General features: G+C 36.7%; 4 protein-coding genes, 2 long non-coding RNA genes and 1 other non-coding gene across 8 annotated transcripts; 3 read left to right on the forward strand and 4 right to left on the reverse strand.

Annotated features, from left to right (window-relative positions):
• The first annotated feature begins 8,232 nt into the window (after positions 1 to 8,232).
• On the forward strand, positions 8,233 to 10,935 carry LOC148847935 (ubiquitin-related modifier 1 homolog 2). 2 transcript variants are annotated; one of them, XM_088950562.1, is made up of 4 exons: positions 8,233 to 8,476; positions 10,163 to 10,238; positions 10,368 to 10,450; positions 10,640 to 10,935. In XM_088950562.1, the coding sequence occupies exons 1-4, from the start codon at positions 8,454 to 8,456 to the stop codon at positions 10,755 to 10,757; spliced, it is 300 nt and encodes a 99-aa protein (XP_088806688.1). In that variant the 5' UTR covers positions 8,233 to 8,453; the 3' UTR covers positions 10,758 to 10,935. The 2 variants fall into 2 exon arrangements, with proteins under 2 accessions (XP_088806688.1, XP_088806689.1); XM_088950563.1 differs by having other exon boundaries at positions 8,469 to 8,611.
• Positions 10,936 to 11,939: 1,004 nt separating this feature from the next.
• Positions 11,940 to 12,584, forward strand: LOC148847936 (G-type lectin S-receptor-like serine/threonine-protein kinase CES101). The gene has a single exon (XM_088951292.1). The coding sequence runs from the start codon at positions 11,940 to 11,942 to the stop codon at positions 12,582 to 12,584; it is 645 nt and encodes a 214-aa protein (XP_088807418.1).
• A 679-nt stretch (positions 12,585 to 13,263) lies between these two features.
• Positions 13,264 to 16,099, reverse strand: LOC148847937 (uncharacterized). Its single transcript, XM_088950561.1, has one exon. The coding sequence runs from the start codon at positions 15,451 to 15,453 to the stop codon at positions 13,447 to 13,449; it is 2,007 nt and encodes a 668-aa protein (XP_088806687.1). The 5' UTR covers positions 15,454 to 16,099; the 3' UTR covers positions 13,264 to 13,446.
• Positions 16,100 to 25,223: 9,124 nt separating this feature from the next.
• On the reverse strand, positions 25,224 to 25,304 carry TRNAL-AAG (transfer RNA leucine (anticodon AAG)). The gene has a single exon. It is a non-coding gene; the product is annotated as a tRNA-Leu (tRNA).
• Positions 25,305 to 26,110: 806 nt separating this feature from the next.
• On the reverse strand, positions 26,111 to 27,815 carry LOC148847939 (uncharacterized). The gene is made up of 2 exons (XR_016101100.1): positions 27,259 to 27,815; positions 26,111 to 26,424 (listed from the first exon to the last, which is right to left on the reverse strand). It is a non-coding gene; the product is annotated as an uncharacterized LOC148847939 (long non-coding RNA).
• A 4,494-nt stretch (positions 27,816 to 32,309) lies between these two features.
• Positions 32,310 to 33,506, forward strand: LOC148847940 (uncharacterized). The gene is made up of 2 exons (XR_016100452.1): positions 32,310 to 32,705; positions 33,194 to 33,506. It is a non-coding gene; the product is annotated as an uncharacterized LOC148847940 (long non-coding RNA).
• A 3,139-nt stretch (positions 33,507 to 36,645) lies between these two features.
• LOC148847941 (P-loop containing nucleoside triphosphate hydrolases superfamily protein) lies at positions 36,646 to 59,548 on the reverse strand. The gene is made up of 7 exons (XM_088950564.1): positions 58,909 to 59,548; positions 58,281 to 58,405; positions 48,525 to 48,675; positions 38,403 to 38,513; positions 37,436 to 37,574; positions 37,195 to 37,310; positions 36,646 to 37,120 (listed from the first exon to the last, which is right to left on the reverse strand). The coding sequence occupies exons 1-7, from the start codon at positions 59,167 to 59,169 to the stop codon at positions 36,953 to 36,955; spliced, it is 1,071 nt and encodes a 356-aa protein (XP_088806690.1). The 5' UTR covers positions 59,170 to 59,548; the 3' UTR covers positions 36,646 to 36,952.
• Between the last annotated feature and the right edge of the window lie 1,400 nt (positions 59,549 to 60,948).

A 60,948-nucleotide genomic window follows, 5' to 3' on the forward strand; every position in this document is an offset into this window, starting at 1 on the left:
GTGACGGGAGTCCCAATTGATATTCCTCTGCCCTGTCGTGGAAGTAGTTCTAATAGATATGGGATTGATTCCCACTCCATCTTCAAATTTGTCCATTATATATACCGAAAAATATGGTACCGCAAGAACTTTGATCAATCAAAGCATCCCGGAATTTTGATGAATATCTCCTGATTTGTCATTTTTTATATGATACAGGTTAATGGGTTGTAAGTTTTTTCGGTATTTTTTTAAATGGGGCACAATCCTATTCACTATTCAAATAGTATGTGTTTTGATTTATTTGATAATCAATATTTTTTTATTGTTACTAGGGATTTTTTTTTTCGTGGTTGTACTCGGTGTTTTGTTTGGTTTACGATCACAACCAGCATTCCAAAGCACATTTTCATTTTTTTGCTGGTTCTAAAACTAATAAATCATGGTTTTCTCCATTTTTTAACACTATAGAAGATATATAATTTTTTGAATGAAAGCACATAGTTCAAAAGGAATGGTGATGTGGTCAAGAGATTTTATGTGTCTCGGGGCATATTCATATATTATATAAACTGCAACATATATATTTTATACACCTGACTAATATACAATTAAATATACTTTTTAACATATTTTATTATATTTTTAATGTATTAGTAATGTTATTAACATATGATAAATAAATGGTTGTACGACCAAAGTTGACAGAAAAATTGTTTGTATACATGTGAATGAACACCTCTGATGGATGAATCAACAACGAGTAGTTGGGCATTTGAGTTCAGATGATCCATTTACATAAATAGGTTAGATTTCTTTCTTTTTTTTTTTTTGAGGAAATAAATAAATAGGTCAGATTCGGATTTAATAGTTGTATCCATTTTGAAAACTAATAAACATGTAGTGTGTTGCATGTGTCAATTTTAATAATTGTAATATCCTTATGAGAACCCATTAAAAAGATAAGTAATCAAAGATCGGTGTGTTGGTAGATTTAAATGTTGTATTTCAATTTCATTCTTAATAAAAACATTTTTATTTATTAACATATTTATTTTTGTCTAATATGAAAAATATATAATGCTAGAAATGTGTACAAAATTTATAGACGCATTTTTGTGTTTTCTATATTTTTTTATTTATATCTATTTTTTTAGTTTTTATTATTGATTATGTCATCATGTGTTGACCTATTTGACTTGAAAGAAAAAGTGATCTCATTTTTGGGTAGTCTTAAATTTTATATTCCATTTTCACAATTAATTCTAAAAAAATCTTGATTATCACATTTATCTTTATTTAAAATGATAAATTTATAGTATCTTAAATATGTCAATTATTCTATAGATTTATGTATTTTATATTTTTTTTTGTATTTTTATATATTTTTTGTCCTTTTATTATTTAATTATGACATCGTTGGTTGATCAATTTTGCCTAAACAATTGGACCATTATGGTGCAAGTCAAGTAGGTTGGGCTGAGTTTAACCTGAACCCATACCCAACCCTATGCATTGGGCCTATGGCTCAAGACCAAAGTCAAGCCTAATTTGTCCGGTCTAGGTTTAACTTGTACTAAAATTTGATGCATTTGAGTTGAGCTCTTACTTGGGTTTGTCAATCAGCCCCAAAATAAAAGTTGAATTAAATATATTTGTAGAATTGTATATGTATGTATGTATGTATGTATGTTATTAAGCCTTGTTTGGGCTAATTAAGGGCTTGGCAGCCCAAACCAAAAAATAGAAAAGCCCAAGCTTTTGAGCCTATGTCTAGGCCCATTTTGAGGACTAAAATTCCAATCCAGCTTGTCTAAAATTGTGAGCTGGGTTGGTCCAAGCTTGAGTTAAGCCCACCCAATTTGCATCCCTATGGATCATTAACTACCCAATTAGATGCAAACCAATTTTCTTTTCAAGCTATCTTACATTTTTGGTTATATTTCTATTATTAATAAAAATAAGTCTTATTTATCAGAGTTATATTTTGTTTGGTATGAACGTATGACGAATACATAGTAATATTATAGATGCCATCAAATATTTTTTATCAGTTTTTTTTTAATAAATTTTGAATCTCTATGTTTTTAAATTTTTGTATTATTTAATTATGACATCATAGGTTGATCCATTTGACTTAAAACATTAAACCATTGACCCACCACTTGAGCAAGAAAATGGTTTCATTTATATGCCAATTTAAAATTTTGTATTTAATTTCAATAATTAATAAAAACACTTCTTATTTATCATGCTTATTATTGTTTAATATGATAAATATACAATATTAGAGACGTGACTAAAATTTTCACAAAATTTTGTAATATTTATATTTTATTTACTTTTAAGTTTTATTATTTAACCATGAGACCATTGGTTGATCTATTTAGCATAGATGGTTGTATTACTTACATACCACCTAGATGAAATGATAGTTTATTTTTCATATTTATTTTGAACACAAATTTTATATTATTACAAATATTGGATATATAGTTAATTAGAAGAATTTATTGGTGAGGAACAATAACTATGGGTGTTTCAGTCAAGTCAAGAAAAGCCTACAAAGGATATATACTTAATTAGTATAAATTATTGTGTTCTAAATTAAATTTCCTGCCCACACAATTAAAGACTAATCAAATTCATAAGTGGGGTGTTGTAGTCAAGAGAAGTCTACAAAGTTTATTTATTTTTGTGTGCTTTAAACATATGATTTAATGAGAGAGAATGGAAGTTAATACCTTAAATATAGGACTTAATGAATAGGAATATAATGAATTTAATAAAGATAATAGTTCAAGTAACATTTTTTCCTCATAATAAAAAGGGGTCAAATTCAAATATAAAGGTTTTTTACTAAAAAAAATTTAGAATCTAGACCTCATTCACACTTTTAATGGTAGTATAGATAGATTGGATGAAAAGTGGGTTTAATCCTATTCAATCTAATAAAATTTTATATAATAATATGTGGATTATATTTTATATATTTATGTACACATACATAATAATAATATATATAATTATATAAATGTTATGGTTAATAAATTAATTATTTTACATTTATTTAACTTTATTATATTTGTATAATTCAAAGATTTATTAATTTATTTGTAAATTTGTTAGTTTTCTTCTTTATAGGATTCAATCTTATCCAAGACACCTAAATTGAATAAGATTTTGGATTGAAAATGGTTTTTAGGCTTTGCTAATTGATTAAAACTAGTAGCTTTCCATACATATATAGTCAATATTTTCAAAACCGGACCGGATCAGATGGTCAGACAAAAAAAAAAAACATGAATATGTCACTTGACCAGTTCCGTTTACCCCAAAATCGCTATTTAGCCAAACAAGCCAGTTCCGTTTACCCCAAAATCGCTATTTGGCCAAACAAGCCATTGCCCTAGGAACGAGTTTTAGCCATTTGTTGGGTTTTAAAATTTTAATTTTTTTTTTGTTAGAGCGGGCTGTCCATTTGAATAGGATGATTGGACCATTCGGCCTAGAAACTGGACCATAGAATGGTTCCCTATCGGGTCCGATTTTAAAAACCTTGTATATAATAACCGGGAATAGGGACTTTAGCCAGACTATTTGAGTTCATACTTCATACTTCGTTTGAGCTATAGGGCTGGGTTCCAGCCATGCCTAGGATAGTATATATTTTTGAAAAAAAGTATAATATAGACCTGAAATCAATGGAGGAAAAAATAATACAAATGGGCCTTACAAAAATTCTACATAATATCTATATTTATACCATATGATATTTGTCTTGATTTTGATGCAAGTCATAAAAATTAAATTTAATTATATAATATTAATTAACATATTTCACTAATATGTTAAAAAAAAAATATCATACAGTTACACTGAACACATTAGAAACATTTTACAATGAATTCTACATACACATATATGAGATGGCATGGGATATTGATTTGCTTGCCGTCTTTCAAATAATCAAATTCATATTTTAGACGCACATGGATATTTCAATCCTAAGTGCAAACAAGCTTTAGTCAATTAAATCAGCAAGTCATTGAGGGTGTTTGGTAGGGTGTAAATAAATTGGATCATTTAGATATCTCCTGTTCGGATCTTTGGATCGATAATATGATCCAATCAAAAAATGGATTCGATTCCGATCACCCTTATCCAATCCGATGTATATTATATATTTAAAAATATATATAATATATATTATTTATTTATTTATAAATATATTTTTTATATTATATTTTTATAAATTTGTAATATTATTTATTTATTTTTATAAAAAAACATGTATATATGATGAAAATATTAAAACTATTTGTATTTTTTGTTTTTATTTTATTTAAATTAGTATATTTTATTTTTTTTAATAATTTATTATTTTTTAAAGAAAACAAGTCAGATCAGATCAGATCCGAAAATCCAATTTACCAATAAAATTCAAATTCAAATCCGGTCAGATCTTTGAATCGAATTAGATCCGACATGAATAATGTTATACTGGATTTGAATACGATCCGTTTGCATCCTAGTGTTTGGAATATTTGATGCGTATTTTCTGTCATTGCGCTTACATAAATCGCCATACAAGTGTTTTAGGCTTTTAGCATAAACAATTAAGCATCCATTCATCATCTTTTACGCATAAATCCCATTGCAATTGCAGTTCCTTAGATTTGTGTGTAGGGTGTGATTTTCACAAAAATAGATTTTAGAGATTTTTTATTGTTCAGTCCACTCATAAACTTTAATACAGTTTGTACAATTAGAACACTGATAAGTGGAGGTTTAGGTAAATAAATTTTTTTGAGGTAGACTGAACTCTAAATTTCTCTAGATTTTTTAAGGTGACTAATTGAAATCCGAATTTTACATGCAACGTAGTTAAACTCTTTCTATGACCAAAGAGGAAAAGCCATATAACAACACTCATATGAGACAATTAGTTAAGGCGAGAAGGAATAGTAAAATGCATTTCTGACTTGTTACATATCATACATTTTTGAGAAAAAGTAGGACACTTAAAATCAAGGTTCAACGTACCGTTACTTATTGGCCTATATCGGTTGATGCATATTGTTTTGGGACCTTTTCGATATGCCCCTACAGTGGGTGTATCGGGAGTCTGACCGGTTCAGGGGATGGAGGAGTCCATACCGGCTCCCCTGAACCAGTTTTGAAAAAAAAATTAAAAAAAAGTATTAAAACGCCCGATACGCCTCTACCGGCATATCGGGCGTATTGATATTTTGAACCTTGCTTAAAATATATAATCAGCACATCGACTATTACCTTTTTAACAAAATCTTTGCATAATCTACCGTTGCATTGCTAAATGTTGATTACATTAAAACATAATCCAATTAGAAAGCCCAATTAAGGTGTATATTTATATAAATAATACATTTAATTCAAATATCAAATTAAAATGTTAATAAGTATTACTTTGGGTTCATTTGGTTCACAGTTGGATTTAGAATTGGAAATGGAATCACAATCCTTCATAATCAGAACCAGAATGGTCTATTCCTATAATCTGTTTAGTTCAGACAGGAATGGAAATGAAAATTGAAATTAACAGAAATAACCTTTCATTCTCAAGGGATGGACAGGAAATAGCCATTCCCTCAAATGGGAGAATATATGCCCTTCCAGCAGAAATGAAAATGAAATTCCAATAACCAAACAGTTGAAATTGAACTGAAATAGTCCATTCTGATTCCTATTCCCAACTCTTATTCCTGCAAAATCAAACTGAGCCTTAATACTATTATATAAATTATATTCAAACTTTCTCAGACATAAACAGCTCCATGGACGTCAAATTACATGTTAAAAGTTGAAATAAACAACGGTAATATATGAAATGTTAAAAGAATATATATTATATACATTAATGAATATATTATCAATAATTCGGTTTAATACTCTAGTTTCTAATATTTAGAAAATCAAACCAAACTGTTAAAGTCAAAACCAGACCAAACTGCCAATTATTGTTTAATTTAGTGTGGTCTCACGGTCTACACCACATAATAAACACCCCTAGGGTCTGGATGTGCTACTAACAAACAAGGTTAGGCACATTACAGTTCTGTCAATAAAGTTTTTAAAATCGAATCAGATAATAAACTATTATAGGGTCCGGTTATTAGGTCAAACAGTCTGATCATTCAAATCGAACGGATAGTTTGTTTTAACAAAAAATAAAAATAAAAAATTCAAAAACCATCGAACGGTTCAAACGCCCGGGTCAATGGTCTACTAACCAAATCAATGGTTTTTGACCAAAAAAACGGTTTTGGGATAAAACTAAATAAGTCAAATGACCGATTCCCAATTTTTCGGTGTCCGGTCCAGTTTTGAAAACATTGGAGTCAACTATAATTAGGAGTGTAAACGGATCGAATTCGAATCGGAACAGGCAGTATCCGAATTTGAATCCGATTTTCGATTTTCGATTTCGATTCAAAATCCAACGGATATTAAAAATTAATATCCGAATTTGAATCTGATTAAGTATTCGAATATTCGATTTGATTAATTAATTATTTTAAATAATTAATAAATATATAAAATAAATATTTTATTGATATAAAATATATAAATACATAAGTTATTTATATAACTTAATTATTAAATATATAAATTATATAAAATATTTTATATTATATATAAGAATTAAATAATCAGTCGAATTTGAATATTTATCGAATCGAATCAGGTCATATCCAAATTCAAATCTGATTAATTATTCGATATGAATAAGATATTCAAATTTGACCAATTAAATATTTAAATTATCTAAATTCGATTCAATTATGTCGAATATCGAATTCAAAATTGGATTTTCAAATACTGTTGACACGCTTAACTATAAAAATTTAGATAACTCTACGGTCTACACGTACAGATGGAACAAAGATACTTCTCAAAAAAAAAGTATCGATGATACTAAGTAAACATGGAACAAACGCGTTTTTTTGGCATTCGAACAAACGCGTTTGATGTACCTAGCGTAGTTTTGTTACAAACAGATCCGGACTGATGGGCTTGGTCCAGTGCTGCATCGCAATTTGCGATTTGATGGGCCAAAAGTAGCCCTGACCATATATTATAAAAAAAAAATTAGCCTCACCCATAATCATGCCACTGCTTGGATGCAGTTCAATCTTTTCTTTTGCCATAAGGCCCATTGGGTCATAAAGGGTTAGGGTAAGTTGGGTCCAAGATACCCATTGGGTCATAAAGGTTAGAGTTAGTTGGGTCGAGGAGAGGGTCAAGGGAAGAGGGTGAAAAGAGAGAGAAATCAAAACAATCAAATAGATTTCTCTTAGACTTGTTCATGGGTCGAGTAGCCTGACGCCCAACCCAATCTAAGTCAGGCTTGGATAGGATTTTAAGCCTATGGGCTTGGGATCAAGCCTAAAAATATCGGGCTCAACCTTTTTTTGGACCAGGCTCAAGCTTTCTCAAAAAAGCCTGGCCTAAACCCGTGTTCAACTTGATAATATATTATATAATAAAAAGCATATATAATATATTTTTTCTTCTATTTTTTCAAGTAATAATGAGATCTTTCATTATTTTTCTAGGTTTCAAGGTCTTTTAATATAAATAAATTAGTTTTTAATTGAATTAAAAAAGGAAAATTTATTTTTTTTCCAAATTTCTGATCAGGCTTGAGCTTGGACTTAAGCTTTGAGCTTTATATGAGAGCTGGGCTTGGGCTCAAGAACTAAGCCCGATGATCAGGCCAGGCTTGAGCTCGGGCATGGGCATGGGCATATTCTATTAATATTGATTATAGAGGCAAGCTCGACTTAAACTCGCCTAGCCTAGCCCGTAGAGTCGAAAGCTATTGAGGCTTGGAATTTGTTTCACCATTGGAGATTAAGCCATAAGTTTCTTCTTAGTTCTAGGGGTGTTGGTCAAATCTAGATCTTCGGATTAGATTATATCGGATTCAAGTCACTCCTAGCCGATCCAAGAAGATCCAATCCAATATATATTATATATTTATAAATATAAATATATATTTATTTATAAAAATATTTTTATATTATATTTTATAAATTTGTTATGTTATTTATTTTTTATAATAAATATATATATAATAAAAATTATTAACAAATATTTATATTTTTTTGTTTTTATTTTATTTAAATTAGGTGAGACTAAATGGATCCGTATGAGTGAGGGTGGGTAAGTGGGTCAAGATGGATGGATGAGGGTGGGTGAGGATAGGGTGGGTTGTGATCCATTAACTTGATGCTGGGTTGGTGGATGAATATGGGTGGGTTGATATTCAACTTCAACCCAACCATTTGCCACCCCTGCCATCTCAAGCCCTAACTCCTGCGGGCCCAAATTCCCAATGCTCACTTGGACTTGAAATTGCAGGAAAGGAAGGACTCCAGCAATGGAGGACTAGGGTTCGTGATTGTGTGCTTTTCTTTCAACCAGTGGAGATGCAACTGACACTCGAATTTGGGTAAGAATTCTTCCTCCATAGTTCTTTTATTCCCTCATGTAATGGCTTTTATCAATCAAAAGTGTTTACGACTAGGGTTTGTTATTGTGTGCTTTTCTTCTGATTAGTGGAGATGCAACTGACACTCGAATTTGGGTGAAATCCTTCTTTCCCAGTTCTTTTATTACCCTTTTCATGGTTTTTATCAATCATAAGTGGTCTGTAGTTTGGGCTTCTCTGACTCGAGTAAATGATTTTTACTCAGCATCTATGATACAAACATGGATACTCTCTCAGTCTCTCCCTTAGACCTCACACTGATTTAAACACGTCAAGAAATCTTCCAGTAAATAAAACTACTTGTATAAGATTTCTCACCCCTGCCCCTGGTTTGTGCGTTTTCTGCAAGTTAAGTGTATCATTGTACAAATTCCGGTACGAAGCTATTTTATTTTTATTATACAAACTTGTTAGTCGTTCATTTCTTCACTTCTTTAAGAACTTTATGGAGGAGCAGTAGAATTTAAGCTTTTCTTTGATTTGGAGTGGAAACGGAAAAGTAGGATGGAAAAGGAAGCATGAATCTGGTATTTTCACGATTTTACTCTTTGACCCCAAGAAAATAAAGCTGTATGGCAATTAGAAGCAGGGGAACAACAGAAATTTTTGCTCGGTTGCTGATGTTTTAGTGGGTTTTGTTATTTGTAGGGTACTATAGTCATTCCTGATCCACTGATTTTGCAACTCCATCCTTGGTTTCTGGTTCCACCATCCAAACTGTTTCTTGATCATGGTGGTGGCACAGAGTTAAAGGGGAATCATCCCAGCTGATCTGTCATAATTTTGAGACAAGCAAGAGTAGAGGTTTGTGTAGATATACTGTGTAGGAACTGGGAAGAGGAAGGATAACATTGAAATAGAGTTAGGGGTTTTGTTGGCACAAAAAGATATTTCCATACTTTAAACCATCCATCCATAAAGGAAAATCCTAATTTTAAAATTATTTTAACCACCTTGCATGTAATCTTCTACTGACAGATAGTTAACAAGGGGGACTCAACTAGAGTTGAATTACTAAGGTTCCTCCAAGGATAAAGTGTGGAAACTGCTGAACTATAGGGACATTGTGGATTTGTGGTAGAGGGGGATTCCTGGGTAGTTATTGGTTAGCTCCAAAGAACAGCTTGGAACTTGGAAGCACGGGGATTCAATGAAGTGAGTTTCCTGGCCATACAGCCAAGATCTTCCTTTGTATGGGCCTGAAGATCAGATGACAGCATCACTGATGCATTGTCAAGATGGGGTATAACCGGGAACCAGTTGTATTGGGGGTAACAAATTAGGAAACCTGACTGTATGTAAAAGCAAGTTTTCTGGTCATGTAGTTAGCTAGCAAAGCTAGCCTCAAGTTCTTTGTGGGGGTGCTTGGCACATCTAGTGTTCCAAATAAATTCATTTTTTTATCATTGAAAGTTTACCAATAAAAAATCTCATACATCACAGACCTAGTTCTTGTTCCCTTTCATGTGAAGTTCTTTTTGCTAGATTAGTCATTTAGTATAGCTACATGGCATGTTTCCTTTGCACATGGTTTCAATAGAAATCATAGGCGTACTGGTTCCATGATTCTATCATCATGAATTCTTTTATTTTCCTTCCTCTGTTTTTGATGCACTTTTATCTTTATCATTTGACCTTTTACTGCAGTGGCGGCCTTGAGCTTCTTTGCCAGTCAGTAAAGATCCATAAGGTTAATGTTGATCTACAAGCTGGAAAAGAGAAGGTGATTTAAAGTTTCATCGAGTATTTATCCAAACCCGTGTATAAATCTATATTTAAGTACTTATATTCTCTCTTTGTTCTTATTTTTTTTGGCTTTTGACTGGTATACCTTTTGGTATGTTCTTGTCAGTTAACAATGAGAGACTTGCTTTCTTGGGTCCGTACCAATTTGATCAAGGAGAGGCCTGAAATGTTCATGAAAGGAGAATCTGTGTATGTTGGAGGCAACTTACAATTTTACTTGAAATTGAAGATTTTATTGGTTATTTTACACTAGAATTATACTTTACTTTCATTATCTTCTTGTTCTTGTTATCTGTTCCTCTCCTTTTTGTTCTATGCAAATATTTGTTCTTGTTTGATGTGCGGAAGCTTTTGTTTTTGACATGCCACCCTGTGCAGGAGGCCTGGTGTGCTGGTCCTTGTAAATGACTGCGATTGGGAGCTAAGTGGCCAACTCGATACCACATTGGAGGAGAAAGATGTGATAGTTTTCATATCGACCTTGCATGGAGGTTAACATTTATTAAAAACGTAAATGCTTACACTGATAATGGGCCTGTTTTATGCTACTTAGTCCAGCATCAAGGTCTGCATAAAATTTCTATAACAATCATCATGTTGAAAGCTTTTTAAGTGATGTCCATCTATACTTATCCTATTTCAATATAATATTTGATAATGGTGGTGCTTCAAAATTCTGTACTAGCATTTTTCCCTTTGAGGTGTTCAAGAACGAGGACTCAAGCCTCAATATTTCAAAATTCAGGCATCCAATATTGATGTAAAGAGTAAAATGAACAAATAATGAAGAGATGTGGCATATTATGGGTTTAGTGTCTCTGATTGATAGCTTCATTTGAGCAAAGAAATAGGGGTAACCAGCCCTACACTGTTTTTCTGGAGCAGAATTATGTGTTATAGGTTTGAGACCATATTTCCTTGGTAAACATACTGCGATCCAATTCCAACCTCAGGAGGTTGTTGCACCTTCAGTTAGAAGGGAAAACAGAGCTTTTCCCGTAGAAAGGGGACGACTAGTAGCTGAAATATTTCAGTCAGACTCAACGTATTTACGTTCATTTTTGAAGAGAAACAAAAAAGAAAAACGGTTAATTACAAAGACCTCCCTGTACTATGAGGTACTTCCATGTACTTTGTTTTGTGACAATTATGACCGTGAGACAAAAACCCTCATACTACCCTTGCCTATTTTCAAATTCTTTTGCAAATTGCAAGTGGACCCGAGCAATAACCAGAAGACAAATTCCCCTCGCGTTAATTTACAAGTTCCTCCGCTGGTTGCTGTTGTGTGTTGACTGATAGATTATCGATGTCTCTCCTCACCAAGAGAAAGCAGCAGCACCTATGGGAAATTGAAAATACGACCGACGGCGACGGAAAATTGAAAATCACACACAATGGAGGCAGTGCTATTATGTTATATTCCAACAGACTGCTGATAACGTGACAACTACTCTATTGGACTCGGGAAATTCTGTTCTGAGGGAGGTCGATTCTAAATTTCTAATGGAACTGCAACACGGGTATTGTGGCAGAGCTTCGATTATCCCACGGACACGCTTCTGCCCGGGATGAAACTGGGCTTCAGCTCGAAGACTGGTCATAACTGGACTCTAACTTCTTGGCTGACCAATGAAGATCTCTCGTCGGGGGATTTCTCTCTGGGCGGGGGGACCCAATGGGTACTAACCAGTTGTTGGCCTGGCGTCGACAGGATGTTTACTGGAAAAGCGGAGTGTGGGATGGCCGAAGCTTCAAGAGCGTCCCTGAGTTGACATCCGACAATGACACATACAATTTCAGCTACGTTTGGAGTGAGAACGAGAGATGCTTCACTTACTCCCTAAAGCAAAATTCTTCCCCTCCGTCGTTTTGGGTGCTAGATTCTGAAGGAAACATCAGGCAATATAAATTCTACAACTGGAACGACGATAAGTATGATAGTTTCAGCATTGTGTGTCCAACCCATCTGCCCTACAACTACTCCAGAGAAAACAAGAAAGGGTGTGTGGAGCAGAAGGTACCAGAGTGCAGGAGAGGAGAGTTGTTCTATTCCAAACAGGGGTATATGGATGGACCTGGATCTTTCTACACTTCCTTGGATACGAGCTTGAGGCTCAGAGACTGTGCAGACATGTGCTGGAGCAATTGTTCTTGTATAGCTTACAAAACTTGTTATGCCGAAGAGACGGGAAGCCAGCTTTGGAATAGAGATTATACTTTTCGGGAATCATCCCCCTGGAATCCTATTCCTATCTATATTCTGGGTTCGTTTCTTGTTCAACAATTGACAGCCAACAGTAAGCACCAAGTAACTCTATGAATCATCCATTATTTCAATTTTCAACAATTTGGTTGTAGAAAGTAATTGATTTCCAATGCAGAAAAAGAATCAAAAGATAGGCGATGGTTGTTGTACACCGTTGCCATAGTAGCCGGCGTACTGATGCCTCCGTTGGGTTTGGGCATCTTTTGCTGCTTGAACAGGAGAAGTCTCAGATCAAGAGGTTACCTCTTACAGTCTAAGAGTTGAAAAGAAGAAAGTCTGTGTTAGTCAAAAGACGAGCAAGGTCTTATTTTTCCCTGTATTCAGCAGAACAAAATGAAACAAACCAAGTCGCGACAGACAACTTTTCATTATTGGTCAGGGCGGATTTGGACCTGTTTACAAGGTAAGCTCCTGTAGTCCTCAAACTCAGTCCGGCATCCTGCACTTCTAGTCACGTTTCCGGAATATGAGGTAGAAGAGATTACCGCCTCATGCTGTTAGTGTATCGTGAGATTGGGGAAGATGAAGAGTGTTTTTCTTCCAAATAATTATTATAAGGATTATATGGGGATTAAAAAGTGTTGCAAAGGCGGATTTCAACGGAAAGCTAAGGAAGTCTTTGTCTCACGGTCATAGTATCGCAAAACAACGTACAGAGGGTCTTTGTCACAGACCCCATAGTACAGGGGTCTTTGTAATTTATCCAAAGAAAAATCCATGCTTCTCACAGAGATTGATGACATTTTTTGATATTTTGTTATTCACTGTATGCAAAGTTTCTGTAATTAAAAATGGCAACCAGGTTTACTTGTTTAATCCGTTTGCATCGTCTTTCTGTTAATACGAACCTGGACTGGAACGCCGAATACAAATATAAGTGCAAACAACAAAACTTTGATCGCTTCAATTCTTCGGTTTAAATTTCAATAGTCTGCTGATTAAGAGCCATGTATCTCCATCGCTCCTTTTCCACAAAATCTGCATCCAGGAACCTGGCAATAAAAGCCCAAAGTCTGTAAGTGTCTTCAAAATTGGCTAGGAAGCTAAGTGTGGCCGTAACTACGGTTACCCCCAAATCAACTTTTCTCTTGTTTCCTGTCATTCCTGATGCTTCATGGCTTCTTATCTCTATCACGTTTTCTTTCTCTTCTGTGTACTTGTCTGAGAACCAAATATTCTGTAGGAACCCGTAGCTTATAGAAATATTGCTCCGATCTGCAAGCTTCTGTACAAGTACTGGGTCAACTTTTTCTCCCTTCCAATCAAACACATTGAATGCCAGCGCAGGTCCATGGTCAAATTCTATCTTTGGTCCATAGATTCTGATCAGAGGAAGCCCGTTTCCTGAATGCGGATGATGGAGCTTCATCAATGCATTCACTAACCAATTGATCAGGTACCTTGCTCTGGTATTGATGTGTATCAGACCTATGGAATCTGCATGATCCAAGCTCCTACACTCAATCTCTGAGCTCCCATCTGTTTCTCTGCTATTAGTTTCTATATTCAGAGGTTGCAGCTCAGTGGGAGTTCCCAATTCCACTACTTCATTTGATGAGGAATCCTTCAACTTTTTGATGCTTTCCGTTTCACATAATTTAGAGCTCTTTCCATGCTCGACCCCTTCAGTTTGCCTTCTTTGGCTTGAGTTCAAAGATGTCTTCTCCTCTTTATTGCTCAGCTGAGCAGATATAGGGCCCGAGAACGAGCTTGTGCTAGCTAAGCTGTGATCCTGCAATCCAAACTTAAACACCTGTTGGGTCTCTGTTTCAGTTCCAGAGGAATCGTTGGTGAACTGACTTGGCTTCTTTGCTGGTGTAAGACCCACGATTCCAATGCTTCTGGCTATGGTTGATTCTTCCAAGATCGAAGCACTGGATCTCTTAACAAAGAGGCACGCAAAACCAGATGGGTTTTCCCCGAAGATCTTGAAGAAGGAGCAGATGAGGAAGTCGGGTCGAAAGAGCGAGAGGCCCAAGGTATCCATGTCTTTTGGTCCTAAAGCACAAGCATCAAGCAAGACATGCCACCCATTTTCCTGCGCAATGTTCATCAATAGATACGAGTACCGATTTCCAGTCATCCTAGACTGAAGCGGGAATACAAACAATCCCCTCTTCTTCTTCCTCTTACTCGCTACCATCTTACTCAACTTTCCAGAGTGGATTCTCAGGCTTGGCCATGAAAATTCAGCTGACATTGCTCGGGCCCCTCGCTTCTGGGAACTGCAAATCATAGTTTCAACGGCCTCACTTTCATAGTCATAGACTGTGAGAAGTCTGCGATTGGATCGGAAGGGATAAGATTCTGCCAGAAGCCTGAAAGCAGAGGTCCTGTTGACTGTAAAGACCATGCAATAATCTGTTTCAGAGATATTGAGGAAACCCATGACTTTTTTCCTTATCCCGGATTCCAGAGCTGATTCCTTGCTTCCATACAGTATCTGAGATTTCAGACTTGTTGACTTGTAGGAGATTTCAAAGAATGGGAATTCTGAATCATGGGGAGGCGGTGGAGAAGAAGAAGATGCCATTGTAGTTGTGGAGGAGCACTGAGCATGTTGCTGGGCGTAGGAGAAGAGTCCAAGGCCGATGTAATCAAGACAGACGCGATTCGAAAGAGAAAGGTGGTAGTATTCTTGGGCTCTGATGCATTCAGCCAGATTGGTCTGGGAGTATTGTGGGTAGGCTTTGGTGAAGTTAGAGAAAGATTCTGACAAGGTAGGGAGGGACTCATGGTTGGTGAATTGGGAGTTGGGGAACAGAGAGGAAGCTGTGACGGTGGCGAAGTCGTAATGGGTGGCAGCGACGATGTTGGTGGGTTTGGAGTCGGATTTGGGGGGCTCAGGCAAGCCTAGCAAAGGGGTTAGGCAGCAGCCATGAAAGCAGGCCTCTGAAGCCTCTCTAATGCAAGGCGAATACATGTTTTCTCTCTCTCTCTCTCTCTCTCTCTCTTCTACAGACTACTGATCTCCTTCTCTCTCTTTCTTCTAATCAACCTCTGTTGGCTCAGAAAATAAAATGAGACTTTTCACTGGGTTGAGTTTGGAGTTTTGGAGTTTTTGACTACTGGCAGGTTAGCTGGTGAAGTAGTCTATCAATTTTATGAACAAGTAGTCAAATTCCCAGCCCCTGAACCCAACTCTTCTTTCACAACTCACAATTGGAGAAAGCTTTGTTGAGTTTAGAGCTAAGGAAGATCGTTAATGAGGATGGATGACAATCATGATACTCTATCTGGCTATACAAGTATAAGATAGGACAGGGTAGTCTCAGTGCTTTGGCAATCAATCCAGACCATCCAATTGAGCTAAACAAGTCTTATATCTGAAGGCCAAGACTCACTCTACAGGGGCCAGGGCGGAGTAGGGCTCTGGCCACAAACACTGAACTGTGAATGTTCTTCCTGGAAAGACAATTGGAAGCAAACAAACAGAAGGGGACGAGGAGGGGTCGCTGTAACGGCCGGCGCATTGTCCATGCAGCAAGGCAGAAGCTTCTTTGCAGAGAAAGAGAGAGAGATTCTCACCTCACGTTGGATGCAACTGTCCAAGTCAATACGTCTCCATCTATCAAGTGCTATGAAATTAAAAAGAAAGTTAATTTTCCGTGCGGCTTCCGAACAGTCAAAACCCTCTTATGATTCTCCTTTAATTTGATTTTGAAGTAGGGTTTTTCAATGTAAATGGTTAATAAATGCCATTGACCTGGACGGACAGTTGAACCAATGAATCAATATCTGTATTGTTGACTGAGTCCTGGATTAGCTTTTTCCTAAATCCATCTATATTAATGAATGAAGTTTGGAAATATGTTATATGCTTCTTTGATGGATGATTTTTCAGCTTGAACCAAAACTAGTTCCTATAATTAGTTATGGGTTTTTTCTTCGCTGTGTTATTGATCTTGTTCATAATTAGAGTTCATCTTTGCTTATTTTATGTAATTGTTAGAAAAAAATCATCTGTTATGAAGAAATTGGGATAAATTAAAATGGACTTCGATAAAAGTAATAAGAAATGATTTAAGCATATATAATTTAATGATGGATATTGGATTGAATAGAATGAAATGGTAAAATAGGATTCATGTGACCACCCCATATAGTTGGGTTAGTCAGTTGTTATATACAACAACTAACATGTGTTTATTTTTAATTATAATCCTTATTTGACCTCAAGTCAGGGCTGTCGACGGGTCTGATTTGGGTCAAAACAGAGTAGAATTGGAACCAACCCGATAAAAAATATTAAGAAATCAAAATAAATATATGAACAAATCCTTGGGACTTAAAACCAAATCGATCAGTTCTCGAAACAATCAGGTAAAAATTAAAAGCCCTACATTTTTTTGAATTGCAAAATAAAGATTCAGCATATGAACAATTCCTCTACAGACTTTTGTTTTTCTTTTCTAAACCATCAATGTTCATACTAGGAAAAAGAAAGAATTGCGTGTTTTACTTTTCAAATCACATGATCAAAATTGACTATACATAGTCATGCGTGATATTCAGAACGAGTGGACCCAATTATGATTTTGGGTTTGTTTATTAATTAAATATTAGTACCCTAATCCCATATTTTACGATTAAATTGGCCTTGTTAACTCAACAACTCCAAAATCATTGCATAAGCTCTGGACTTCTTACCAGGATAAGAAGTTGGTAGAGCAGTCTGTGAGTGTCACTTTTGATTGACTGAGCTTTACCCTGAATGACCCACCAAGCATTCAATTTTGATTTCAGCTTTTCTGATCCTCACATCCACAAAAAAAGTGGTTTTCATTGTGGACGACCATGCAACAACAAAACTCATCTACATTCTTAGACGCCTCTCAAGATAGTTACTTCATAGGGAAAAGAACTCTTCAAGTTTGAAAAACGGGTTAAAAGCATGGTTTTCAAAACCGGATCGGACCGGACCGGATGGTTAGATCAGAAAACCGGGAACCAGTCACTTGATTGGTTCCATTTTTCCTCAAAACCGCATTTTTCTTTAATTGATTTTGGTCAGCAAACTGCTGAACCGGCTAATTAATCATTCGAACTGTTTAAACGGTTTTAATCATTTTCCAATTTTTTTAATTTTTTTATTTTGTCAGAATGGGTCGGTTCAGGTCGAATGGTCAGACTGTTCGAACCGGTAATGGGACCCCTGACCGGTTCGTTTTTAAAAACCATGGTTAAAAGAAGGACCACTCTTCTCTATGTGGCCATGGGGGTGCATGGTAATGTGTTTGAAAATTCAATTGCTGGATTATGACTTAGCAATGTTTTAAAAACCAATTTAGAGTCAGAGCTTTGGCCACTGATTTTTGGGTTAATGGTTCGATCAAGGTTCAAAGTATTGACACATATCGGCTGACACCGACCGATATGTATTGTTCCAAGACCCCACCGATACACCCCTATAGTGGCTGTATCGGGAGTCTGACCGGTTCAGGGGATGGAGGAGACCTAAACCGCCCCCCCTGAGCTGGTTTCAGAAAAAAAAAAACTAAAAAAAAATAATATCGATTCACCTAGTACACCCATACTAGCGTATAAGACGTATCAATATTTTGAACCTTAAATTTGTCTATTTGATCCGAATGAATAATCCTATTATATTTTAATAAATTTAAAAAGTAATTAAAATAAAGTATTTAGAGGGTCGTTGATCAATTGAACAGTTTTTGAGAAAATAACAATTTGCATTAAAATAGAATATGTTTTCAGGTCAAATGATCCAACCATCCATGTCAAATTGTCAATGACAGTTTTTTTAAACCTTGCTTCTTAGTACAGTGAAGGGCGTTTGTTTTAGAGTTTTGTTTGTGTTTCATCTGATTTTTGAGTAGTTTTTATTTTAATTTTAAAATTATTATGGACTGACCACAAAGCAAATACTTGGTAAGAGAATGTGGACCCTGAAATTACAGAAGAATACAAATTGGTTGATTGTTTAAGCAGAGAAATGGATTGGAATGGGGACCCGGAACCCTTCCTACGGGCAAAAGGCAACAATGATTAAGAGGAGGATGAGATTCTAAAAGGTCCACCTGTCTTTTCTAGCTTTTTGCATGTGATAGGCCCTGTTGCAGAAATTGACTAGGGTGAGATGGAACCTGCCATTCAAATGGATCCTATTGTAAATAGAAAAGGCTCATTTAATTAAACATTCCTTATATTTTCATGAATTTACTTAAACTACTTAATTTGTAACCACTAATTGATTGATTAAACTGTTTTCCTTTGCTAATGATAACCTGACCTCTTGAAACGAGTAGAAAATGTGGAAATGACATAGGCCTGAAGTTTTTTATAACCAGGCTAGAAGTTTTAATATCAATTTTCTAGAAAAAAATAGAAAAAAAGTCTAAGTGTAAAATTAATATTTTGTTTTTGTATCTTAGTCTCAGTTTGGAAGGATACAAATATAAACATGTACTGTACAAATAGATATAAAATAATATAAAATACAAGGTTTTGCTCTATATATTTGTATTTGTATTCCTTCTAAATGGAGCTTTAGGTTCATTTTGGAAAGAGTATAAATACAAATTTATGGAGTGCAAAACCTTATATTTTGTATTATTTTTTATGTATTTGTATTGTACATATTTATATTTGTACTCCTTCCAAATTGAGCATTCCAAACTAAGCCTTATGTTTGCAAATGATCTTCTAATTTTTGGGAGATATAGGGGACGCTTGGCAAGTCTTTTGGGGAAGATCTTCTAGTAACTTTGACAGTCAAAAGATGCATTGAGTTTTTGCCTTAAGATCTAAGTAGCTTGAAGCTCATTTGGTTAAGGCATGTCTTTGCGCACAAAGGCGAATAGAAAAAACGCAAAAGCTCAATTTGGAACTTCCCGAAAATCACCCATTTTGGGCTTTTCACATCTTTTTGGCACATCGGCTTTTGGCAGCTAGATCTATCGCAAACCAAACGGGAAAAAACTGAATCATTGTTTGCCAGGCTTGTAAATAGCCGACAGACTATGCAGAAAGATGAGCCAAACAAAGCCATAGTCACACTTTGGTCACTCGCATTCTTGATGTCCTACACACATTTTGTATTTGGTCTATACAAGAGATCAATTTTAATAAATCATGTATCTTCTTTAGCACCAATACTCATAGAAGCATGGTTTTCAAAATTGGACCAGACTGGGCGGTCGGACTAGAAAAACCGGGAACCAATTAGGTGGCCATTTTCGTTTTACCCCAAAACCGTTATTTCTCCAAAAAACCGTTGATTTGGTCTATACAAGAGATCAATTTTAATAAATCATGTATCTTCTTTAGCACCAATACTCATAGAAGCATGGTTTTCAAAATTGGACCAGACTGGGCGGTCGGACTAGAAAAACCGGGAACCAATTAGGTGGCCATTTTCGTTTTACCCCAAAACCGTTATTTCTCCAAAAAACCGTTGATTTGGTCAGCAAACCATTGACCTGGGTGGTCAAACAATTTGACGGTTTGGCCGGTTTTTAATTTTTTTTTGTTAGAATGGGCCACCTGTTCATTTCAAACGGTCGAACCGTTCAATTCGAGAACCGGACCCCTAACCGGTTCGTTGTCCAATTCAGTTTTAAAAACCATGCATAAAAGAATACAGGATTGGATTGCAACCAATTTGGCGTCTTACTAATGAAGCGCACACAAAGATATCCGGGTGGTAGGGGTGAGCAAACGGTTTATTTGGTAAAAAACCAAACCGAAACCAAAATTTTTGGTTAAAACCGAATTTCAACACTATATATATTTTAATATATATTATAGTGTATATTTTAATATATAATATATATTATATATTAAAAATATATTATACAATGTATATAATAAATTACATATTTTAATTCATAATATAATACAATATAATATATTTTACATATTCTATATGTATTATATATTAATATATATATTATAGATAATAAAATTTGGCTAATTTGGTTTTTCCGGTTAACCGAATTTCTAAAACTGAAACAAAAAAAAAAACGAGCCGAAATAACAAAAAACTGAAACTAAAATTTTCGGTTCGATTTTTCAATTTTAACCGAATAATGTTCACCCCTACTGTGTGGCACTCTCTTTATGGGTAGAACTAAAACTGTTGATAGAATTATTCGGTGGATTGATTCAAAATGAAACTTTCAAGTTGGAAGAAGAATACACTTTTTCACATGCAGGTAGAACCGTAGTAGAAGCGTACTTATCACTACTAATCAAGGTTTTTAAAAATGAACCGGAAACAGAACCGGTCGAGGGACTGGTTTTTGGTTAAGCAGTTCAACCGTCCAGGTCGAATAATTCAACCTGTGATGTCATAAATAAATTAAAAATAAAAATATATTTATAAATAATAAAAAATAGCACAAAATTAAATAAAAAACAGAAAAATACAGAAAATAAAACTATCTAAATACAAAACTAATACAGTACAAAACACATAGAAAATATAAAAATAAAATACAGAAAAAATATAAAAAATATAGAAAAAACACAAAAAAAAACAGAAAAATAAAACTATCTAAATACAAAAATAACAAAGTACATAACAAATAGAAAATACAAAAAAAGTACAGAAACATTTTAAAAAATAAAGAAAAAATAAAGATAAATTAGGATGTGTTTAATCATACTCATACAAGTGCAGAAAATACAAAAAAAAATCCAAAAAACTACATAAAAACACAGACAATTGTAAAAAATAGAAAAAACACAGGAAACTGCAAATAAATACAGAAAAAACAGAAAATTGCAAATAAATAGAGGTAAATACAGAAAAATAAAACAGAAAAGTGAATAATTAGAGAAAAATAACAGAAAAGTGCAAAATACAGAAACAAAAACAGAAAAGTAAAACAAAAACGTGCAAATAAATTCAGAAAAAAATAGAAAATAAAACAAAAAAGTGCAAATAAATACAGAAAAATACAGAAAAATAAAACAGAAAATTTCAAATAAATACAGAAAAAATAGAAAAATAAAACAGAAAAAGTTAAGCAAAATCTGCATATGAAAATTAAGCAAAACTTTAAGCAGAAAATCTACATTTGAAAATTAAGTAAAACTTTTAGAAATTTTACCATATTGAGTTTGCAGAAAATTGTTTGTAGAAAATACAAAAACCATATGTTTGCAGAAAATAAAAAATCCAAAATAAAAAAGAGTTTTCATCATTCTTTGACATCATCTGATCAACATCATCATTCACATAGCCAATGTGAGTATGTGAATCTCTATAATTAATTAAGCAAAGAATTTAGAAATAAATAATTAAGCAAGATTAATTAAACAAAGAATTAAGCAAAAAATTCAAAGAATCAATTAAACTCACAAAAAATTTCAAAGAAGTAAGCATTTTATACCTTCAGGCCCTTCACGGTGGGCTCAGGCTTGGTCACAGGTGATTGCCACTACAAGTGCGCTGCTGCAACTATTGTTGCCGCTAGAAACCCCCACCCACCACTGCAAAATCGCCTGCTAGTGCAAAATTATCGGTCACCGCTACAAGTCGATCACCGGACCTGTTATTGCTGGAGCTTGGAAGTGCTGCAAAATCAAAGATGGCCACCATTGATGAAGCTCACCGCTGTTGTCGATCACTGTGAATCACCATCGGTCATTGTAGGTCATGGCTGTCGTAGGTGTTCAGTTGGGTGTGAGGGCTGAGAAGGGGAAGGGTTAGAACGAAAATGGGAGTTCTAGCCCTAAACATTCATAAGATTTGGGATTGGGGATATGGGGGTCATTTTATTTTTTGTTTTTTATTATATTTAAATCAATGAAAAATGACAACTTGCGAACCGCTGCCCAGGTCGAATGATTTAGTGGTTCGACCGCCCAGGTCAGTGCTTTTCTAACTTTTTCAATGGGTTTTAATGACTTATCGATTTATAGTATAATCGGACCTAGGGGCCGACTGGTTATCGGTTTTTTTGGTCTAACCAGCCAGTTCGATTTGGTTTTGAAAACCATGCTACTAATCTCTAATATCTTCCACAATACATAATAAACTCACCTCTTGCTAGTGGAAAACCTGAAATGAAATGAACAATCCTTAGCAACCCTGATTCTTTGGTTGCACTTCGTTAAAAATCCCGATTCTTTGGTTGCAATACAAATAAATTTGCACTAATGCAAAATCATGGTAGTGCAAATGATTTGAGTGTAAATTTAACCTATTTTTGTTTCAAATTTTAACTTATTTTGTTTGATTATAGTAGAAATGAAGTAAATTAAGACATGAAGCAGAATAAAGTAAAATCCAAAACAAATTAAATAAGAATTTGCACTCCCATGCATTTGTACTAGTGCAAATAAATTTAAATTTGCACTGAAGCTAAACACACAAACTTATGGGCAAAGATACTCCATGCAAAATATATCAAGAGTTCAAACTTTTGGTGCATGAAAATCAGAAGTTTCTCCTATATTTGGAAAGGAATTTTGAAGTGTCAACCAATCCCATAAAAGAGGTTGTCTGTGGTTGGTGGCCTATGTGTGGAACATTAATCTTTCTAATGATCCATGATTATGTGTTGATGTTGGTATAAATCCTATTCAACATTTGATAATATAAGATGGTGATGTGTGACTGCAAATCATGATGAGTAGAGTGTGGGTAAAGAATAGTGGGCAGGAAATCTGGTTTGTTGGTGATTAAGAAATTGAATATATCTTGCCCTTTTTGCAATGTTGTTGATGAATCTTTGGAGCATAGTTATTTGAGAAAATTGTGTCTTTTTTTTTGTTTTGTTTGGAAACGTTGCTGTTAGGTAGGACGTTTCTTGGAGTAACAACAATACTTTCTGTTTGGTACTAGTGCTCTGTATCTATTTTCAGCACCGGTACCCATTATAGGAAGTCCACGTTACTGCTACATCACGTCTTTGTTGGCAGCAACGAGCTTCAATCTGAGAAAACGTCAAATTTAACATTGCTCCAAACTGCACTTTCTCGATTTCCAAGACAACTTAGAGCGTCGTTTTTTATAAATAAACAGTTCTAAACAAAACAGACATTTCCTGAAACACCGTTTTTTCTGACCTGCCAAACAGATGCTTACAAAACAAATTTGGTTTGGCAAGAGCTTTGCAATCCGTTTTGATGTAAACACTTACCACGGAATCTTTGAGTGGTTTACTTTTTACTTTTTGGCTGAATCAATTCAGAATGGGCTCCATTCCTAATATTGACTCACCGAAGATTGTATGAATTTTCTCATCAAAACTTTATGGAATTATGGCCACTACTAATCCTTGTGCCCCAAATATGGTTTTTGGCCGGCTAGTTTCACTCAGTCAATCCACAAAACCTCCAAATGGTTATTTGAAAAGCAATTTTGCTAGTCAGATGTTGGATTTGTGGTTATGAGACCATGTTGGCTCTCTTCTCTTATATTTGTTCGTGCCATTTCCTTCAAGGAAATGCTACCTTTAGTATCTGAAGCCACAACACTAATGGAGAGTATCAAATTTGCCATTTTTATGGGCTTTTCTTATACCATCTTTAAAGGTGATATTGAAATTGTAAAAGTTTGAGGAAAATTCTCATCTTTTTTCGAGTATCTTTACTCTAATTGCTAGTTGTAAAATTACTTTTTTTTAATAACCAACAAGAGTTGCTACACTAGCGGGGTAGCATGCCCTCAAACATCCCATAAGCAAATTAAATTAAGCTCCTTAGGGAGATTACAAGGGTTAAAAGAAATCGGTCCATCAGCAGAAGAGATAGGTTTATTTGTAATTCAGTTAGCTGCTTGATTTTCCTCCTTGTACACATGCCTATAGACGATTCCACACTCCAACTTGTTCTTCATTTGCATGCAGTTTGAAGTGATATTACTAAGGTTCCAAGGGAGAGAAGACAACCCCTTGAGACATCGAATGGTAAGGTCTGAATCTCTCTTCAATAATGATCGAGTGGTCGCAAAAGTTGGCCACCAAGTTGTGAGCCTCCCAAGCCACCCACGCTTCAGTAGAGTTGATCGTGGGAGTGCCTAAGAAGTAGCCTTTAAAGTCCAAAATCTCACACCAGTGGTTCCTTGCGATAGCTGCCACAGAACACTATCATTCTTCTGACAAGAAGCATCAAAATTAATTTTAATTTCTCTAGGATAGGAGGGGTCCAAAAGATGGCTTTCCACCTTCTTAACTCTTTGGTTGTAAAATTACTTAAATCACCTTGATGGTTCCTCAGTTATCTTCGTTCCTAGATCGGGTAACCGTGTTATCTTGGATAGTGTTTTTAAAACTTGACCAGATTGTGTGGTTGGACCAAAATACCAAAAACCAATCACCTACATTTCACCCTAAAACCACTTTTTAACAAAAAAAAACCATTGATTTGATTAGTGAATTATTAACTCAGACAGTCAGACCATCGACCTGAACAATAGTTTTTGACCATTTTTTTATTTTTTTACTAGAATAGGTTGTCCATTCGACCTAGGAACCGGTCCTTGATGGTCTAGATCGGGTAACCAACTATGTATACAATCCATGTAAGTTTGCTCTTGTGTCAAAATGTACAAACGTGGTCTATTGCTCCAAGTTTATCTCTTATTATATTCCTCTTATTAATATACTTGTATACAATACAAACTATATAGGGTGGGTTTTTAGTAAAATTGTTAACAAATGGGTGGTTTGGTTTAGGACAAATTAACGTTGAATAATCTCAAAAGTTAGACAAAACTAATGTTGAGAGTGGGATTTGAACCCACGCCCTTTCGGACCAGAACCTTAATCTGGCGCCTTAGACCAACTCGGCCATCTCAACAAATGATAATGCGTTTTCTCGAAATAATTTGATAGCTAAGATGGTTTTGCTGCATAAATAACATAAACTATATTTTATGATAACTGACTTGGTTAAAAGCCCAAGAAGTCAGATAACGTTGGCAAGTCACTTCAAAGTGGCTAAAGGGGACAGCTCTTCAACTAGCTGGTTAAAAGCCCAAGAAGTCAGATAACTATGTCTGTATATAGTTATATGCTACATTCATGGAAAGCCAGAAGCCACTGTGCTTCAGCCCTATTAAATGGGCATTTTTTTTTGGTATTACATACTACATTAGTAGGAAATTGAGAGTGAAAAATATGAATTTTATTCAACCTTTTCGAGTTGGAACGGGTTGAAGTTGGAGTTTGTTTAGGCTCAATTTAGAAAGAATACAAATATAAATATATAGAGTATAACAACAATATACTAATTTTTTAATAGGAAATAAGAATACTTGAGAAGTAAAAAAAAAAAAAAAAAAATCAAGAAATCAGGCCAGCCCAAGGCCAATCCAAAGTCAACCAAACCCAAAATCATAGACTCATGGGGTTGGGGTTCAGCAACTCAGGTGGGATTAAGCTAGACCTCAACCGGATATAACCCAGCCCGATTTGCACCCATGAATCTAGCATGTGACCCAGATCACGTGGTGATTGCAATATTTGGATACAGATATTACAACATACTAAAACCAATCAAAACTGACCATGGCTTATTAAGCATGACCATATTATATATGTAAAGGTATTTGGACACAGCTCACTCATCTTATTATATATAATGCATTGCATTCTGCCATTCTCTAATACTCCATGAGAGAGAAACATTTATTTATTTATTTATTTATTGGTGAAAAAAAGGACTTATTTCAATTGCATGAAAGAAATTGGGTCACAACCTGACTAATCTTACATTGTCGTTTCCCAATTCCCAATTCCCAATTTGATTTGTCCCCTTTGCCAATGGGCCCAAGCATCCAATCTCCAGTCTGCAGCCGGCCTCAGTTTATGTATGTCAACAGTGTAAACAGAATACAGCGGCACAGTAAATGGAATACGCAAACCGGCTGGTTATTGGCATCCCCCTACTCAAAAAGACAAACCGACACCTGATACTTCTGAGAGAGAGAGAGAAAGAAAGCCCAAAGAAACATGAGTCCTATTGTATGCATCACAATTCACAAATCAAAAGACCCATTTGACATATATCAAGCTACTGGGCTTGGCTCTAATCAGGAATACAATTATCACAATGAGCTGAGGGTTATAACATGGACATGTGTTTGCTTAATGTTAGTCCTAACACTAATCTGTCAGTCTTCAAGAGTAATGGGTTCATCTGGAAGCTGGGCCAAAAGTGTTACAGTCCAAGGCCCACTCCATGGGTAGACTCTCCCAAGTGTCAACCCAAGTCTGAAGTCTGTACATTCATAATCCTTTCACAGGCTAATAGCCTTACACACCCCCGACCCTTGAGACACCAATTATTGCGTCAAAACAAAGCATGTTAATTTAATGTGTATACGCTTAAAGAGTTCTTGGTGATTACTGATTAGGTAAATGCAAAATATAATTAACGTGGGTTTTAATAAATTAATGCCCATAAGTGTTGGAAGAAATTAAACTCCAGGGGCAATTTTAATACAGTACTAAATCCACCAAGATTGTTGAAAAATTTCAACTACCCATTTTAAATCAGAGAAAAATAATCATCCTTAATATATACACTAGTTTACATGTTTTGGTTCTTCTCCTGTAAAATTTGGAAAGATAACTGTAGAAAGGAAATGCATCACAATGGCGATTTTCATAGAGGTTGATAAGCTTGTAAATATAATAATTTGTAGAAACTATGTATGAGCTTGAAATGGCACCAAATTAAGAAAGAAAAGAAGAAAGCAAAGCAGAAGTAAGTAGAGTAAATGATCACAGTTTTTCAGTTCATCACAAACCTTTTTAATTTCCATAGCGTTTGGGCATTAATATAAGCTATAGATAGGAAACAACATTTAAGCTGAAACAGTCAGAGGGCAACTCTCCTTTGGCGGGTAAAGCTGGAAGCAGCAAATGCAGGTAAAGCATCAGACTCTCCCATCGCCACAGTCTGCCAAAGGAGGGACACCCTACAACTGGTTCGCTTATAACCTGATCGTCTCGCCGCGCCATTTCTTTTCTTTTCTGCTGCTTCTGGATTGTGCTGGGGGCTGCGTTACAAGCTTTATAGTAAGCCCTTTCTGTGTGTTCTCCAAAGGATGGAATAAGCCAAGGCAACAATGGCATATGCTGGAGGGTTATACCGTGGATATCCTTGGCAGCTGGCTGCTTTGGCTTATTGGAGGGAGTCCAGAGCTTTCCTTTCTGTTGTCAACTCTTTATCACCTATGTTTACAAGGTGAAATCGTGAAGAGGGAAAAAAAAAAGAGAGCATTGAGGTGGTGGAGGAGATGCCCTCTTTTGTCATTGTTATGGGTGGTGGTAGCGAAATCTGGGCCTTTGAGAGGCATATGCCGAGTCATATTATTCTCCCTTCTTGTTTCTTTTATTACTATTTTTTTTAAACAGCTTCTGAATTACATTCACATTGTACTCATTATTATTACTATTTTTCTTCTGTATTTTATTTTTCGTAGAATCGTTCAACCCAAAAGCTTATACTGTTAAATGAGATCGTAATTTGTTAGTATTATTATTATGTGTATTTTTCAAGGAATCATTCAAACTAAAATCTTAAGCTATTAGGTAAAGTTGTATTAGCATTTACTAGTCGGGATCTATTGCATGCACGGGCTTTGTTACTTGAAATTGAAGAAGAAGGAGCACGTGACATATTCCCAGTCACACTAATTGAAGTCTGTTTAAGCCCAAGTCAAGCATTAGTTTTTGGGTGATGTATAGTCGGTCCAAGTGTAGTTTTATTCATATATCAATATCTAATTGAGTTTTTTTTTTTTTTTAAATACAAACTTTCTTGTGGTTTTAAAGGAAATTTATATATGGATTTCATCTCTTCTCTCCATCTAGTTCAGCTTCTTATAAATAGTCATTTGCTTATGGTCCTAAAATAATAAAATTACTTTTAACTATTATTATTTTTTATTTTTTAAATGAAATTTAAAAAAAAACTTTGATAAATTGTATAGGAAATGGTTTAGCCTCACCCATTTAATGAAATGCATAGTACCATGCACCAAAAGTAGATAGGAGTCTTGTCCCTTATAGGGGTGCAGGTGGGTGGAAATTGAGCTAATTGGGTTTAAGGTCAACTCAGGCTCAAATCCTAAATATTGGACCTAAGGCCCTGAGTGCAAATTGAGCTTGAGGCCAAGCGCAATCTTTCCAATCCAAGCCTAACCTAAATTAAAAATTGACATACTCGAGTTGTGTCCAAGCCCAAGTTAAGCTTCGGTTGGTCAATTGGGCTCAAATGGACCTATTAGGTTCAATTCACTAAAAAGTTGCATGTGTATAGTTGGGTTGAGCTTGGATTAGGCTAAGGTTTAAGCCCGAGCTAGAGCTACGTAGAAGTTAACTTTGAGACCAACACAAAAATAGAAAATCCTAGTCTAAATATTGAACCTAACGCTTAAGCCCTAATTGGGCATGTGCTCAAGCACAATCTTTCTAACCAAACCCTAGCTTGAACTAAAAATTGACATACATACTCGGGTTGGATCCAAGCTTAGGTCGAGTTTGGATTGGTCAATTGGGCTCAACTGGGCTTATTAGGTGCAATGCACTAAAAAGTTGTGTCTCCCTATTTATCATGTATGCACATTAGGTTTAAGTTGGGTAAGGTCACTAAAAAGTTGCTTGTATATAGTTGGGCTATGCTTGGATTAGTAGGGTTAATTCAAGGTAGAGCTACCTCCTACTAGAGGATAGTGCCAAGCCCAACACTAAAAATAGAAAAGCCTAGGTTGGCTCAGGTCCAGACCGATGACAAAAAATTGAAGCCCAGCCCATGCAAGAATGTGGGCCGGGTAAGTTCAAGCTTAGATTGGGTGCTCAAGTTGCACCTGTAGTCCGTTGCATACAATTGTACATGTTACGTATACAGGGCGTGCCTCATGCTATAGGGTAATTTGAGATTGGGTCAAAACAACTACAAGGAGCCTTAAGGTATTCCCATTTGACCTGAGTCGGTCTACGTCCAATCCAAGTTTTCTAAAATGGAATCTAAATGGATTTTAAATTTTTATTAAATTTTCATTTTTATATAATTTTCTTCTATTTTATATAAGTTCTTATGTAGTATGTGCATTATGCATAGTAAAGGTCTCAACATTAGGATACAGGTTCTATGTGCAATATATCAAGCCCATGTTTGTTATGTCAAATGGATTTTAAATCAGAATATTATTAAAACTATCAATTAATATTTTTTTGGTATTTAAATTTCTTATTTTTATTAGTGTTTATTAAGTTTGATTTTTAAGTAGAATTGAAATGTTTTTAATAAGCCTTTTAAGGAAATTAAATTTCTTAATTTTTATTAACTATTATAAGACAAGTGTATTTTAATTTTTACTAAGTTTTATTAATAGTTATTATTTTTAAGTAGAAGCTTAGTGGATTTTAAATTAATAATTTTTTTAAAAAATATTTTTATTTTTGTTGTTATATGTTTTATTGTTTAACCTCAACCTGTTTAGGTTATTTGATTTATTAATAATTTATTGTATTGTGTTGTATTATTATTCCCTTCCTCTCTCTCTCTCTCTCTCATTCACACTCTCTCTTAATTGTCTCTCAATAATACTATACAACTTTATTGATAGCATGATATAATTTGTCCAATCAAAATTGACAATGATTATTATTTTTTTTAAATTTAAAGCAAAAAAAAAAAAGAATGCAAAAAAAAAGAGAAAATAGATATAGCTTTCCTAAAAGGAGTGACATGCTGGAATGGAATTCAAATATTAGAAAATTTATGCTTGCATTGATGAAAGATGACTTACACAGATGCTTGCTTTAGATCCACCAGTCCAATATATATTAGGGCTATAAATGGATTGGATTGAGTAGATTATAAATTTGATTTATGAGTCCATTAACAGTGCATTTGAGGATATTTGCTGCATTTTAAATCAAGATTTCAATTAATTATGTTAAAGGCATCATATGTTTTATTTACTTTTATTAATGTGATTCATGCATTTTTTGGTTCACAATGTGATTCATGAATCACAGATTTTTCCTTGATTTATATTGAATAACATGAATAAATTAAACTACAGGAGTTTCTTTACATGGTCTTAAAAGAGAACTCGGATTTGGTCCTCACGCAATCTTTACAATGCAGCATTTTCCTTTGGCTCAGTTTGGAAAGAGTACAGATACAAATATATGCAGTGCAAATACATACAAAATATAAGGTTTTACGCTCTACAAATTTGTGTTTATACTCATTACAAACTGAGCCTTCAAACCAAACATAGCCTACCAGATCACACTTTTCTCCTTGAAATCACCATTTTTGTTCTTCAAATTGATTTAACTGTTTAAAAAATAAGTTACATAAACAAACATAGCAAATATAAAAACTCTAAAGTGGCCGCCCCACCACCTGGATTAAAGTTTGGGGCTTAAAAAATAAAATAAAATAAAAATAAAAGAAATAAAGAATTGATGGATTATGAATGTGAAAGCTTTATTCTAGGGAACCCGCTCACTCCTCTTACTAACATTATTTTATTTTTTTTAAGGGTTCATGGCCTGATATGGCCTCATGGAACCAAGGTTCAAAATATCGTTACATATTGGCCCATATCGGCTGATATGTATCCTATCGGGGCCTTCTTGATATGCCCCTACAAGAGATGTATCGAGTCAGGCTATGATTCAGAGGGTATCCGGGACTTAAACCGACCCCTCTGAACCAGTTTAAAAATAAATAAATAAAACACAAAAAAAAACACCAATACAGACCGTCTACTATATCAATATTTAGAACCTTGCATGGAAGTACACAACCGGGTAGCCCATTCCTCAACCTTAGTGTTGAGTTAATTAGTGACAGCAGCTTCCATTTTCTGTTCATTTCAACCCATTTTAGCTACTAATTAAAGATTTCTTACATTAAGGCGGCCAAGCATTAAGTATGTTAATGAAGCAAGAACAACTAAAATTGAAGATAAAGAATAACAAAGATCAAAACTTCTTTATTCCAGTAGCTGATGCAGTGACCGATGATGGGGATGTAAGATATTTTAGCTACTAATTAAAGATTTCTTACATTAAGGCGGCCAAGCATTAAGTATGTTAATGAAGCAAGAACAACTAAAATTGAAGATAAAGAATAACAAAGATCAAAACTTCTTTATTCCAGTAGCTGATGCAGTGACCGATGATGGGGATGTAAGATATTTTAGCTTCGTCCAAATTTCATGCTCCAACTTTAGAAAGCTCAAGCAGGACATTTTTGAATTCTGATCATACTCCAACGGACACAAACACAATTCAATTTGGTTTGATTCACTTCACCCACAAAGCCAAAGGGCAAAAAAAAAAAAAAAAAAAAAAAAACGAAAGGACAGAAACGGATTTAGCTAACACGTCAAGCGGGTCCACAACGTGAAGAATGAGGCCTACTACCCATTCATGGGCCCATGAAGAGCCTGCAGTTCTGTCTTTTGTGGGTTTGATTCTGGTGATCATCTCAAACTACTGACTCGTTGTTTGTAATTATGATTGTGGATATACTGGGGCTTTATAAGAATGGAATATTGTGCCCAAATCACTCTACTAAACAAAACAAAACAAAATGAATAGAATTGTTTTCTTATACAGTCAAGACTCCGTGTCCTTCCCACTCTGATCATCTGGATAAGGTTGACGCCACCACCCATCAGACTGGGTGCCCACCTACACTAACAGCCAGAGCGACACAATAATACTCTTAACAGTCAAGAGTCAAGAATCGAACTGAAGTGGGTCCTATCGTACCTTCTCTCTCTTTTCTCCCCTTATCCATACCATAGGTCCCATACATATGAGATATGACGCCTCTTCCTCTTCCTCTTGAGTCTTGAACTCTTGATTGCGTTAGTTCAGTGTCTTGAGTGTACTTTCTGTGGTTATCCAAAGAGGAGTAAGGTGAAGTGAAGCGCATCAAAGTGATGGGGAAATCAGTGGCCGCCGGGAGGTTGAAGCATCAGACGGTGATGGTGACGGAGAAAGCACCACCTATGATGATCACCATTACTAGGGTGACCTCGTCGGGAAGAAAGCTTGATACCATATACGAAGACGCAGTCGACCCACATGGGCCGTGTGCCAAGAAGAATCAGACCTCTGAGATGTCTTGTGGAGATTCAGACGCAAGGTGGTGAGAGTCTGACTCCATGCTCCATGATCACAACAACACCGCCGCTTAATTAGGGAGAGCCGGAGACATGTATGTAATCTGTAAATTCTGTTTCATCTCTACTTTATTCATTGTTTTCTTTTCTTCTCTGTTGTTTCTCCTCCTCCTCACAGACAGTTTTTTTTTTTTTTCCTTTTTTACGGGTTTTCTGCAAATACTTGTAACCAGGGTTCATTTGGTAATGGTTACAATAGCTGAGCTGAATCGCACATTACTTTGTTTTTTAATGAATTAGATGTTTGTGTATAGTAATGAGCCCAATTTCAATTTCATCTAGGAGTTACAACCTCTTTAGCAACTTACTAAAAGACAAAACAATAAACCATTCAGTTCAGCCTTTTCATTCAGCTGCTATCAAACGGCTGTTTGAGGTTGTAAGCTGAAATGGAGGACCCAGACCGACAAACTATTGGGTCAAAGAAAACAACATTTATTTTCTTTGTTTTGTATTCTACCAAAATTCAAAATCTACATCTATCATCCATGGAAAGTATTTGTACACAGTTTTTTGTATACAGGATTAAGGTAACCGACTCCACATAATTGGCACAAGACTTGTCTGATGATGATGATGATGATAGGGCGTTTCATTCTATGAGCAAAACTCAACACTAGTTGCCATTTATCTCCTCCCCATCAAGACTGAAGAGGGATGTAATGCAGACAATATTCTTGAGAGAATTTTTAGAAGGCGTAAGATATTTTGATTTTCACTGCAATCCAATTAAAACTCTGTTCAAGGTTTAGGGTCTGTATGCAGTGCACCCATCCAAGTACCTAACCGAGACCAACATTTTTTATAAGCAATTAACTGGAACCAGCATTGTGTAACAACATTTCTATTTACTATTAGTTAAACTTCTTGCAGTGGGTAGCACACACAATGAAAGTTTTTTTTTTTTTTTAATGCAAGGATACATCTTGCTACGCCAGTTAAAGTTATGATACCTGTGTAACTTTTGCACCCAAATACTGACTAGAAAGGATTTAACCACACAGAGAGTGGAATGTGCAACATTTGGTATTATACATTGGAAACTCTGAAGAAAATAAAAACTAAAGGGAAAATTGATAAAACCTCCCATAAAGTTTCTGACCATTGTTGAAATCTCTCCTGAAGTTTAGTAATTGCAATCACCTCTCCTAAACTTTTTAATACAGTTGCAAGTAGACCCCTCTTTCCAGAATCTTTTAAAAGAGGGCATGAAAATGTTCAAAATACCTATGCTGTTAGTATTAAGGCTAGTTTTTATTGGAAAAAGAAAACAACAGAAACAAAGAGAATTTAAAGTTTCAGCTGTCTTTGACTGATTGATATGAAGGGAAAATTTAGAAAATAAATCAATTTCAGAACAGAGATTGGAAGGGTATGTGGTAGTGATTCATATGAAGAGATTTTAATACATTTTTTTTAAGAAAATTCTACCAGAAGAGGCCTACTTGCAACTATGTCAGAAAGTTTAGGGGAGGTGATTGTAATTACCAAACTTTAGGGGAGGTTTCAACAAAAACTTCAGGGGAGGTATCAACCCAAAACTAAAAACTGACCTGAACTTACCATAGAGAGCCTGCTATCAAACAGGTGGTCAGGTGCACCTGAATTGGTTGACAATCATTTTTTTTTAGTTTTAGCCCAAATCTCCATAAAGTAAAAACTATATAAGCATAAAATACTACTCTTAAAGCATGATATCTAGTCATGCATCAAGAATATCTCCCATACATGTATGTTAAATTCATGAGAAAATGTTTTCTATATATGGCTGAACACAGTGCCTTCATAGTACTTGTATGGTTTTTGCTTTCAGAAAATCCTTTCTCCTTTTTGTATTATTGTATGTTTTTTTCCCTTTTGGATGGCTGATGCTGTATACGACCATCATCATCATCTAAGCTGTCTCAATTATATGAAATAGGAATTAATTGGGTTTTATGTACAAAAAGTAAGATTATAATCAAGAATTAAAATATCAATACAATACGTGTAATATGCAATGTATTTATATATATATAAAGCTCTGCCTATATCTATATTTGTATTTGAATTATTTGATATGACACCTGATATAAATATTTTGAATTTTTATTATAACCATAAATTACAAATTTATTTACAATCAGTTGTCATGAAACTCTCTCCAAACCTAGACAATGTGGTTCCAGATAACTAATCTGGATTTATGTAATAGCATATAATTGGGATAAGGGCCATAAGGCTTAATAATGATGATGATGATTGAAGAGACATAAAGCATTTGGGTATCTTAAAAAATTGTAAAATAAAGCTTTCTAGTTACTTCCAAAGCCTTTGTAACTGGTAAGTTTTATTCTCATAAAAAAAAGCACGCTGAAGGAATGGAAAGTTATATTCTCATAAAAAAAAGCACGCCGAATGCAATGTACCAGATTAATGTAAGTCGGCCCTCCTCCCCTTTTAATTGCGCATATGTAATCAATCATGAGAATGCCACCACAAAACAAAGTGCCAATCAGCTGGCTGGTAAGATTTCCAACTGGTTGGAATGGAATCCCCCCTGCACCTGCGTTGGGGGTTATGGGTTGGGGATGGGCTATCCCCTTGTGTAGCCCTTCACAAGATATATATATATAAAAGAAAAAGAATGCAGCCACAAAAGCAAATACCATCAATTCCATTGAAGATATTGCTGCAACTAGGGCATGGTAGCTGCTGGAAATCTGGCGTGGATACACAGGCATCAAGCCTGAAAAGGTTAGATGAACAATTCTGGGATCGAGTAGGGGCACAAGTCTGGTGGATTGGATTGGGTTTAAATTCAACTTGAGCACAGCCTTAAAAGTTGGACCTAAGGCCTAAGTCTGAGGTGAAGCCCAGACTGTCAAATATGGGCTCAGCCTGCATTTCATATGCTTGAGTGGCTTAGGGCCTTGGGCTCAGATTGATCAATCAGCCCACACTAAAATTTGATATAGATGTATATGTCTATGTATCTGTATATATATTACACGTATGGTTTGCCAAAAAAAGTATGCATATATGCGTACTTACAAATATATCTATAGATGCATAGATCAGACTTATCCCAAAGACTGAAAATCCAAGCCCAGCCCATATAAAAATTGTGGGGTGGATAAATCTGGGTTCAGGTTGAGCCCACCCAAGTTGCATCCTAAGGTTCAGTCATCTGGCTTCGGATCGCCAGATCGATGAGCAACAGCAGCAATGCAGCTCATGAGCCCGCCATTAGTCAGCCACTGGTCTTTGTCAAGCTTTGTATGACTCAACTAAAATCCAGAGGCACAAGTGTGTGGATGATTATAAGACTCAAGTTTGCATGACAACTAAATGTGAAGGCACAAACTTAGTGTATACATATATGAACTATTGTTACATTGGGAGCCCTCAAACCATTTCTCACTACCTCTCCATCTCCACCAAGCATCCTTTTTTGGCCTATCCCTAGCTTATTGGCGCAAAACGTGGTCTTCCATGCACATGCACAAACCATTTTAGCATGCATTTCCATATTTCTCACCAACAAGGGCTAATAAATTCCTGTGAATATACTCGTTTCAAATCCCATCTTTTTTTTGCCAATCTGTTTCAATAAAATAGGCTGCAGGAACACAGACAACATATTTAATTTGTTGTTTGTAATGTTACTTCGGCTCAGTTTGGGAAGAGTACAAACACAAATACGTACAGTGCAAAACCTTGTATTTTGTATTTCTAAACCTTGTATTTGCACTGTACGTAGTTGTATTTGTACTTTTCTCAAACTCAGCCTTCTGAACATATTTTCCCTTCACATTTTAAAATTTAATAATAATATATTGAGGTATTGATGAATCCCTCCAATAACATCTCCTACATCTGTATTATGTGTTATGACTACAGACTACACGTTTACCTCGTAAATATCACAAAGATTCAGAAAGCACATATTGTTGATGAATATAATGCATGAATTCCAACAATAAATCCTCCGAGTGATATTAAAACAAACTCAAATTTAATTTATAGTCACTTCTGCTTCCAATTCCAAAACAAAAATCCGATGACATGAAGGAGATAACTTAGACCGGAGAGCAGAAGAAAAAATATGACTTCAATTAGCAGCCAGATGCAAGCAGAGCAAACTACTGGTCTGCAAACAAGAGATATATAAAATGCAGGAAAATAAATAGCCAAAGGCAGTATTGGTAATTGGGTAGTTGAAGTAGGACCAGACCTCTTGCTTTTCTTCTCCAAGTTCACTTAGACCTTAGAATTCTAGCCACTACGTGGTATCAAACCTTTACTTTCCTTCTCTCAATCTACCTAGCTCTTCCTCAGCATCTTTCAGCTGTTCCTGTAGTATGGACACTCTTTGCTCCAGTTCTTCTACTGTGCCTTTCTTGATGGATGGCTGATAAGGGGTTAAAAAGTTGCGAGAAAATGATTTCAGAGCTTCAACGCCACATACCTGGAAAACACAAGTTGTCAATCCAGGGTGGAAACCAAGGAGCAGAGAGGATTTTCTATAGAACTTGGGTGCACCTCTTGAGGAAGCAACGACAACTTAGTGATGTGGAAATCATCATACAACATGTAGAACTGATCAAGGTATTTTTGCTGCATTCTCATACGAGCTTTTAACAACTTGGATTCAACAGCTAAAGAAAGGAAAAATGAAAGAAAAGTTCATTAACAGGTTAATGGAGGTGAGAAAAGATACAAAAGATGGATACTGCACATTAGGCCGCCCATGTGTGGATTTGGAAGATGATGGAAAATGCACCTTCTTCATCAAAAAGTACTTGGTTAATGATGATATTATGCGTGTCAATCTCAAACTTTGTTAGTTCTTGCACCAACCTCTCTGTTTCATAAAGAGAGAGGAACTCTGGGATGCAAACACAGACAAAAGTTGTCATGTCCTAGACACAGAAAACAATTATGGTCAGACCAAGAAAGATTTTTAAAAGCATCATAAAGATATGGATTAATTACCAAAATGAAGACAGGTAAATCATATAGGTACAATGATAGACATAATGAAAGCTGTTGGATTGTAATATGAATTAATTTTTGAGATTTTACAAATATTAACAACTCTTGAAGAGTGATACATTTAACCATAGATGTGATGGAGCCTAAGAAACTTCCAGTTTATGAGTTTAGCTTCAAAAGTTAAACATCAATTAAGATGCTTAAGCTTTAAACTGATAAAGCTCAATTTCAAAATGATTGTTCCACTGAAAAACAAATCCAATCACTTCAAGATGGGAGCTGTTTCAGAAACCTTTTCCACGCCATTTTTTTCCATATTCAGTAAACTTCAGCTAAAAAGCTTAAGAACAATTCACACAGGAATGCATCCAAACAGCAGCCAGGTTTACAGTCTGAAACCTGTTAAAGTTTGGACAATCCTGTAATGTTAAACCAAGAACTTATTGTCACCAGAGACAGACACCTTTAGGGTGATAAAATAAAGAGAAACCACTGCCGGAATTTCCATTTGCAGAACTGCACACACTTAATAATAAAAATAATTGCATTGGATAGAATCTTGCATGGAATAAGCAATTCACTGAACATGGTATTTTAATTAGCTGATGAATAAACTTCAAGAGCTACTTGCTCTCATTTTTTTTAGCTTTTGACAGGTAATCTACTGTTATTAAAAAATGATAAACAGAAGTATTGCACTAATTGAATGTGAATTGTTTCCTTTGAGGGTAGGGGGATGGAGAATTGCATCTTACCGGGTCCTTAAATTGCCTATTTACTTGTTCAATCACTTTTTTCATGCCTTCAATCTTTCCAAGGATTGCATCCTCATAAAATCTATCATCAACACCAAAAATACGACTCATCTGCACAAGTAAATGACATCTGTCAATTATCACATCAATAATATTATCATTGGTTGCAATTAATTCTACTTTCTGGGATACAAAAGGATAAACCAAGAGATGTGACTTTACAAAAATTAGTCGATAGAGAGGTTATGGTTGGGAAAAGCTCGGGCCTGTTTTTCTGGGGTGGCAAGAAATTTTCCAGGAAGGCCTTAGAGAAATTTGAGAGAAGAAAAAGAGAAAAACAATGCTTATACTCAGGGGAGCAAGGTTTGGGATGAGGATTACTCAACCCGAGATGGTGCGCTTACAGATGAAGACTGAGGTGTGCCTCAGGAAAGGCTTGTAACTATGGTTGTGTCGGGTGGTTACCTTAGTCGTATTGGGACTTGTATCGGGCTTGTTATTGTGATCTTTCTCTAGGTTTTGATGGGCTTTTCACGGGTGTTAGCTCTGGTCATCTTAGGCTTTTGTGGGTTTGAAGGGGTTGCTAAGATGTTTTTGGTGATATCTTATCACCTCTTTCTGTACTTTTTCATTTTATTTCAATTAACTTTCTTTGTTCTTCAAAAAAAACACCTCTTGGTTATCCCTCTGATCCCCACTTAGTATGCAATTTTAAGAAGTTTTCACATGGCCTTAAAAAAGCTCCTCAAGCTTGGTTTGAGAGGTTTCATAGTGTCATTCTTGAAGCAGGATTCACCCGGAGCTCCTCAACTTACTCTCTATTCACTCTTGGATAACCTCAAGGCATTATTATATTTCTTTTGTATGTTAATGACATTATCATCAATGGTGATGATCAAGATGGTATTCACTCTTTTAAGCATCACCTTAGTCCAAACATTTGGATGAAAGATCTTGATAAGTTAACTTATTTCCTAGGACTTGAAGTCTCACATCATTCTCATGGCTATTTTGTTAGTCAACAATTCAACATAAGTATGCCACTTGTCAAGCTTGTTAATTTAATTGATTCCAAGGAGGTTGACACTCCACTTGAACTCAAATTAAAATTATGCAAGGAAGATGGACCTTTATTGCTTGATGCCTCTCTATACAAACAGCTTGCGAGCAGCTTAATATATCTTACTATGACATGGCCTGACATCTCTTATGCTTTCCAATTTATCAGTCAGTTTGTCTTATCACCTCCATAGCCTCATTTATCAGCAGTATTGCAGATTATTCGCTACATTCATGGCACTTTATCATATGGTTTGTTGTTTCCTTCTTCAACCTCAGCTCAACTTTCGGCTTATGCCGATGTTAATTGGGTAGGGTGTCCTGATACCAGGTGTTCTACCACTAGTTGGTGTATTTTCTTTGGTGATTCTTAATCTCCTGGAAGTGCAAGAAGCAACAAAGTATCTCCAAGGCTGAATGTTGTGCTATGTTGTTTGTTTGTAGTGAAAATCATTTGGCTCAAAGCTCTTCTTATGGACTTGGGAGTTAACCACTCATTCCTGGTTCCCCTATTTGCAGATAATATGAATGCAATAAAGATTGCTACTAATCCAGTGTTCCATGAGTGCACCAAGCATATTGAAGCTTATAGCCACTACATTAGAGATCAGTTTCTTGCTGGTTAAACTTCTTTCCGTTATGTCTCTTCAGGGTTACAGCTAGCAGATCTCTTTACAAAAGCCATGATACACGCAAGACATACCTTCCTAGTTGACAAATTGATGCTTACATAATGGCATCAGTTTGAGGGGGAGTATAGAGACATAAAGGATTGGAGCTGATTTACCTTTTTATTTCCTTGGGAGCACTGTTGTATTGTACACTGCAATATATTGTAACATACTTGTACAGCTCTTTGTTTGTATGTGTTTGTGCGAGACACTATTGCCCTTTCACACCTTTTTTTAATCATTATATATATATATATATATATATATATATATATATATATATATATATATATATATATATAGACTTTAGACACACCCTTTTGAATCTGTTTTTAACTTATTCGAACTGCTTCTAATGGCACCCTCTTCCAAACAAAAAGTACCTTGGCAATTATTTCATAAAGATTGGTTAGACTTATGGATCTAAAATCATTAGTGCAAGCAGCATTCACACATTTTGGAATGTGTGACACAGAAGTTGCATTCATAACCTTTTGCACTTTTTCCCTTCTGTGGAACTCATAAAAAATTTCTTCAAATCATCTTTCATTATCTCCAAACATTCATGATAGAATGCCATCTTGAGGACAGATTTGTCCTTTTATGTATTTTATATAAATAAAACATCAGTTTCTGGGTGTGGGCTGTGGCTTAGATACACCCATACAACTCTCCTCCTCCTTACAGTGCGAAATAACATGCCCAAACTCCTTACACTCGTAAAACTGAACACGGGAGAAGTCTTTCTTGCTTTTAGGTATAGAAGCAAGAAAAACAGCATCAAAGTTGGGTTCCTTCCTCCCATCAAGCATAGAATGTTTAACCAGCCTTGTTTCCTCCCTCAGAAGTTCACCGAGAGTAGTATCCAGATCTGGTGTGGTACCTCTACTAAGGATATTAGACCTCGCAACTTCATATTCTGGTCTAAGATACATAAGAAAATGCATTACTTTTCTTTTGTCAAAGTGTTTCTTCATAAACTTTACACACAATCCAAAGGGTCCTCACCCAAATGTACCAACTCATATTCAGTCCAAAAATTAACAAACCCTGCATAATACATTAATACTCCTGAATCTTTTTCTCCCCTTGATGATAGGAAAAAATATTAGTTTCAATTTCGCATTGCCTAGAGAGATTTGATTGTTGATAAACTTTCTCAAGATATTGAAACATTTCATATGCAATCCGATACCCATGCATAGGAATAACAAAATCCACCTCAATCGACCCAAGAATCCAAGATGCAATCTTGGCATTATCCTTTTTTCCAATGCTGAAAGGCCTTCTTATCAGATTCATCAGGTTTAGAAACAGACACATCTAAATAACCCCATAATCCCTTGCCTTCAACATGAAATTGGGAGTGAAACTTCCATAATGCATAGTTGGTACCATCAAACTTGATAGGTAGGAGATCAGTCGTCTCCAAGGCCATCTCAGTACTAGATTAAACAAGTAAAAGAGAAGTAGCAGTAGAAAAACACTTCCAAGACTTACCCTACAACCAGAGTAAATCACCAAGAAGTCAACCTGAACTTCAAGGAGGAATTTTAGCAAACACCTTCCAGGCAGGACCAAACACTTCTTCCAGAAACCTGTGGGAACAAATATTATAACTTCCAAGATTTTTCTGGATGGGGACAAATATTATAAAGGCAAACAGCACCACCAAGGAGAACAAACACTGCAGCCTTGTCCAGATATGGTAACTGTAACCAGTTACAGTCCAAAGAAGAGATCAAAACTCTTCCAGATCTAGCCCAATACAGTAGCAGAATATTGGAGTAACACTGTTGGACAACTCATCAAGACTTTCTTTAAATCATCTTTTATCATCTCCCAACACTTAGGATAGAAAGCCATGGTGAAACCATCAAGGCCTGGCATCTTATCCCCACTCATCCCCATTACGATGCTCTTTATCTCCTCTATTGGAAAGGTTCCTCCATTTCTTGAACTTACATTTAGAGGAATTCTCTCCCATTGAATCCCATCTACCACTGGCCTACTCAGACACAAGGGCACATACAAAGCTTTGAAGTGTAAAATAAGCAAAAAGAAAGAAGAAAGAAAAAAAAAAACACATGTTACAATAAACAAGAGGCTCATCTAGAGCCAAAAATGAAGTGTTGAGAGTTTCTTACCTTTGAGTTTTAATCAGCAAGAATAAAACACGAATTGGATAGACCAAGACCAAGCGAACCAGTTCTAATAAAAGAACCAAGACAACCTAAAAAGCTGCTCAACCAGTCTTACCCAGATAAAGGTAAAGAGATGGTAGTGGGCCGAGAAGACTCATTCCTCATCTTCAACATTGTAGAGCACATGCCCAAGAAGGATACCATGACATTGGCAAAGGCTCATGTTCAAAGGAACAGGCAAGGAAACAAAAACAGGAATTGTCCAAAGAGGATGTTAATGGGACTGAAAAGATATAAGGGACTGTTGATGCTCATATCGGGACCAATGGTGATAGGGATGGAAGTCAAGCATTGACAACACAGCAGAAAGGGCATGGTGAGGTGGTACAAATTCAGGGAGGCTGGGAACTGGTGATTGTATAGAATGACACTAGAAATACTAGATGAGGAAGCAATAGAGGAAATTACCCCTTTAGCAGTGATAAAAACAAAGAGGCGGGTAAACTGCATGGAAGCAACAGTAAAATCAATCTTGCCACTACGGTTTAGCAACCAAGGGCTACTCTTGATAGAGAGACTGAGGTCCCTATGTGGGTCCTCTTGAAACTTTAGAGTTTTTGGAAGTTTCTTTCAAGGGCCTGGAGGAGGAAACAAAGGCTCTCCTAGTTGCTATTAAACAGAGGGCATTAATGGAAAAAGAATGAAAAGGTAGGAAACAAGCAAAGGATCTTTGGGCTAGCATGGGGCTTAAATGAGAATACTGGCAACATGCCAATTAAGTATCTGAAAGGATGGAGTGGGAGGCATGACAATTGCAGGAAAAAAGAACAAACTTAAAGTCATATCATGGATGATAACACCATAAGTTTGGAGTCAGATAGGAGAAGTGTAGTGACAAGTGCCTTGAAGAAGTGAGTCCTGGAGGACCTGAACATATTGATGTTCCAAGAAACAATGATGCAGCCCACTGATCTTCAAATTAACATGAACATACAGGTACTAGGGCCAGTGCTTGGATTTTCCTGTCATCAGTCAATACTGAACGGGAATGATCATCATTTGGGACTCACAAAGTCCAATTCATGATAAGGATCTTGGTCTTTTAACTTTTACCATTTCCCTATTATTCAGTATGTACCTGACAATTTCACTTTTATGATCTCTTCAATTTATGGTCCTGATAATGATGCTCTCAGGGGGCAGACGTGGACAGATTTGGATGGTATCAAGCAGACATGGCCAACTTGTGGTGCAATGGAGATGATTTCAACACAATAAGATATTCCTATGAGAAAAGTGGGAGATCAAGAATAACTCCAAGCATGAAGTGTTCTGTTGATTTCATGCAGAGGTGGGAATTAGTGGTGTTTGCCTTTGCCCATGGACTTGGAATTGACGGTCAGCTCCAAAGATCTGAAGAACGATAGCCGAAGTTGGTTTGGGAAGATGGAAGGGGCCAGACCCTCGGAGGGGCTACATTACATACCCTCTAGAGAGGGATCAGGCCATCATAATTCCCCTGATTTCCTTTGGAGGGGAAGGAGAGAGAGAAAGTCACAAGAGTGAGAGTCTATGAGAGAGAATCTGAGAGAGAGAACAAGAGACCCCCCAATGTTCAAAGTATCGATACAGTCCGATACACTGAATTGGGCATATTGGACTTTTTATTAACATGCTTTTATTTCTTATCTCTCTTTCCCATCCCTTCTAAAATAGAAAGGAAGTTGGAGTCCCTTCAGAGGAATTTTCTGTGGAGAGGCTAGGAGGAAGAAAGAAAACCCCACCTTGTTAACTGGGACCAGGTTTGCCTCCCTATGGAGGATGGAGATTTGGGAATAAGGAAATTGAAGGTTTTTAATTCTTCTCTTCTCAGCAAATGGCTTTGGAGGTTTGGTGTGGAGAGGACTGCCTGGTGGAGGACCTTAATTGCATCTAAATATGGGGTGGACTGGGGTAATTGGAAATCCCTGGATACTTTTTAGAGCTGGGGGTGCTCTCTTTGGAAAGGAATTATGAAATACTTTCCGGTTTTCTCTCAAGGCCTAGCTCTCAAAGATTGGTAAGGGAGATAGGTTGTTTTGGAAGGACTCCTGGTGTTTAGACATTCCCCTGGCTGAAGCTTATCCTCTACTTTTTCAATGTGCCCACAGCCCTGAAGTCTCAGTTGCCGATTCTTATGAGGTGGTTGGGGAATCAATCTCTTGGTGCCCCCTCTTCAGATGAAACCTTTTTGATGAGAGATGGATCTGCTGTTAGATCATCTGCAACTGTTACAGAGGCAAGCTATTTCGGTTAACCTGGATGATGAATGGAGGTGGAGATGGAGTTTTTACTGTTAAATCCTTGGGTTCAAAAATGAGTAGATCAAACACTTCTGATTTCCCAAGTAAGCAGGTGTGGAACACTGTCAGCCCATCTAAACATAATTTTCTGGTTTGGGTGATGACCCTTAATAAGTGGGCTCTTGCCAGAGACAGCTGATCACCTGGGCATTCACTGCTTGACCTCGGTAAGAGTTTGGGAGCACTTTCTCAAGGCGGCTGGGGTCTGTTGGGTCATGCCTGGCTCTATCAAAGATCTTTTATGCTGCTGGAAACTACCTGGCCTGAAGAGGAAGGGTAATCTGATCTGGAGAACCATCCCTGTGGCTGTTTTGGTTACCTTATGGACTGAAAGAAACAATAGGATTTTCTGCAACAAAGTGAGAAGACTGGAGGACTTAATTCAGACTGCTGTGTCTAAACTTGTTTCCTGGTTGTCTGTCTCTCCTGAGTTTAAATCTCAGAATGTATTTCAGCTGCTTTGTACTCAGGCTATTTGGAGTCTGTAATTTGCCCTCTTACAAGATGTGGGGCTCTAGGAAGGAGTCGTAACTTTGTCTTTTTTATCAATAAACTTTTTACCTTATCTTCTCAAAAAAATAAAATAAAATAACACGCTTTTATATTTTTCCAGTTTTTTTCCAAACATGTTCAGGGGGGTCAGTAAAAGGCCTGGCACCCCCTGAAACTCCCTCTATTTGCGTATCAGTGACCCACCAATACAATACGTATCAGCCGATACGGGCCAGTAGCCCGATACATGACAAAATTTTGAACCTTGAGTTCTCCCTTTTATGTACAAATGAATTAATTATATACATGAAGTTTCTGGAATCTTCCTGTAACTAGGCTGCGTCAGCAAGGGTGGCCAGCTGTCAGCCACCATTCTGAGCTCACAATATTTTATGACTTGTGCTGAATTGCTGCTTTGTAACCAAGATTGGTAATTGGATTTGGACCGAACCGATTCAGTTTCAGTTCAGGATGGATTCAACCGGATCTGTGGTGGTTTGCATGTCTATGCGCTTAAAGTTGGACTTACAATTGTACGAAGAAATTTTCAGTTCCACAAACAGCAAAGAAAATCCAACCTCACTTCAAGACAGAGGTTTCAACTTAGCTAGCAGATGTTACCCTTGTGAGAATGCTGAGGAGGATTTTTTTTCATTTGCAGGTTCAGTGCCTTTTCTCCAAGTTCATTTGGAGCTTTTTCTTCAGGCTATTCAAAGTGGGTGGTGGTCTCCCAATTCAGTGGAGGAAATTCTCTAAATGGCCTAAGATAGCTGGAAATGTCAAGGCAAAAAATCACTCGGAGTTGTATTCCTTCTGCAGTCCGCTGGGAACTTTGGATAGAAAGGAATAGAAGAATTTTATATGGGAAAACTCGATCAAGGGAACATATGGCACTTCTATGTGGAAAACGAATCATAGATTGGATTACGATTCTCCCAGAGTTCAAAGGATTTTGGAACACCTTGTAGTTATGTTTTTTCCCCTTTTATGCTTCTCTTTGTAGTGTTGTATTCCAGTGATACCTCATCACTTCCAGATGTACTTTTTTTTTTAATTTTAATAAATTTTCTTTTTTATTGATTACCAAAAAAATGTCAACAGACGGGAATACAGTTTTTACTATAAAATAGATTCATTTCGCAAGATTTCTCAAGAAGCCCTTATAAGAACTCCCTCAGATCACACTCCTTGTTTTGGGGAAGAAAGTAACTGTATTTTAATAAAGGATAGAAAAATGTACATTAGGGGATATACATATCAACAAATAAGACAATAAAAGCCCTCTCCAAAAAGCTTTACAAAGGCAGAGAGCTATCACTATTGCTGCAAGCCCTCCCTTAGACCGCACTCCTTATTGTTGCACCATTGATGAGTAAGAAGAAAGCCAGCTCCATTTTGTTTCAACATATGGTTGAAGCAAGAGGAACTGTATGATCTAATACAATAATGCTAGTTTCCAACTGAATATTAAGGGACAACCAGTTACTCAGTAACAAAATGAGTAAGAAAATGCAAGTGCTAAAAACCAAGGTTCAGAAATCTGTCTTACCATCAAGGCATCAATCTCTGTAGATGGTAAAGAAACACAACAATCTAAAAGCATCCAGATGGGTCATTTGATGATATTCAGATACATAGAAATTTAAATCAAGACTATTTTTTAAAGAAGGTAAAGTCTAACTGTATTGATATCATAGTTTTCAAGGCGCCAAGGCAAGGCTATAGGTGATAGGGGGGCACCTTGTTGCCTAGGCGATGGATTTTTTTAAAGTAAAAAACATATATCCTATGGTAGTTCCCTAGGTTCCATTATGATATATCCTTAATAATTATCTATAATTTTCAAAAGAAATTTCATGTTAAAGTATTAGAAAATCAACATATTCATGAGAAGAAAAAGAAAAAAGAAAAGAAAATCCAAAAAAAATATAGGGGTTGAACCCCTACTTTTGTTATAGGAAAAGAAGAAAAGAAAATGTGGAAGAAGTATTGATTAGACAAAATTTCAAGTTCTTTCTTACTTATTGGTCTAGGTTTTGAAGTCTTAGAGGGTTCAATACAGCATTTAGCAATGTTGTGGTGATTAAACCCTAATAAAAATAAATTAATATATGAACACACAAACTGAATATTTTAGTTTAATAATGTCTATTTTATAATTATAATCTAAAAAAATCAAGAATATAAAAGTTTTATAACACAATGTACAAAATTTCTTGGCAATTAGGTGAGGTGAGCCTCAAAGGGCACCTTGTTGCCTAAGCATTGCCTAGGCGTCACCTTGACAACTATGATTGATATCAAAAACAAGAGGAGGGTAGAGACTCCACCCCTATACAGAGAGAATCTGTACAACCATTAATTTTTTCAGTATTACATACAGTAAAAAGCTAAAAAACTCAAAAGATTCCTGGTCTAAAATAGATACAAAGGATGAGTGCTGAAAATATGTGTATCAAATTCCAGGACATGATCTTTGCTATGATATTCCTTATAAAGTTTCATCAGTTTGGGAGCAAGTATTCTAAAAAATTCTCGTAAAACAGTCAAAAAAATCACTCCCAGGATCAGATGCCGGACCAATTTGCCTTTACAACTCAGCCTGCCCAGGTGCCAACTCTCAAGAGTTTCCAGAGTTGTTTTGGGAAAACCCCAGTTGATGTTGAGGACATTGAGAAGGCTGGTCCAGACCCTTGCATCAAGATTGACTTAAATCCATAAATAATTATTTTTATCAGTAATGATGAAATTCTTTATTATTAATAAAGAGATATCCACCATTTGAACAGCTGTGGAAATAGAGAGATGAAAATTTAATTGTGATGAGTGCAGCCTTGTCAACCTGGGGCCCTCAAGAATAGGGGGTGCAGTTAGAAATCACCTTGGAGACATTATCCTGAGCTTCACAGGATCAATTGGGGTTGGAAATTCTTTGAGAGATGAGATTCATGCACTTCTTCAAGGCTTGGAAATAGCTTAGCCTTTGGGATGGTAAAATCTGATTGTGGAAGGGAACTGCAGAGTGGTGCTCAGCTGGATGGAGAAGAATAAGGGTCTTTGTGTACTCCAACAGATGATTAGAGAAGTTGTATCTTTGGTGTCCAAATTGAACTAATTATTGATGGATACCTCATTCAGCAATGATTTTAGCTGATGCCCTTGCAAGAAATGGAGTAACCAGGGACCAACTTCTTAGAGAAACACCACACTTCTGTAGTAAGGTCACTGGACCTTACATGCACCCTGCTCTGTCCCCACCCCATGAGTTCCCTTGTAATGTGTGTTTTGTAATACCAAAAATAAAGAGTAAAAACATAGGGAAATACACTAAGCCCAGCAAATTTGAAACTTGTATTTCACAGTTAGCTAAAACATTAGTTTGAAATTATACCCTTGTAAGATTTAAAGAACTACCTGACTCAGTACGCCACCAAACTTATTCTTCAACGACATCATTTTTGCAAGCCCCTTCTCTAATGTTGAGGGGAATTGCAACAGCCGTAGTGTATGACCAGTTGGAGCTGTATCAAACACGATAACAGAGTAATCCATTGTTTGAACTAATCTGTAAGAAACAAAACAATATGAAAACCTTAATATCTTTTCTTTTTATAAATGATTGCATTTTATTAATAAAGAGGGATTACATCAAGATTTATAAGACAAACTATCCCAATATGAAAACCTTAATATCAGCAAATGGAATGCATGCTAACCAGCATAAAGATCATATGTTAATATGATTGAAGAGACATGATAGACAGCGTATGCCCTCAGATCCAATAGAAGTTGTTGACTTTTATCATGAATAAAAGTTCAATTTGTTTCATGTGTCATGTTGAGTTTCTGTGAATTGCTCTTTACTACATTTTTAGGATTATGATCTAAGACACCATAGTCAATATATAGTCAAATGTTCTCAACCAATGAATAGATAGACTTAGGTGGCCTATCCCGACAAGGCTGACATTCTCATACAACCTAAGTTATGGAGCAATTAGTCTCGGCTGCTAGGGTTGAGACATAAGGTATGAGAATTAGGGTTGTTATTGAATTGGATTTGGATCGGATTCGGAAAAATCCAAATCTAATCTGATTATTGAAAAATTGCATCCGAAACCGATCGGGTTTGAAGATTCGAATCCTAATGGACTTGGATGGAATTCAGATTTAATCTGACACCACTTTAATTTTTTAAAATACATAAAAGTTAAAAAGTTAATTACTTTTCAACTTTCATATATAATAAATTAATGTAAATATACATACTGAATTTATTTTATATATATATAAATTCATATATAATATAATATATAAAATATATTTTTTATAATAAATTAATTACCCAATGTTGGTCCCAGCTATCTGGGGTCTTAGGAGGGGTAGATTGGATCCAGTCCTAACCTTTAGCAAAATTTTCTTTCTTTCTTATTCTTTCCCCTCTCTCTTCTTTTTTTTTTTTTTTGGCACAAAGTGGCCACCCTCAGACTTAAACTCATGTTCTCATGCATGCCAGCCTAAGGTTTTAACTTTTAACCCTCAAATTTCTGCTTCTTTATGTGGACTGCCATTTTGAAAAAAATTCTAGTGATCAATCATTTGATATCAAAGGGGGAGAGATATTGAATATAGATGCAGACCCTGTCAGTCAAAAGAGAAATCAGTTTAAAACCTGTTTATTCACAGCCCTTACACTTTCAATGTGCTATCCCCTTTAGATGATATTAGGTAATGCCTATGTCTCAATGCTAATCTCCTCTTGGAAAGCTAGAGGTTTCACTGCTCAGGGTCAGGGATCAGCTATATGAATTTTATTGCTCTATTGCTGTCTGAACTGGGCTAGAGTATATGGAGGGAGAGGAATGCCAGAATCTTCAGAGGGAAGGGAGTCAAGGTTGATCCCATAAAAAGAAAGATCAAAACATAAGGCTGTTGATGTGTTGGGTCTTGATCCTTAAGGAGTTTTGAGGCTTACCTTACAATCATTTCAGAATTCAATGGAGAGATTTCTGTTAATTCCTATTTTTCCAATAGTCATAACCATGTATGAAGAGCATTGATCTAACTCATTAACCATATACATTTTTTGTAAAGCTGGAAAATGAGGAGAGCCAGGATTTAACCTGTCAAAGGAAAGACTGAAAGGCTGTTGGTGTATTTGTGAAGAGACTTGATGTATTTTATTAGTATAGTCCCTGTTGTACTATGTGCATTACTCTTTTCTTGTTCTTTTTTTCTTTCAGCCCTGTAAGGGCACTTTTGTAATTGTCATATCTTTTATTTTCTTTAATATATAAGAGGCTCTTGGATGGGGCCAACTCATTCTTGACACCCTTAAAACTGTTCTAAGCTCTTTATCCCCTTTTTTTTTTATCAATACCAGAAATACATAAACGAGGAGAAAATTAAACAACAGAGGGGGGGTAACCTTTCTTACCTCTCCACACCACAATTATAAACAGGAACAGATTACAGTCGTGCCCGAAACATTTGATTTCTTCCCACCCCTTGTTTTGCTAGAACATCAGCAAAAGCCTTAGCAGTCTTTTTAACCCAACTTAGCTCTACTTCCATGTTTTTTTTCCTCAGCCACTTGAATTTCTTCCTCTCACTATTGAATATCCAGAAACCATTTCCTCCCTTTTTCAACCAATCTATTACCAATTTTGAACCCCCTTCTATAATCAGCTTGCTCACATTCATATTCTTTGCCTTTTGCGCACATTCCATAACAGCCAGAATTTCAGCCCTTAGGGAATCTCCCACACCAGTTGGGCCTGAGAATAACCCAATAACCCTTCCATCCTTATTCTTAAACACACCACCTATACCAGAAGGGCCTGGGTTACCTATGTTACTCCCATCAACATTTAACTTGAAAAATCATTATGTTGTGGAGTTCAAAGAGGTCTGTATCAGTCTTATGACAATCTGAATTAGCCACTTCCTTCCAGTTATTCATAATGTCAACTGAAGAGAAGTCAGCAAAATGCTCCAAAGTCTTCACCCAGTGAACCACTCTAATCAGAATGGTCTCAATAATTCCATCTTTGCTTCTTTCCTTTTCTGATAAAAATTTGGAATTTCTTTCTTCCCAAATGGTCCAACTCACTGCAGCTCTTACACATCTCCACAACACTCTTCCTCTTTTCTTAGACCACCTAAAGAAAGTAGAGGTAAACAGGCTATGAACATTAGGTGGGGGAGTTCACCTACACACAAACAAAGACAAAAGCCACTTCCAAATAGATTTGACATAGGGACAGGATATTAGTAAGTGAAAGCAAGTTTCTCCATTAGGCTTACATAGAACACACCAATGTGAGGATAAGCTCCAATTTGGTCTTTTAATTTGGAATAGCTAACAAGTATTTATTCTTTCAAGGAAGACCTCCCAACAGAAGCCACCTAACCTTGGAGGAATAGGTTTACACCAAACCTACTTAACAGGAAAGGAAGGAAAGGATACATCCAAGCTCTAGGGATGAAGGGGGGGTTGGATTAGAGCCTTAAAGAAGGAAGCACAAGAGAAAACACCTGAGGAAAGGGTCCAAATATGACTATCTAAGCTGGAAGGATCCAAAATGACCCCTTCAAGGACCTGAACCAACTCCAACACATCATTTAACTCTGAACCCCTTACACTCCTTCTCAAGCCCAAATCCCAATCAAAGCTAAATCTTGAGAGGGCAAACACAGAGTGAAATTTGTCTTTTAGAGAAAGGTCCCCCACCCAGACTTATTCCCAAAATTTATATCAGTTCCAGAACAAAGGTCACACCTGAGGCAAGAACAACAGAAGAATAGCATGGATAGCCTTCCAAAGAGAGGCACCAAGTAGCCCTAGCATGTATACCAGCATCCCAACCATTAGCCTCAAACCCATGAATGCTTACCACCACTTCTTCATTCCTTTGCTTCCTTCCTCCCCTTATTAGACTGAAAGTAGGAAAAGGAAACACTATTAAATCCTGGACAGACCTTTGCTGGGAAATAATCCCTTCTGTGAAGCCTTCCCCTCTCTTTTAGGCTAGTGCGTGATAAACAAGCTCTCATTTCTGCAACCTTGATAAGAGGTCTAGAGCGCCTTTCCTTTAATCTCAATTTTCATAGAGAGCTGAGAGACTCAAAACTATTTGAAATCACCACCTTACTCTCTTCACTCTGAGAAGTGTTCATCTCTCACTCCACTGAGGACAAGCTTATATGGTCTTTAACCCCACAATGGCTCCTTCACTACCTCTTCCTTCTTTCAGCACCTAACCACCAACTTACCCCCCCTCTTCACTACCTCTTGCTCAAAGCTGAATGCTTGTGACAACCTCCAAAAGAAGTTTCAAGGACATTGCTATATTTCTCCTTCTATTTATCTGATGTGCTATAATGATGGGGAATCTATTAGACACTTTTTTATCAACTGTACTGTGGCCAGAAGTTTTTGGCAGTTCTTTCCCGATTCCTTAGCTAGGGGCAAGCTCAGCTGGACTCCCCCTAATTCTGTTATGGAGCTTATCAACTCTTGGCAAGGGCTAAAGACAATTTCAGGCAAGAGAGGAAGCTACTTCTGGAAAGCAATTACTCATGCCCGTCATGTGGAATATCTGGGAGGAAAGAAATAGGAGATTATTTGAGGAGAGCTACTCCTCCTTGAGACTCTTTGAGATCACATCCTGGCTAACATTAGCAGCTGGATGGTGAACAGTAAAGTTTTTGAGGGTATCAATCGAAATGATATACAAAGGAATTGGCCTGCCCTACTGTCAACCTCTACTTTTCACCCTCAGCCTTTCCTTAAAATCACCCCAAGACAAGATTTTTTTATCAGCAACACAGAAGAGATTTCATTAATTATAAGAAAAGCATGATTACAACAAGAAGTTGTGAAATAAACCAGCTATAGAAGCTGTCCCAGCTAAGTACTACATTTGAGCCCAAAACATATGCGTTCTATGTACCCCTTGCTTGGCTAAGCTATCTGCCAAGCTATTAGCAGGCCTCCTCACCCATTTCACTTAACATGTCCTGTGACAACCATTTGTATTTTCTGAAATCATTCCTCAAATGCCATGCCACCCCCTCCCCTTTAACCAGCCACTTAAACACAGTTATAGAGTCTCCCTCAATAATCAGCCTACTAATACCCAGTTCTTTTGCCTTCTCAACCCCAAACACTGCAGCCAAAAACTCTGATCTTGCCACATCACCTTGCTCCACAGGGCCCAGGTATAAAGCAATTATGTTCCCCTCTTCATCCCTAATGACCCCCCCTCCCAATACCTGAGGAGCCTGGGTTACCCAAACACCCCAAGACAAGATTGTGAGAATATTCTCATTCAAGGAGTAAATGGAGAATTGAATTGGGCCTAATAGTGGCCCTTCCTAGGCTGCTGATGCTTCTGAAGCAGAGCTAGGGCCCTCCTGGAAGGCCTCAGAATCGCCATATCACATCAGCTCTGTTTCATTGCAGTGGAAGGAGATTCGAGGAATGTTATAAATTGGGCTTCAGGATGATAGACTCTAGATCCGTGAAAGCTATCCCATCTGCTGTTAGAAATCAGGGAGCTTGCCTCTTGTTTACAGTGCAGCTTTAGATGGATTCCTAGAGAATTAAATCAAGTGACTGATAGTCTAGCAAAATCTGGGCTGGGAATGGATTTTTTGTATAGTGCTCATACATTGCCATTTTAGTGGGCTTTATCTTTTGTTTTTGTTTTGCTGACAAGGTTTTTTACATCCCCTTATTTAGATCCCTCCCATTTTTTGATATTAACGAAATCGGTTATCTTCTCTCAGAAAAAATTCCACAGCAACTTACCCAATAAAGACACATCCCTATGCAACAAGAAGGACCAATCCACCATACATAAGCTTTCTCCAAGTCCAACTTGCAAACTATTCCTTTCTTACCTAATCTCTTCATTTCCTCCACACATACATTACCAATTAGAATTTGGTCAGTGATTTGCCTATTTGTCACAAAATCTCCTTAATTGGGAGAAATAATTAAAGGACGGACTAACCTAACCCTTAAGGACAGAACCTTGGAAATTATTTTTTACAAGCTAGTCACCAAGCTCATTGGCCAGAACTCACGAGGATGGGCTGTATCATCTTTCTTGGGCACCAAAGCAATGAAAGTTGAGTTCATACATGCGTTTATAATACCTCTCCCAAAAAACTCATTGAACACTTCCTGCAGATCATTTTTCAATATATCCCAGCAGTCTTGGTAGAATGCCATTGTGAACCCATCCGTGGTGCTTTAAAGTTTAAACCTATCCATATTCCATAGTGAAAATAGCCTCCTTAATTCCCTCTGACTCAAAACTTATTTCCAACCAATCTTTGATATCATTAGGTATTCCAGCCCACTCTAAACCTTCCACCCAAACTCTCTCATTCAAGGACCTCCTAAATATGATTCTAAAGTGTTGGTTCTTCATCCTCAAGGATTTTGAGGGCTTGTCCCATGGTCATTTAGGATTCAGTGGGAAAACATTCTTCATCCTCACAAGTACTATCAGAATACTAAATCCTCTCTCTTTCTTCTAGTTCCATAAATACTTTTATTGAATACTCATCTACCCCCTAGAAAAAAGCAAGCCCTTTTTTGTTACTTGTTTGCACTTCCTTCTCATCCAACTTTTTTTTTTTGATAATTCAGAATGATCTTGCCATCTTCACAAACTACTACTATCTCCCCTTAGAAAAAAAAGCACACTTTTTTTTGAAGAAAGGTTAACAGAATATATTAAGGTTAACTGAGATAAGTTAACAAAGTACAAGGCCTTGAAAGGCAGAAACAGAATTACATAGGTAGAGAAACATCAGAAAACATATTTGCTCTATGGGCACCAGATTTTGCTAAACTGTCAGCTATGGTGTTTAATTCCCTAGGAATCCAAACCAGCTTCGCATTCAGGGTATTTAGAATATCTCTGGCTTCATCCAGCAGATGAGCAAGCCTCCAAGGGCCTCCAGTCCTCTGCCTTAACCAGTTTATTATGTTAGCTGAATCGCCCTCGATTGATAAGGAGGAAAGGCCTAACATTTTGACGAAACAAAGACCTGTGAGGGCAGTTAAGATCTCTGCCTTGGTGGCATCAGCTCTCCCAGTCGGACCACTGAAAACCCAAAGGATGTTTCCCCCATTCCCACAGATTATTCCTCCAACTCCTGCTTGACCTGTGGACCCTTGAGCATTGCCATCAAAGCTTAGAGTTAACTGGTTCTCCTCCAAGGGAAGTGTAGAGGACTTCTTCCAGGTTTCTCTGAAGGTCATTTAATGCAGTGCCTTTGAAGACTTCAGAGTTTAGGGCCCAGCTGTTGCAAAGGTATGTAATGTGAGAGATTAGATCCTCAGTATTCCTGGCTTTGTTTTCAAAGGTTCTATTGTTTCTTTGTTCCCAGACTCCCCATAACACTGAGTGGGTCACCATGCTCCAATAAATTTGCCCCTACTTCCAAGGCCTTTGCAGTGCCATTGTCGCAGAAGATCCGTGACTTGGTTTGGGAATACCCAGTTGAGTCCCACTAGACTGAGAAAGGAACACCAGATTTTCCTTGTTAATGGGCAGTGAAGGAAAAGGTGCTCCACTGTCTCGCCATTGTTGAGACAGAGGGGGCAGACATGTGGGGAGATGCATCTGCCTCTGAGCTTCTTTTGTAACATATCACAGGTATTTAGTTTCCTTAGGCAGGCCTCCCAAATGAAGAGGGAAACTCTAGGAGGTATATGAGTATTTCGGACCTTCTTGGCTGGGAAGGTGGTGTCTTGGCCATCTGAAACTAGAACCTTGAAGTAGGAGTTGGTAGTGAACTTGCCATTTGGGTTGGGTTTCCAAATCCAAAGGTCGGGGGTTGAAGGGGAGATGTAGGCTTCACTGAGAGAGTTTACAAGATTTATTATTCCTGCAAGTTCTGCCTCTCTCAGGTTCCAATTGTTTCCTAAGGGAGAGTAGCTTAGGCAGTTGGAAACTGGGGCATCTTGGGATTGGGAGAGGCAAAAAATTCTGGGGTAAGAGAGTGCAAGGGGAGACTCTCCCCACCAGAGATCAGTCCATAACTTAATTTTATTCCCATTTCCCACCTGATATCTAACAAAAGCAATGAAAAGAGAGTAGGTAAAGGAAATACCTTTCCAAGGATTTGTTGCTTTTACTCGGGTCAAGTGAACCTTGCTATCCCAACCATTGGCATCCCTCCCATACTTGTTGATAATTGATGTCCATGTTGTTTCAGGCTCAAGGGGATATCTCCATAACCATCTTCCAAGTAGGGCAACATTCCTTTACTTGATGTGACCTATACCCAATCCACCAGCCTTCTTTGGCTTAGATACATATCCAGCAAACTAAGTGGCTTTGTTTCCTTTTGTCTCTTCCTCCATCCAATAAGAAGTCACACTGTAGTTTCTCCAATTTGTTTATTATTTTCTGGGGGGCTTGAAAGACCGAAAGGAAGTAAGGTGGCAAATTGGATAGAGAGGCCTTGATTAACATAAGTCTACCACCCTTAGAAATATAGTTTTTCTTCCAGGTTGCTAATCTTTTCTCACATTTCCCCACAATCGGGTCCCAAAAATTCTTGTTCTTCGGGTTCCCACCTAGAGGCATTCCCATGTAGGATATGGAAAGGCTTTCCACTTTACACCCCAACAGCTCTTTAAACCTGTCTAGGAGGGAATCTTCCACATTTAAACCTACTATGCTTCTCTTTGAGTAGTTGACTTGGAGCCCAGTCACCAGCTCAAAGCATTTTAAAACTTGTTTAAGATTAAAGATGTTTTCCTTTTCAGCTTCCAAGAACAAAATTATGTCATCTGCATACATTAGGTGAGACACTTGAAGTCTTTCCCTTCCAAATTCAAAGCCTTTTATAAGGATCAAAACTTTCGCCTTCTCTATCAAGAAGCTGAAGATGTCAACTACCAATGTGAAAAGTAAAGGGGAGAGAGGGCAGCCTTGTCTTAAGCCTCTACTAGCTTTGAAGTAACCAGCTGGTTCTCCATTTATCAGTACTGAAAACCGGGCAGAATTGATGCAGCCCTTTATCCAGCTGACCCACTTACTCCCAAATCCTCTCAGGTGCAGAATTTCCAATAAGCATTCCCGGTTCACTTTGTCAAATGCCTTCTCCAGGTCCAGATTCAATAAAATCCCTGATTTTCCTCTTTGATTGAAGTCTTTTACACATTCATTAGCCACTAAAACACTGTCAATAATCTGCCTCCCTTACACAAATGCGTGTTGGTTGTTTGAAACCAACTCCCAAGTCACCTCCTTCAACCTAGTTGCCAGGACTTTGGCTATTATTTTATATAAACTCCCCAGCAAGCTAATTGGTCTGAAGTCCCTTACTTCCAAAGTGCCCTCTTTCTTAGGAACTATAGTGTGGAGTTGTTTCCTTTATTCATAACTGCTGACTGATAGAAGTCTGAAAACACCTCTAGAAGGTCTGATTTTAAGGTATCCCAGAAAATCTGATAGAAGAAAATTGGGAATCCATCTGGCCCAGGGGCTTTATCACCTTCCAGATTAAATACTACTTTCTTCACTTCTTCCTCATCAAAAGCCCTCTCTAACCAAAACTTCTTTTCCTCTGTTAGTTTAGGGCCATCCCAGTGATTCAAGACAGCCCTATTGTGCTCCTTCTTCGAGTACAACTCCTTGAAAAAGTTCACTATAACATCAGCAATTTCCTTCTGATCTTCTACTTCTATCTGCCCAACATTCAATTTTGAGAAAAAGTTTTTCCTCCTTCGCCCAGAAGCATAACTATGAAAGGAATTGGAGTTGTTGTCTCCCTCCTTCAGCCATAGAAAAAAAGCACACTCAATTTAATGTCTTGCCCCAACCCAGAGTTTATGTAGGGAAAAAAATATATATATCTTTTTATACTCAGAATCCACCATACTAACTTTCTAGGAATCCTTTTGTATGCATTTGTTAAGTCAACAAAAATCAAGTAAAGGTCTTTCCTATTCTCAATAAGTTTTCCAACCAGTTGCCTAAGAAAATAGCCTCAAAATCTCAAATAAGAAGGAATATAGGTCAATGTAAAGGTCTTTCCTATTCTCAATAAGTTTTCCAACCAGTTGCCTAAGAAAATAGCCTCAAAATCTCAAATAAGAAGGAATATAGGTCAATGGACTTGGGCATAAAAACTTACTTCAGCATTTCAGCAAAGCTCATAGCCTCATCAATTCCAGGAATTGCATTTGTTAAGTCGGAGATAAAGCTATCCATCTCTTCCACATTGGGCAAGTCCTCATTCTCTACGGTGGGATCCACCTCCTGCCAAGAATAAATCAATATTCTGGTTCAATATAATATGAAAAAGATGCTTCAAAACACTGAGGAGGTCAACTTGCCAAGAGAAGTTAAAAATAACTGAGAAGATGCATAAGGGAAACGTTCTACTCTCTCTTCCGAGAAAATATATAGCCAAATAGAGAGACGTTCTTTAAGATTTTAAAAGCAAAAAGAATTCATTCTTCTCTGTTGGAAAACAATAGAAAATATGGAAAAATAAAGCACATGGGCCTAAACATACTTGATGGAAAGTATAAATTTATAATCACATTCGCAGAAAACCAAACAATAGCACAACCGGCATGACATAACCAGCAATGAAAATGCAACAAAAGGAAATAAAAAAAAAAGGAGATACCACGAATGGGGACTCTTCTCAATTACATCAAATATCCAAATTTTGAATGAAATCAATAAAAGTAAAAGCTAGAGAGCTTGAATTCAGAAAAGCAATAAAAGAAGAGAACTTTGGTTTGAAGAGATACCATGGCGTAGAGATTGGTGAATCCATTGACCAAGGTGGGAGTTTTGGTGAATCTCTGCTGAAACGCATCGCTGAGGTTATGAGCCGGGTCGGTAGAGATGATCAAGACAGAGGATCGAACCCTAGAAAGAAGGATAGAGAGGATCGAACTACAGGTCGTCTTGCCCACACCACCTTTCCCTCCAACGAAGACCCATTTAAGACTCTCTTGGTCCAAGATGTTCTGCACTGTTCCCTCTGGTAACTCCTGATCCGTTGCCATTGCCAGAAAATTTGTCTGTCCTCTTCCTCTATTACCTCTCTCTTTCTCCCTTCCTCGTTGCTCTTCCTCTGATTCTTAAATGAACCTAATGCATAATTCAAATAAAATTGAACAATTTATTACGACAATTGATCACAAATGGAGATTTTGATACGTTTTGAGAAAGAAAATGGAAGGAAAAGAAGAACAAAGCTCAAGCATCAAAAGCGGGGAACGGAGATGCTTTGTTTGTTGTTCGGGCAACAACCAAACAGAATGATACAGTGTTACGCATCCAAAATTCCTTGGGTGATTCTGTTTCTTAATCTTCTATGCAAACACGGTTCCCCAGAATATCTAACATCACCTAGATGATGATTGATGATATATTACAATCGGACTACCATTTGAAACGAATCTAGATATTTCTTTGATTGTTTGATTGGTATCACAGTCTGATCGATGGCTTGTTTTCGAGAAGTCGGATTGACTTCCCTTAATCGCACCCCACTAGCGCCTCATAGTACATATCAACCGTGAATCGAGAACATCTAGGGAGATGTTGCCGATGAACGTTTGGGATGTGCAGTAGGGAGCGTGTTGGACGTTGATTGTAACGGCCCGGGCCCGGCAGAAATGGACTTCAATGTCCGACTCGTCTTGGGTCGAGTATGATGGCTTGTGATTCTGGGCTGGCCCATTTAATATGCTCCCTTATGAAGACAAATGGATAAGACCCAAATGAGGATTGTCAACTTAATGGGCCCATCTACGTCCGCAAATGTGCTACTGTCCCTATATATACGGATTGTATGTTTTATATTAGACCTGTTCATGGACCGGGTAGCCCGATGGCCCGGCCCGATTCGGACCGCACCCCGGTCGGGCTTGGTTATGTAATTAGGCCCGCGGGCCTAACACAGTAAGCTCGACTGTGTTACGGGCTGGGCTTGAGATTTGTCAAAAAAGCCCGGCCCGTCCCAACTCAGCATTATATATTTTATAAAATATATAATATGTATTTTATATATTATATAAAATATATAAATAATATAGTATTTATTGAAATATATATTTATAATTTAATATATATATTTTTATTTTTTTCTTTATAATTTCTCTCTCACTCACTCTCTCTCTCTATTCAACCGCTTCAGTAGTAGCAACAACATGGGCTAAATTTCAGGCTCGGGCCTAGGCCCGGGCTTCGGGCTTTTTATGAGGGTCAGGCTCGGGCCCAAGTTGTAGGTCCGATGGTTGAGTCGGGTCCGGGCCTTAGAAAAATCTGTTAATACTGAGTGAAAGCCCAGCCCGACCCATGAACAAGTCTATTTTCCATGTGTATATTTACATATAGTAGTAATATTAGGATTGCAACCTGGGCATGTTGGGTCAGGGTTCAAGGCCAATCCAAGCCTGATCCATGGATCAGGAATTCGGGATGCAGGCCCAGCCCAACCCAACACAAGATCAAACCCAAGTTGGCAAGCCAACTCAAGCCAAACCCAACATGACTCAGGTTTGATTTGAACTGGTTTGGTTTGGCTTGGACGGGTTTGAAAGTCATCTTGTTTATTATTATAATGAACAGGGCTAGCCCATTACAACTAGGCACTAGCCAAAGACTTCACCAGCAAGCTTAATATCACCTTATAAATTATGTATAATTCATGGACCGGGTTTGGGTTTGGCTTTTGTCAAATTTTGAATGAGCCTGGCTCAAAACCCATGAATTGGGCTCAGGCTTGGGTTTGCCATTTGTCAAAATTTGAATGAGCCCGGCCTAAAGGCTGAGCGCAA

This window comes from Nelumbo lutea, chromosome 6 (genome assembly GCF_056320005.1).
Source record: "Nelumbo lutea isolate HS-2025 chromosome 6, American lotus-T2T, whole genome shotgun sequence".
Taxonomy (NCBI): domain Eukaryota; kingdom Viridiplantae; phylum Streptophyta; class Magnoliopsida; order Proteales; family Nelumbonaceae; genus Nelumbo; species Nelumbo lutea.

Coding starts and splice junctions, on each gene's coding strand:
- LOC148847935 (XM_088950562.1), top strand. CDS start 8,454: ATGCAACTGACACTCGAATTTGG. Junction 8,477..10,162: donor CAACTGACACTCGAATTTGG/GTAAGAATTCTT, acceptor CTTTTACTGCAG/TGGCGGCCTTGAGCTTCTTT. Junction 10,239..10,367: donor TACAAGCTGGAAAAGAGAAG/GTGATTTAAAGT, acceptor TGTTCTTGTCAG/TTAACAATGAGAGACTTGCT.
- LOC148847941 (XM_088950564.1), bottom strand. CDS start 59,169: ATGGCAACGGATCAGGAGTTACCAGAGGGAACAGTGCAGAACATCTTG. Junction 38,514..48,524: donor TTGGTGGCGTACTGAGTCAG/GTAGTTCTTTAA, acceptor TTACTTGTGCAG/ATGAGTCGTATTTTTGGTGT. Junction 37,311..37,435: donor AGTACTTTTTGATGAAGAAG/GTGCATTTTCCA, acceptor TCCTTTCTTTAG/CTGTTGAATCCAAGTTGTTA.
- LOC148847937 (XM_088950561.1), bottom strand. CDS start 15,453: ATGTATTCGCCTTGCATTAGAGAGGCTTCAGAGGCCTGCTTTCATGGC.
- LOC148847936 (XM_088951292.1), top strand. CDS start 11,940: ATGGGTACTAACCAGTTGTTGGCCTGGCGTCGACAGGATGTTTACTGG.